This window comes from Branchiostoma belcheri, unplaced genomic scaffold, assembly GCF_001625305.1.
Source record: "Branchiostoma belcheri isolate BF01 breed outbred unplaced genomic scaffold, Haploidv18h27 scaffold76, whole genome shotgun sequence".
Lineage (NCBI taxonomy): Eukaryota > Metazoa > Chordata > Leptocardii > Amphioxiformes > Branchiostomatidae > Branchiostoma > Branchiostoma belcheri.
This window is the reverse complement of record NW_017804420.1, coordinates 542,985-610,772: the sequence shown is the minus strand read 5'-3', so window position 1 is coordinate 610,772 and position 67,788 is coordinate 542,985. Positions and strand designations below refer to the sequence as shown.

The 67,788-nt window shown below is 38.9% G+C and overlaps 2 protein-coding genes across 2 annotated transcripts in view; both read right to left on the bottom strand.

Annotated features, from left to right (window-relative positions):
• Window positions 1-7,636, bottom strand: part of LOC109485442 (neuropeptide FF receptor 2-like) — a 67,872-nt gene extending 60,236 nt beyond the window's left edge. The window contains exon 1 of the mRNA XM_019789048.1: window positions 7,600-7,636. The gene's annotated coding sequence lies outside the window, so the exon portion shown is untranslated. The remainder of the gene's footprint in view (window positions 1-7,599) is intronic.
• A 7,571-nt stretch (window positions 7,637-15,207) lies between these two features.
• On the bottom strand, window positions 15,208-52,339 carry LOC109485523 (NACHT domain- and WD repeat-containing protein 1-like). Its single transcript, XM_019789212.1, has 25 exons — window positions 51,967-52,339; window positions 35,227-35,312; window positions 33,393-33,509; window positions 32,800-32,899; window positions 32,130-32,232; window positions 31,407-31,558; window positions 29,756-30,810; window positions 29,121-29,331; window positions 28,489-28,629; window positions 27,763-27,897; window positions 26,398-26,553; window positions 25,749-25,982; window positions 25,091-25,231; window positions 23,733-23,874; window positions 23,026-23,191; window positions 22,423-22,644; window positions 21,698-21,958; window positions 21,214-21,393; window positions 20,506-20,685; window positions 19,719-19,912; window positions 19,031-19,158; window positions 18,479-18,657; window positions 17,678-17,873; window positions 16,998-17,210; window positions 15,208-16,212 (listed from the first exon to the last, which is right to left on the bottom strand). The coding sequence occupies exons 1-25, from the start codon at window positions 52,097-52,099 to the stop codon at window positions 15,989-15,991; spliced, it is 5,049 nt and encodes a 1,682-aa protein (XP_019644771.1). The 5' UTR covers window positions 52,100-52,339; the 3' UTR covers window positions 15,208-15,988.
• Window positions 52,340-67,788: the final 15,449 nt, after the last annotated feature.

Sequence of the window (67,788 nt, the reverse complement as noted above, 5' to 3'; positions counted from 1 at the left end):
ACCATGCATAGTCTGGACATTTTCTTCTGTCTTCCAGTGACACCCACTGTCACTGCCGTAAACACAGTCGAGAAGAGTAGGGGTGGTTCCTTGATTCATTTGGTTATTTAGGCCATGTTGATTTGATTATATGGATGACATCCTCCGGGAGCCCCGAAACTGATGCGCGCGTGCGAATAAAAAAAAAGTTTTGCCAAAAAAAAAAGTTCTTTTCATTATGAAATCTACGTGGTCATGAGGGTTGAGCAAATTGCACAGAATATGGTTTGGCGAATAATATAGTCTTCAAGTTCATTTCTTTACAATTTCGTCTTTTTTCGTTTGATTTTGGCATTCTACGACATTGGTATAGTTTTTATTAATTTTTTTGTAACTTATGGTATATTTTTGTTCATTTTGCAACTGTTTTGTACGACTTACAGTATGGTTGAAAACTTTTTTTTTGGAAACGGCCGAAAATTCATGCGCGCGCGGATGTCATCCATATAATCAAATCAACATGGCCTAACTATCCCCAACCCATTCCGGCATAGCTCTAAATGTGCACGGTTCTGGATACATTCGTGCTCCTGTGTGCGGCCTCACGTTGGGAGATGTCGGGTCATCTCAGTTCACTCTTCAGGGCGCCCGTCAGATTTAGCCGTGCCGCGTGGTTCCTGCTTAATGAGCTCATTTTTACATCAAACACCTCCCTGTGTGGGACCGCCACGCACTCTGACGAGCCTTGAAAAGCACCCTCGCTCCTATAGGATACGGATATTGCATATCAAGAGAGTGGTGGGATATTTTTGGCTATGTGTAACAGAGCTAGCCTCCATAGCAGGCTTATAGAACTTTGGTGGTCTTCGGCTGTTTTCTGATATAGCAAAAAAACGGGGGTATTTCAACCAGGCCGGCTATGTTGTCTATATGCAATCAGAAAGTAGCACATAAAAGGCCATAAAAGCTCCCAAAGACCATGAAGACCCCCCAAACCTCCAGTTTTTTACATGCTTTGGAGGCTATAACAGAGGCATTTCCAAGTTGCACAAATCCAGACATCTGCAGCTGATAGTGATGCGAAGCTTTTCAACATTAAAGGTGTAAAAAATAGTCTCAGGGCTTGAAAACTGAATCTTCAAACTCCTTCGCGATCGAGGACCTCGAGAATTTGACTACCAACAACGCTTCAACCACTGCTGTCCTAGGCCTACTCACAACCACCAGCCAACCAGTCCACAACCATGGCCCAACCTCCCCGTCCACTCCCGAATGTTTGAAACATTCGGCTGGCGCAGCAATACAGTAGCCAACCTCGCCGAACACCAGCCAACCACAGCCGACTTGCTCCCAACCTCCTCCCAATCGTGCATGGTTGGGGGGAGTTCGGCATTGTTCGTGAGGCCATGTTCTGTGATGTGTGACGCGGGTCAAAGTAGTGCAGACAAACCTCTTGCATCCTGGCTAGAGCGACTTATGTGAGAGGTAGCCATGAGTGAACTGGTATAGAAATGTATCGGCTTGTACACCGTATGATTTGGATTGTGAAGATTTCCCTGTTCGTGTATAAATGCGCGGCATTACGCAACCGCGTTCCGGGGTGAGCCGGCTACGGTTCCGTTGACCCCGGTAGAGGGCCAAATCAAAGTGGTCGTCATTATGTTATTTGGTTTTCAGTTATTTTGTAGAATATAGTGTACATTTCAACATCTTAGTTGGCCGTGATTCTCTAGTGCACCCTACTATAATTTTTACCGCGTCGAAGTGAGTCACCTCGGGGTGCTTAACTATAGGAATCCCCATAGGGCGAAAACTGTGTTCTGCCACCTTAATGCCGCCACACTTCAATCACGTTTTGTCCCACGCACTGTGCGAGTCTTAGATCTCCGTGGTGGCCTCATTTCTAAGAATCCTTCCCACTTCCTTAGGCCACACCGACTTAATTTTATGGATGACATCCTCTGAAAACCCCCAAACTAGTGCGCGCGGGCGAATAAAAAAAATTCCGGCCAAAAAAAAAATGTTACTAAACCACAGGAATACAAAGCTGGTACTAGTATTGTGAATTTCCAGCAGTACATAGCGACGTATACGACAGGCCGACACATGCTGGCTTTTTTGCGGAGTTTATGAATCGGCACTGTACGTATGTAACTGAGTTTTTGAGTCGTGGAGCTTCGGTAGCCTGGGTGCCGTCCTCCAGAGTTACCATCGGCTCTGCATTGTTGCTAACTACCATGGACTACCCAGGCCTAGAGCCAGGCCAAAGCCTTGGAGGACGTGATTTTTTTTTGAGGACAGGCGAAAATCAATGCGCGCGCGGATGTCATCCATAAAATTAAGTCGGTGTGGCCTTATATATGACAATAAATTAATATCCTGTAAAGGTATTGCAAAGATAAGTGGGAAGTTCATCTCGGTGTCGTCTGAACGTAGTTATACTGTGATTAGATATCATGCACATCCCTAGTCATCGCTGTCTCACAGTGTGTAACAGAATCAGCCAGTCCCGGATGCTGCGTCTGTACATGAAGGTCTTGCTTCCGGTGAGTTTGTTTGAACCATTATATGGGGCAGACAGTACTATTAGATTTGTCCATAGGAACACATGCTTAAATACACTATAAGAAGTCCTCATGAAAGTACTTGCCCATACTTAAATCCCAAAATTTTTTCTGCACCAGGTAGCAACAAGGGTCTGATTTCCAAAAATAGAAAGGAAACAGGGGGTCGACCACCTCAAATTCCCGCCACAGCTGATGATAGTAACAAAACCTCAACTTTGACCGGCTACATTTTCCATGGTATCCATCCGCCTGGCCAGACAAGACCTAACCACTCACATCTCTCACTACGCCCACTAAACTGCTGAAATAAACAAAACTTGACCAATGTAGGAAAGTTTAGACCCTATCTGTGCCTTCAAAATGGACCAAAACTTTCAAGAGAAAAAAGGATTTTCAAAGGTATTAACTAGGCACTGTACTGCGCAACGCAAATGTGGTGTCTGCCCAGGTAATAAGATACGCCAAAAGACAGTTACTTATGCAACTGGATATGATTTTGGAAACGGTCAGACGTTCCAGGTACCATCCACTACCTGTTTGAAACATAGTTTACTCATGGGAAGCTCAAATCAACCTAATGGCCGATTTTCATTGGTCATGAGAGAAAGAGATAACGGTCTGACAAAACATATGACAAAGATACAGTTTACCTAGCTATGGTATAAGTTCAAAACAAATATATACACATATTTTACATATACATGGTACAAAATACATACATATGAGTGTAGCTGGTACATGGTTTGCGACTGTTCGTTTTAGTTATTTCTGATTTCTGTAACTTTAAGAGTCTCTAAAAGGGAGCCAAATTTGGTGCCATCCGTAGGAATTTAGGTCAAAGGTCCCAGAAAAGTTTATCTCATCTATTGTCTTACTACTAATTGCCTACTACATGCTTGCCTGTTTCCAGAGAGCCAGTGGAAAAATTAATGGAACAAGACATTAAAAAAAAACTTCTTCACAGACGAATGACATGTCTGATATCTTGTTAAATTAGTTTGGCTCCTCAATATTTCTCGCGACATATTTGACAAGGTTAGGGCACGGGGCATTTTAACGCCACTAAACAAATCTACCCAAGGGATGGCAGAGAGCGCTGTCCTGAATGGAACCTTCTGGATCGATAGTCAGGCTACGTCTAGTGAGGCTACAGGTTAAAGTATTATCGATCGGGGGAGAGATGTCATTATAACATGATCTATCGTTCTTCACATTCAATCAACACGTTGGGGAGGGAATTAACTTTGTTCTAACACAGCAAGAATGGACTCATCAAACTTTCTACCAGCCCTTTTCACGGTAGGTTTGGGCAGCGCGTCGGCAGAATGTACGGCGCCTGGGCAAAACTCTGATCTTTTAGCATCTATTATATTATATATTTTATGTACCAACCACTAAGTATTTGATACCAGCCCAGAAAAGAACAAGAAACAGTCATGCCTTCAAATATCAGAGTTATCAACCAAGAATTGAGGTATTCAAAAACTCGTATTTCCCCAGAACTATCGTAGAGTGGTACTCGTTGCCACCGAGCACAGTTGGGGCATCATCACTAGAAAGCTTTAAATAACTCCTACAGTCAAATGTGCAAAGATTGAGTGTAACAAGTCGTTCGGTGTGATATACAGCTAGCTGCCGCCGCGCCGCGTGCCTGTAAAGCTGGTGTGTTACGCCTAAGGGCGGTTATACCGGCTATACAGATACAGATACATCTACCAACAGGCTTCGGGAAGCGGCTGGATAGATTGGAAATTGACCAGAAAGACAGGTAACATACCGCGGAGTTGGTCCGCGCTGAGAGAACATTTTGCCGCTCCTTTTCGGGAACATTGAACAGGATTATTTGGTGAAGAAAGTGAAAGAAACTATGTCGAAAGGGTCAATCAACTTTGAACCTGGTTGGGGGACGATACCGACTTCCAACCACCTTTGACCCGTTGCTTAAAGTCACTTACTAATAGGCCTATCCTGTAGAAGAACGGAGTCCACTCTTCATGTGCCCGGAACGACGTTCTTTCTCTCCACAACGTTTTATCAACACTGCTGAACGGTACGCCCACACACACATACGTTCTAGACATTTTCGTTTGCTCATGTGAATCGCTTTCACATGCAGGGCACAGAAGCTGTTTTCAACTGGGAACCACGGAAAACATTATTTGACATACCCCCTTATATAGCTGAACACATTACACATTCTTCTGTGGTGCCACACCGTTGTATACACGACTCAAAGGTTAAAATGCTGATTGATTTGACAGGTTTTACGCTATAACGGAAATCCCTGTTTGGTTATAGAAACGTGTACAACGTGACTCCGTGTGTGTATCCAGGTCACCCCGATGCGCTTACAGGCACGTTCTGCATGTAATGGTCCGCGTGCTTCTTTTCCTGGAACAAAACCCGATCCCAACTTGTCCTTCAGGGTCTTAAGTGGATCTTCACTAGATAATAAAACATCAGAAGACAGCAGATGACCCATACATGTGAAGAACTGACCGATGACTCTCTATATAGCATTTTCGGTGTCTTATCTGACGAAAGTAAGAGAGGAAATCGAGTTAAATGCTTAGCATGCACGGGGTAAAAATTTGGGGTAAGTCCCAATTCTGTAATCTAAGTGTTGGAAGTTAAAGCTTAGTCTTTATTTCATAGAGTTAAGTGCTATTGACATGTGATATGTGGTGCGTTCAAGCTAGGGATCGAGTGGACTCAGAGAAACCTTTACAGTGGAAATGTCACTGAGTTCTACTACTAACAAGAAGACGTTCAGCTTTTGAAACATTCGGCGAACAGTAGCCGACCTCGCCGAACACCAGCCAACCACAGCCGATCTTACTTCCCGGCCGACTTAAAATGTAATGTGCCAAGAAATGGCAGTAAATGTCAATATCAGACAGATTTCCTCATCCGGTGTATTTACCTCCATGAAAAATGGAGGTACTGTTTTAGGCGTGTCTGCCTGTTTGTCTGTGTGTGTGTCTGCATGTCTGTGTATTTGTGCTTACGGACATTTACGGCCAGCATAACTTTTGAACCTTTGGATGGATTGTAGTGATATTTGGTATGTGGGTAGGTGTTGGGTAGGCAAAGGCCAGGGTCGATTTTGGGCCTCCTGGTTGCTGACCTTGGTACTGCAGCAGAACTTCCGGTTTTTGTATCTTTTGTCCTGGACATGCTATGGTCTTGATTTTTGAGTGGCGGATAGCTTTTCCTGTCAGTAATAAGTGGTGTGGGTTTGGTCCCCCTAGCAGCTTATATGGACTTACAACTATGTGCGTGGGGTTACACTTCCTTGTATTCACTTGAGTGTTTACATGTTTAGAAGTCCATGCTCATTATGTCAATGACGTGTCCATGCAATGCACGCATAGCTTACGTGCAAACTATCACGTTTTTCATCACCATGAAAAATTTCAATTAAGAGAACAAATACCAGAGTGAATTGCTCCCGGCATGACGCCCGTTATAAAACCTCTCCAACAGGAAACCATTTCGCTGACAGCGTGGTGTACAAATTGTTGGACGGCCATGTCCTTTTGATGTCCAATTTACTTTAGATGGCCTTGCGACCCACGCTTCCTCAAGAATTCTCAGTGTAATATTCGTCATTAATAATGCAGGTGATTGGCGTAGTTTGTATCTTACAAAATAACTGACGGGCCGCCCTGTGCCTGCGTAGCTGGTGTGTTACGCCAAGGGACGGTTATATCAACTCTACAGATACAGAAGCTGGTGTGTTACGGCGAAGGGCGGCTATACAGATACAGAAGCTGGTGCGTTATGCCGAAGGGCGGTTATGACGGCTGTACAGCAGATACAAAAGCTGGTGTGTTACACGCCGAAGGGCGGTACCGGTATACCGGCTATACAGTACAAAAGCTGGTGTGTTACACGCCGAAGGGCGGTTATACCGGTTATATACCGGCTATACAGATACACAAGCTGGTGTGTTACACGCCGAAGGGCGGTTATATCAACTATACAGAGAAGCTGGTGTGTTACGTTGAAAGGAAGTCACACCGGCTGTATAAATACAGAAGCTCGTGTGTTGCGCCGAATGCATGGTGATATACCTTTCTATTACTTCTTCTGTACGTATAAGAGTAAGTTAACATCAAAAGTTCCTTCCCGCACCTACATATGGTGCATAGGGCGGCCCACATATCCGTTTCTGTAGCCCTTGGACCACGCAGTGGTGCAATACAACGGGGGGCTAGTCCACCGGTAGTGGTGCGTGTTTAACTCCCATACTCTTTCCCAAATGCTTAGTGCTGGGCACAGAAAGCAGTATGCACCATTTTTAATGTCTTTGGTATGACTCGGCCGGGGTTCGAACTCACAACCTACGGAATGCAGGGCAATGACACTTGGAAACAACAGGACGACTGTACATGGCTTCAAGACACGTTTCCATTTCCTGGACCAGTGCGCGACCATTTTTCAGTCAAGAGTTTAACATGAAGTGAGCAGATGTAAATAAAACCGGTGTCTTCGTGAAGACACATATTCTATCCATCTAATCTATTCACCTGATTTTATTCACGAAGAGTTGCAGGGATTTTTGCAGCTATTAATAGCAAAAGGGAAAAAACCTGTTCTGAAAAGTATCACGTGTAAACAATCTTCCAAAAGCCATACAATAATACGATTATGTACCTACTTTGGAGTTATTTTACCCCATTACATATTTAAATGCAATAACTCCCACAATGTAAGGCAACCACCTAATATGGATTAATTGGAAGTGTAACATTTTGCTTTATACCTAGTATTTCTTGAGGGTAAAAAAAAACACGCCATTCAAAACGAAAACTGCCGTATAACAGCGCACCACCAAAAGATTTGCTACTGCTTTGAGTAAATATTATTTCTCGACGGTGACAGTTTGCTATATATCTAACATTTATCGTTGACGGCACAAAAACACACGGTCACACCATCAAAAAAACATCTGCCATATAATAGAGCGCCTATTGTGAAAGATTTGCTATTGCTTTGGGTAGATATCCTTCCTCAACGGTGACGAAAAGGGACTGAAAAATGATCTTACCTATCCGCAAAGCTTGGGTCGGTAGATTTGCTTCGCGGCGGCCGCCTGTCTGACACCCCGGTATCCTACAGCCACTGAGCGTCAGCGCTAAGGATTTTTTCTAAATGTAAGGCCATGTTGATTTGATTATTTGTTTGGGTAACATCCAGGCTCGCATGAATTTTTGTCCGTTTCCAAAAATACAAGTTTCCAGCCACACTGTAAATCGTACAGCACAGCTGCAGAATGGGAAAAAAAGGCAAAATATGTTAGACACGTGTAGACACTTATATGCAAAATATGTTACACACTTGTATGCATATATATCGTAAAACGATACTAATGTCGTAGAATGCCAAAATCAATTCCAAAGGAAAAGAAGAAATTTTGAAGAAATAAAAATGAAAAGTCTGTTATTATTCGCCATGCCGAACTCTGTGTGTTTAGTCATTTGTTCAACCTCCATGACCACCCTGATGACCACGTAGATTCCATAATGAAGGCAAAACCTTTTTTGCCAAACTCTTTTTATTCGTACGCTCGCATCAGTTTTGGGGTTAGCAGAGGATGTCATCCATATAATGAAATCAACATAGCCTAAAAGCGGTCCTAATTATGACCACGACGGTCAGTGCCCTCCCGACTTCAGAGCCCGGCTGGGCTACACCAGCATAACCCATGCAAAACAAGAGGTCGATGACTTCATATACCTTCGTCATGTATGGCCCTGGGTTATCAGGAATATGCTGCTGTATACGGTTTGACTTTTACTTTGCTGGTATGTGAACCAAAGGATTTGTACAGAAACACACGTTACACGAGTATGGACATTTTCCAACATAGTCACGATGCTTATTGTGACGTAATCAACCCTTACACATTCACTAACAATTAAAAATGAATTCAGCTTTAAAAAGAACAGTTACGCCAAATTAATATCAATAGCGAGAGCGCACATAGAAATACCTATCTCATCGTTCCGGTTGACACTATAAAAAATACGTCCCTACATATCCATTATTAACGTAACTTTGGCTTACGTAGCTTACAAAATCGCTAGAGTACCTAAAATTGATCTTGACCTTCTTTTTCCCAACTTCATCCTACCTACCAAATATCATAAAGATACATGCACCACACCCCAAGTTTTAACCGATTGAAAAAAAATCAGCAACCCCTATGTATGGTGTACCTAAACACATAGCCTTCTGACGAAGGTAATAAAGACAGATAGATTGGTTTTCCACATCTGCTCAAACCTTGTACGATGTTTTTTAAAACATTCCTCATTTCCTGTATGATTACGTGGAAAATATCAGTCTGCAGCAGTTTTCTTAATCCAAAAATCCTCTTTTCAAGTAGGGAAATGGATTTTAAATCTTGAAAATCCGCAGAGTATTTCCGCTAGATTTGCTCTTCTCTCTTGCAATGCCACACAGATTATTTGTAAGGTTAGTTACTATGATTAACGGTCTTACAGAGATTCTGTATGGCATTGTACAAGCCGCATAGTAACTCATGTACATGCATGTGAAAGAGGAACACATTATCACTAATGCCTTAAATTCTAAATCTCAATCTTAAGCTGAAAGCCGCTGCCTGATTCAAACTTTGCCATTTCGAATCAAATCAATTCAACTCAATCCTTATCAGTGTTATAAAGCACGAAAGCACTGAACAAGAAGACGTTACAAACGCAAATGCAACGGTGTGTCTTTTTTTGTTGATCAACAGCATCCAATTCTGCTTCAAAATGCTTTAAGCTGTGAGCCTGTGTGTGTTACATATGCCTGCAGTATAACCTTGAGCGCTTGGGGAGCTGTTTGACGGTCTCTTGGCCATTGCTGAGAGGAGTGAAAGAGGCTATTTACATCAGGGCCCATCACCCTTCACTTAACCGCGACGGGGACCACATCGTCTACCAGATACCTTTGACCCAGTGTTGACGTCACACGTCAAAGAAGCCACGTGACAAGCCTCACTGGGTCAGTCTACTGAGGAAGACCAGAATGACTGGTCGAAAGCTCTAGGTGAGAGAACTTTTTGTGTTGGATCTAAAGTTTTAACTTTAAACATAAAGGAATATGTTATCGGATAATGATACATGTAAGTGGGGGAATGCGCATTTCATGTAAATTATCACGTTCTGAAGGACTACCACGACAACATTCTAAGACTGTTTTGTGAAACAAGAAGACGTTGAAGAAATATAAGCCTATTTTCATCTGCCTGTTAGTCAATACATTTAATCTTCATATCAATGCTGCATTAAAGGTGTATGATTATTTTCAAACTCGCTGCAGTGCAAAGGGCGCCAGTATTACTCAGCGGAATTAACTAGAACTGCACCTAACGGTACGAACTTCGTAATGTGGATGATGATTGGTCCAGTCTCGATAAATATAACCAATCAGTATTAGAAAAACATTTGCCCCGTGGAATAAGACTTCAAGTGTACCACTGAGCTAAACATTGTTTGACATTGTTGTTATCAACATTAGATTTCCAATGTCTACTCTGATTAGCTAGTTTTCCATTGCCTCTGGCCAATCAGCATTCAATTACGTACCAAACGTCGCTATGTGTTGATTTGCCAACGTAACTTTAATTAACCAATGAGTGTGTACAGTGTAGCTATCATGAAGCTGAATTCGAGCTACAGCAATTATTTAATTGACTCCTACATGTAGAAGTCGCTCTTAAATATCCAATGTAGGCCGTATATTGGCAGTATTATCATGTTGCAATTTTGGAGTGGTAAGTTGCTGACTCTATATTGATGACTGTTTACTTTCTACTTTGTAATATTCCTAGATGATCAGGGTTACGTTATATGCAATCTTGTAACTTGAAAATATCCTGATGTAGATGTTTTAAACGTTTTGTCTAAGCTTCAGCAGTCAGTAAAATGGCAGTTTATGACTGCTTCATTCAAGTAAGGTACATGTACATGTTGCTAGTTAGCATTGGCTATATGGACAAACACTAAAATTGTACCTGGAAATACCCGACAATATGCATTGTTGTAGCCTTAGCTTATGTTGCAGTACTATTGGAATCCGCTTGGTGACGTCCTTGACACGCAGTCAAAACTAGGTGTAAGGCCACACCAAGTAAATTTTATGGATGACGTCCTTTGGGGACCCTAAATCTAATGCGAGAGGGCGAAAAAAACAACGGCCCTAAAAACAAGAATGTCTAGATTAGAAATATACTAAGAGACGACAAATGTTAGGACACAAATTGAATGAGGTGACACAGTGTAACAAGCAAGTCTTTTAGTCATCATCAAAACAGCAATAAATCAGGTGGAACAGCAGTTGTCGTCCTGTCCTGTTTTGCGGCAAATGTGCTCTTTACCCATTTCGCGTTACGGGTTTCATGTCAATCTGACGATTTGTGGCACTGTTGTGACTCTTTGGTCATAGTTACAGCATGGTTACAGGAAGCGGAATTTCTTGTTGTTTTTTCTAGGAACAGGCCAAAATCAATGCGCGCGCGGACGTCATCCCTAAAATTCACTTGGTGTGGCCTAAGAGACAAAGATCATAATTTGCAAGCCTCACTATCAAAAGAACAAACACACAAAAGCAGAAGTCGTAAATCTCACTTTTAATGAATCAACACAGAAATATTGCAAGTTACACATTTCTTTCTTGTTTAACTTGTTGGAATTGCACAAGCCCAAATAAATACAATTGCAGACATGTCGTATTACATACACTGAGTGATCAACATCTCTGAACAGTCTACGGTTGGTTACACTGTATAACATCAATGCTCCCAAAGAGCTTTTAATAGTGTCACAAAATATTTCAAGATGTCTTCGACAGTATTCACAAAAAGCTTTTAAAATGCACCTTGCAATGTTACTCCAGGTGCTTTTGATTTGGTAAGCGGGGCCCTATAGTATATCAGTTACTTAACAGTTTTGGCACACAGTTTTGAATTATGAAGTGATATTTAAAAGAAATTTAAGATGACAGCAGTTACATGTGAAACGCTGTTTCATTGAAGGTAAGGAAAATGAGCTAATTTTCGTTCATTGGTCAATCAAAGATGTAAGAAACATTTTTCTAAGGTGCTACTGCTCTATTATGGTACTCAATAAGGAGAAATTGGCCTTTTACATGCCTACAACATTGCAACATTGTCAATTCTGTATTATGGAATACAGACTTAAAGCACATCTTACTACTGGTCACAGAATTTTGTCTGGTCAGAAATGTCAGCAGAGATATAGTTACTTTGCTATATGCATAATACATCGTGGGTTTTATGACAGAAAGACCTGACATCCACATTTAACATTGACCGACAAATCCTGCTAAACATCATACAATGTAGTCTGTTCTTTGACAATGGGAATGTTGCACTGATTTCAAGCCCTGACTTTTATTGCACATTGCCTGTCTGTTTCACACTATGGTTATCATCAATGTTTTTTGTGACACTGGCTCTTCAATGCACCAAATCTGTGTCAGTTATGGTTATGTTTAACATTGTCTCCCTTGACTATATAATATATATGACTGTCAATTTTGTCCCCATGTGTTTAAATTTCTGTCTGTACAGCATTTCAAACTAGTGTATACCAGTATGGAACAGGCTAGCGAATACACAATGCACATTGGTTTCTGTCTATCTTCTACACTATAAAATGTAACTTGGACAGTCACTAGCTTGGTACAATGTACTTTTACAACCATGGTAGCCAAATTTTTCACTTCAATAACAGCTAGCCACAAGAGAATTTCTACTATACTATAACATGACAAACCTTTACAAGCAAATTACCAACAGATCTGTGAATGTAGAGCAGTGAAGGTTGCAACCCTGCCTTTGGATCAAAAGTTGCAGCGCAAGTTGCAACCTTAGCAATACAGTTTTGTATATTCTCTCAGTAGAGTCTTTCAACTAACCTAACAGAAATCTGTAACAATTGTCAAGCAACCTTCTTGATACGAGCATTCTATATTTTGAAGTGTAGAACTTTATACCAGAATTTCATATTCATACCTAAAAGAAGTAGTTAGAGACATGATTAAAATAGAAACTCCAGTAATAATCAAAAAGTGTAAAACAGTGTTTTGTATAACATTTTAAGATGTATCACTACTGAGTCAAAGAACACAAAACAGAGACAATAATTAATTGCTTTAGTATTAGCATAGCAAGAACCAAATCATGCATAAGTCAATATAAATTCGGGAATCATTGATAGTAAAAGAAGCCATTGGAAGGCTAAGAAAAAATGCTTAAACTCATAGAAGATACTGTAAGAAACAAGTGGAGACAGTAAAAACCCCACTGGTCCCGGGCCGGGGTTCGAACCCACGACCAAACCCGGGCACCAGTCCACAGGCAGACACTCTAACCTCTCCGCTAAAAGGTCTAGACCCGTTTGCCGGATCAGTTGGTTGCGCCTATAAACCCCCCACTGTTACAATACCAACCAGGGGCAAACGTTCATTTAGTTGCTGTAAGTATATGGTACTAGAGGATGCTAAGACTGAAATAGACGTAGAGAGGCACAGTTACATTTGTAATGAAAAGATTCTGAACAAGCTGGAGAGAGAGTGAGATAGTCAGAGTGAGTGAGAACAAAACATTGTTACCATTATATCAGAACTTAAAACAAAAATACAATATACAGAACTTTGCAATAATGGCAACAGAATTGACTACCTAAATCTGTAGTGTAGGACAGCATATTTGAACATACGTAGCACTTAAAGGCTACATGTAGGAGGGCCTGCAAGCCCTTTTTTGTAAGGCGTAATCAGGCCGTTTTAGACTTCGTAATTCGTAGGCAGCCTCCGCAAAAATCAACGTAATTCGTAATTGGACATTAGCCGCAAATCATAAAGTCGTAATCAGCTCTGAGACCTTAACGTAATTCGTAATAGGCGGCGAAAATTTTGTGTAATTCGTAATCACTACCCCCCCATGCAGGCCCTCATGTAGGGCTGTAGGGACAAAATAATAGATATGGAATGTTCTATGTTGCCATAGCAACAAATTCCCATAGCAACTATTTCTGATGAATCTACATCAGATTCTATGACAGAACATTCACATCAACATAGCTGCTACTGCAACTTACACCAATTTACCAGCACAACACATGTACAGTCTTCAACAGAATGAAACATCTAATATTATTGTCAACATTTACCAATCCCTATGGCTTTCATCACTAATTATTAATAAGCAAAATCCTATCTTTTTTCAAAGCAACTCTCTCTGGGGAGCGTTAGAATTTCAAAGCACAAATATAGCATTCTGTTGTTTTTTTTCTTTTTGTCAAAAAAACTTTTTCTGTGACATTATAAGTTTAACGCACCTTAGAATCTATTCCCAAATATATCAAATATGTTTGACAGCTTAAGTTTAAAGATGCATGGCGAATACAGATTTGTCCAAATTACATCAAATATGTCTTTAGCTGGATAAGAATATGTGAATGGTTTGAGCAAGAAAAAAGTAATAAACTATGTTCCCTTCCCCTTCCAGCATCAAATAATGAACAAAGATGGTGGACATCGCTCGAAATGTTTGCAAATAGCACGTCGGCAGAACGCACTGCACCTGCGCGAAGCCCGTAATGTATTGTACATAGCACTTCAACAGAACGTCTCATATAAGGTCGTATTCGCGTATATAAGGTTAACATCCTGTCTGTAGTTTCCAAATGTTATGTAGGAAAAGATATCCTTTGCAACAGGCAAAATTCTGATGCAACGTTGACCAAAAATCCACCGGAAACCGTGAAAATACAGGGTTCTACGCAGGCGCTGTACGTTCTGCCGACGTGCTTTTGCAAATAAGATTCACATCGTCCCTGTGCAGTGGTTGATTTGTCAGTAAATTTTGTTGCCTTCAATAAAATACTTGATGCGGACACAAAACGTGTCAATATTAGTGTACCAAATTCTCAACTGAGAAAACATACTATTAGGATTCTTTACATATAGAAGCTAAGAAATATCTGGGGTATACAATAATTATTTTTTATTGTCTAGATATCACAGTAACAATGTAAACACAAGCAACACATCTACATTAGAAATAGAACACTTGGATGTGATATCATGTTAAGAATAACCTGACAAACTGTTGAACCCCCTCATAAATCAAGAAAGAAAATATTATGTATAATGTTAAACAAATTAATTAAGACAGCTTTGGAAATTTTACAAAATGTCATAACTACAAAGAATTGTCTCCATGTATTATAATGGCTATTTGGAAATCGTACAGTCCATTTGTAAACCTTCACTGACTGGATTTTAAGTCTTTTAAGAATAAAAAAAGGTTAAAAATGATACAACAAAGATCTGAATGTTTCTCACTCAAATAATGAGTATTGAATCTTTGTACCTAGTTTCATTTAATACTACAAAATTGTACTTAACTTAAAACATTCTGTCTTTTTGTCATCTGTTCCGACTGCAATTTGTTTCACCTTATACAACTACATGTAGATATGATCTTTATACAATTAATAAACACAAAAACTTCATGTTTTCTCTTTAAAAAAACAATAGTATGCATGTTATATATGATCAATGTAATAATATGTTGTTTTATGTTGCAATTTCAATAAAATAAAATAAATAGTTAAATACTATGAATTAATTTTAAACTTTGTCTTGTAATGCAACAAAATAAAAATTGCAACCAGCCACCCAGCAACTAGTTGGACGTTTTCTAATTCACATATCCTAAAAAGCATTGAACAATGTTGCATATTCAGCTTATACTGCACTTCAAATAAGAATAATTATACACACTGTTGCAACAATAAAATAACAATGCTGTGTCTTATATTTGCAATAGGTACATGTAAATGCCAAAGACACATCTATATTATAACTTTGTGACACTTTTCAACATTATCTAGTACCTATTATAACAATTCTTCAGACAACTTACAATAGACCACAACTATGACTCTTCAGCTACTGAATAACTACATGAAATATATTATTATAGATATATAGATATATAATATATATTTTGTAACATTATATTCAAGAGTTGACATTAACACACAAAAAGTAAAATAAACATTTTTTTAGGGCCCATCGACTCAAATAAATACACCTGTCCAGCATCTTTACTTAATGTATATTTCCACATTTACATTCTTTCCATAAGCTTGAGAGTTACATGAAACTGTTCCCATCAAAATGCACCAAAATGGACTACTCCTCTCGTTAATTCCTGTGAGAAATGTCTTGCACTACCCACTACCAAAACTTACACTGATAGAATAACCAATGAGATTATACACAGTACCAACCCTACGTGTATTTGTCCGCTGACAAAGTTGTCGCTGAGAATCCGGGTCCTCCTCCTCCTCCCATTAATTGGAGACGTTTGGCACACACTCCACTACTCGCGCTCACACGATCTGGCACATTTTGGACTTTTTCCGATGTTTCGGGGTGGGCTGGTTGTTGGAATGGTAGCCGGAGCTGACGGACTCAGAACCGCCGCTGTTGAGTCTCGCCCGGCTGCTCTGCTTTTTGCCCCGCGTGCTTTTCCTACCGTTTGCGAAGAGTCGGCTGCCACCAGTCGCCCCCGGGGCCGTCTTCTGGGTCTGACTGGCTTTTCTCTTCTTGTCGTCTGCACATGTCAGAACAAAAACAAATTTCAGCTTTTTTTTTGTTGATATCCAGACACTTGCTAGATTTTTAACATGTCCAAGGACAAAAGAAATAAGACTGGACAGATGTGCATTAAAAAAAAATTATAGTTTAATCTAACACTGATTTTCAACAAAATCAAACATTTTTTTCTATACAAATCATAAAATAGTGATCATCATCACGTAATTCTATTATCTGAAACTCAAAATGGCTTCATCTAATCCAACATTATATCAGAATCAAAACCCCATTTTTTAAACACCTACCTGACTTTCAATTCATCTAATTGGCATGCAAAGACAAACATTTTTTTAGCATTCCCTGAACAAATTCTAGTAAAACAGGCAATATTCATAGGATTCATCAGATTTCATTAGAAACAGATTATGAATGCAGCATTAAATCATGCTGTCAAGGCCCCACTGACTGTCAACAAAATCCAAGTCTGCTGTATAAGAATTACTTAAATATGCATTTTGACTGACATTTCAGTGACCATCTGTCACCTTCTTCAGGGCACCAATTACAGATTTGTACTATAGCCAGGTGTTCTGCTGCAAAATTACAAAGTGTGGTCCCAAATGTAGAGTTACATGTCCCAATAAACAACACCTAGCTACAGTGCAAATCAGAGTCATTGTTGCCCTGAAGAAGGTGACAGACGGTCACCAAAATGCAGGAAGTGAAAACCCCACTGATTGTTGAATAAAGAGCCCTCTTATAAAGTCTCTTGCCATCCTGATGAAATTATTCACGTCTTACCATCAAGAGTGGTCTCACTACTGAACTTGACTTCCTCCACCTTCCCATTAAGCAGCTGTAAGATGGGCACGACGGCCTTGTCGGTCAGGTGCACGATGACATGTGTTCCATCAAGTGTCACCTTCAGGTCCCTGATCCCCACGTACATGTCCATCCTGGTGAGGTGGACACCCGTGTTAGCTGACCAGATCCGGATGGTTCCGTCATCAGAGCCTGCAAATGAGGAAGAATGAAAGAAAAAAACTTCTAAGTATGCCTTAAGTTTACATGATTGTAATTGTAGATTAAACTGCTTCAATGTCAAAAATTGGACGAATCAGCCATGGTACATGTAAGTTGATTGAAGAAGGACAATTGCACATGGTACAATGTATGGCAAACTAAACAAGAAATAAAATAAATGTGTTGAATAAGACCTAATGTCGAATAAAACCTAACATATCTTAATCATTCAAACAATAAGGGATGGCACAAGATAAAGTGTAACAATCGAATGGGCTAATCACAAGTTTCTGTATTTTTTCTAATAACAAAGCATTCCTTTATATATCTACCTATTTTTGCGTTGTGGGAACCATTACATGTAAATATATATTCAAATCTGTCTCCAACATCTGGTGTGTTACGCCGAAAGGCGGTTATACGGGCTATACAGATACAAATATACAAAGATAAGTTACCAGAAATGACTGTATCAGCATCATTGGCCAGTCCGAGACAAGTGACCGTGCCGGTGTGTCCAGACAGCGTCTGTTCGATCTGTCCAGTGTTCAGGTTCCACACGATGACCGTCTTGTCCACCGAGCCGGAGACCACACGCTGCTTCTGCTCGGCCACTTGGACACAGGTGACCACGTCATCATGGCCGGCCAGGATCTGTCATTACCCAACCAATCAAATAAAGCAGTCAATCAATCAAGAACTTAAGTAACCCAAATGAAGCAAACAATCATTCAATCAAGCAAGCAAGCAAGCTAGCAATCAGTCAAACAAGCAAGCAAGCAATCAAGTACATTCACCGTCCAAATTCCTTGTTCGAAATCTTTTTACAGTGACAGTTTCTTTCCCTGTACGGCCAAGCTTTGGAATGCTTTGGAATTCCCTCCCCGACAAGTGTTTCCCACCAAACTACAATCTACAGGCTTTCAAATCAAACGTTCACCGCCATCTCTTGACATAGCCATGTCCCTCTCATCTTTCTAGTTCAATGCAGAGAAGTGGTCGCATAGGCCTTGCATTGAACTACTCCGTTAAAAAATTTGCAATATGCATAGACAGTCGACAGATATTCTGCAAGATCACAAAAAAACAATTTTACTCTTGACTGTTACCGTAACAGTACATCAGATTAGCTTGCTGTAGAGGCAGATTGAGATTATAACCTATTCAATAAATAGAAAATGTTCTGCTTTCTAGAAACAATTGAATCACTGTGATCATCATAGTCACTGTGGTATAAATGAAAAGGGACAAGCCGGTACCTGTGTAAGTTTGCCAGTCTTGGCCTCCCAGACTTTGAGTGACATGTCATGTGACCCTGTCACGCATAGCTGACTGTCCAGAGAGATGGCGATACACGAGATGCTGTCCACATGCTTGATGGACTGTACCACCTTCCCATCACTCAGGGTCCAGATCTTCATCACATTGTCTCTGTCACCTGGGATGACATACTTGTACAATCAGCAACAACACAAACCTTACACTGTACAATTAGGCCTGCCCCAGAGGCATTGCCAAAAACACAGAGAACTGGTACAGTATAGTCTGCTTCCACTGCAGCTGTAATTTCATACATAATTGTAGTGTTCTAAACAGCATCGTCTTTCTGTCACTTGGCGGAATTTTGTCTCTCATACAGACAAAAATTTTGACAAAAAGATATCATGGAAAGAGATTAAACTATACTTTAGTCTACTTATAAAATTTACCACTCAAAATGCAGGAAATAGCAATTTTGATTGGGGTGAAGATTTCAATATTTTTCAAGACTTTGAGTCTTAAAAAGTTTGAGAAGTTTCGGACAGCGTTACCTGACACTGCATTCTGGTTGTCAGGAGTGACAGCCACCAGTAGTGAAGGGCCGGTACAGGAGAGAAGGATGTTCCCAGACTCGGCCTGCCACAGCTTCAAACTGTTCTTGATGTCAGCAGAAAGAATCCTGCAATTATGGCGATTAAAAAGGACATGTACGTTATTTTTTTATTAGTTAATATAATTGTATTGCATAATTCCCAATAAGCAGGGGCTTGAAAGGAGGCAGCCAGCTTTACATTGAATTTCCATTTACTAGATCCAACAGGTACAGGTATAGTCCATTTTCATAATTTTATATACCTGTTGAATATGTTCCAAGACTGTTGAATATGCTTTGCAACCCATTGTGTTCTTTTAATATGACAAGCCTAAGGATGATGCTTTGTATTTCTTAGTAGTGTTTTCTTATTGTTTGTACATGTATCTGTACGGACTAAGATCACACAAGTCAGCTAGCCTTTAGTTGGCTGTGGTGTTTTGTATGTTTTGTAATGTTTTTCTCTCAATAAACCAATTGTTTTATGGAAGTACAAAGATGTAAGAATGTCAACTATACACTCATATACACTATACACAACCATACACTCTTTAGGTTGAGACTAAAGCACCAAATACCAGAATGTCAGTGAATCAAGGTTTCAAAGGAACATTAACTTAAAGTAAGCTTTTTGTTTCGTGACCCACCTTGTGTCATCAGAAGTCACCGTGACGTACGCTATGGGAGCAGAATGTTCTACAAACGACAGGACCACCAGTCCGTTGTCCACGCTCCACACCTTGATGGTGGTGTCTTCGGAACCCGACACGGCGAATGTTCCGTTGCTGGAGAGCGCCACGCATGTGATGGCCTTTACGTGATCTTGTAGGTGATGCAGCATCTGTGGCATATAGTTTATGTGAGGACAATACTTGTCTTCAGGTTTTTAAATAACAAGCCGCCAGTGGATCCAAAATCTAATCATTTTGAGGTCTCATCAAGACCTACCCACCTACCAAGTATAAAAACAATCCAACAAAGCCTTCTCGAGTAATCATGTTAACACACACATACACACACATACACACACACACACAAACACACACAAACGCCCCTGAAAACATAACCTTCTTGGCGAAGGTAATAAAATGGATTTAAAAACTGATACGCACGACTTAACAAAATATTTAGGTACAAGAGTTTTCAGACGGCATCCACCATCTTTCTTCAGCAACTAACAATGAGGATAGAAGTCAACACAGATCACATGACTGGATGAGGGTTTAAATGGGGGTAGTCGGTAGTGGCCTTGGTCGCATTTTACACAAGTTCAAATACATGCATTGGGAAAACAATTCAGAGTAAACAAAATATACGTTTTATATCAAACTGTTAATGTAGTAGTAACTGTTACTTCAAACAACAAACAATAAACTTCTTGCATGTATGTACACAATATTGGCCACGTACCTGAAGTAAAACAAACAAACAAACCTTGTATGTGTCCATGCTCCAGAGTTTACAGCTTCCGTCCTTCCCGCCCGACAGCGCGATGCTGCTGCCGTCCCGCTCCACGGTTCCCACGGTGACACACGTGACGGACTTACTGATGGAGTCTGTCTCCTCGCGGTCCACCGGCATCTTGTCCAGGTTCCACACATGAACAGTGTCGTCCTGTAGGATTGGGCAAGGTTTGGGACTAGTCTTTATCCTTCAGCCTGCTAGGGTAGAATTTTTTTTTTCATTTCAAAATAACAAAACAACACAAAGTAGTTCCACGGATCCTCAAACATAAACAAACAAAGTATACGGGTACAATGACAGACAATATACTTATCAAATAAAATGAAATACAAAATAAGAAGAGGGTATGTTGACAAAACGGAAATGAAGACAGCTGCCTAAACAAAATAAACAAGACTGATTATGTCTAGAGTATTTATTATAGGCTAGAATTTTGGCACCAAATTTGAGTCAGGCACCAGGGAGAGGGTTAATGAAGTTCAATGAAGATTCCCTCAGAACTGTTTCTGGTTACTAATAGTATTGGCTCATATGGTTGTTTTCATTTTTGAGCTCGTTTTAAAACATTTTTACTGTACCCAATTCAAAGATGGTTCCAATATTGATAAAGGAATACAGAAAAGTTAAAAAATAATGGTTTGAATCATTTCCTAGACCTGTCATGAGATGTAACGTTACCTCAGCAGCAGACAGGATGAAGTGGTCGTCGTGAGAAATGGCCACATCTGTGACGGGAGCCTGGTGCCCCAGGAGGGTGTGCATCAGGGCCTTGGTACGGATGTTAAACACCAGAATACTGCCATTTTCACAGCCCAGGGCGGCAAACACGCTGTCGTTTGCTATGGCAACGCATGTCACCTGAAGTTGATCATAATAAATCAGTTAGTCAATCAATCCTTATCTTTAGATTAAATTAATGTAACCCTGTAAATTTCCATCAGATCTTTTTTTTTGGAAAATTCAATTTCTGGACCTGTCCTTGGTGCTGATCAGCCAGTCATGTCCCATTCTTAGCCAATGAGACTGTATTTTTACCTGTCCTTAGTGCTGATTGGCCAGCTGTACTGTAATTTCAAATGCTCTTGGTGCTGATTGGATACTAACGTGAACAACATCATTCATGACATTCTGTAATGAAAACATTGTACAAAGTAGCTTTTACCTTTCCTTTGATTCCGAGTAGTTGATGAACAAGACTGCCTGTGGTCAGAGCCCAAACATGGATGTCTCCGTTCTCACACCCAGACACAAGGAAACTGTTGTTCTTAGACAGTACCATGCTGACCACGGGGGTGACCAGGATGGGGAGAGGAGGGAGGGGGGATGAAGGTGGGGTGTTGCCTCCTGTGTGTTCGTCATCCATCGAATCACTGGGCTCGTCTTCTTCTGATTTCTTCTTCTTCTTCTTGGGCTTCTTCTCTTTCTGAATTGGAATCAAAGAATGTTTCTTTGCTCATTTAAAGTAACTACTAAACCTTAATCTTCTTAATCTAAAGTGACCTAATTTGTAGGTTTTTGGCTTTAGAAAAATAAGATAAAAAAGACTACAAAGGTAACATTTGCAAAGCAAATGAATAATGTTTACCTTCACATTGTCTAGCCTAAACTACTCCTAACTCTCACTCAAACACTTTTGTATAATATATGATAACTAGCCCCTCTAACTCTGTCCTGCCACTTGCTACATAATGTGTTTCAATACCACAGGCTGTCTGCTACAGCAACAGTTACCATGATGACAGCTGTCTGATCCAGGTCATTGACCTTAACATTTGTTTGGAAGGGAAGAAGAGGAAGGAGAACAATTATGTTTTCCTTCTGCAAAGGAAGGAAAAAAACATCTCACACAGCCTGTTCCCCCTTGTTGGTAATTGGACCAGTCCTGACCTGTTCCTCCTTGGGTGGTTCTTCCTCGGGCTGCAGTGCCCAGATGGTGTTTAGCAGCTTCTTCTTGTTGAGTAGCCAGACGTGGATGCGACAGTCGGCGCCGGCGGTGACCAGGATGTCGTCGTGTCGTGTTAGCGTGATGCAGGTGATCGCCGCGGTGTGCTGCTCGATAACCTGCTGAGGTTCCCGACACTCGAAGCTGAAGACGCGCACAATGTGATCCTGGGAAAGGAACAAGAAATATTCTATTTCTCTCCCTGCAGGTGTCCAGTCTATCGTAGTTGTTGTGGGCTCTCTTTGGAGCTGTTACAGTAAGTTTTTGCCCACACAGCTCAAATGGCTGAGTTTTGTGCCTGTAGGGATTTTCTACAACCTGAGTTAGATCAGCCTTATCATGGCAAATGAGGCAAGAAGAAAATATTAAAAAGCTATGTTTACCATTCTAGAGCTTAAAAAAGTACAGCATACTTGAATAACTGCAAAATCCCCAGTGTCTCAAATACATTCAAGCTTCAAATAGCCTTATATTCGCATAGCATTGAATAGCCTTATTTTTTGTTCTATGATGGCTGCCATGTCAGAAAGGTGTGTAGTCAGACGTACTTTGGCACCAGTGGCGAAGATTTGGTCGTTGTGAGCCAGGGTCATACACATGACCCCTGCGGTGTGTCCCGAGTAGGTGCGCAGGCCCTGCCCGGTCTCCAAACACCAGGACTGGACGGTCTTGTCATCTGACCCTGACAGGAAGAACTTACCACTGTGGGAAAGGCTGGGAATGGAAAAAACAACAAGAGTGAATGATCTTTATGGCATGTTCTTGCACACATGGCTAATGCAAGAGTCTGACAGTTTGACTGATTAAAAATGCCTTCTGATTAACTTGTTTGATTGATCAGAATCCCAACATGTTTTGTCACCATAAAGGAAGAGAATGTGTGGATCTGTCCTTGGTGCTGAATGTGGATATCCATTGGTTTTTGTTATTTTTGATGATATTTTCAAGGTTATGGGCAACTGTATATTGTATACTGAAGGTAAAATATCATTATCTGTAGTGTTGATAGAAAACAAGCATATATTCAATATTATCCCTATTGTATATAATCAATTGAAAACAGCTAAACATATTACGCTACTACTAAATGTATCCTATAAATGAATGAATTTGAAATTGTTTACAATACTAAGTGAAACATGTGGCTATTCTATTTCAAATACCTATCAACTAGATTTGGATTATGTTTTTCAGTCTGTCAGAAGATGACTGATCAATCTTACAAAGAAAATTAATATGAAGTTGGACATCTTACTAGATGCAGTTGATGTTATCCTTGTGTCCCTCGAATGTCTGCACAGCTTCGCCGGACCCCACACTGTACATGGAGATGGTATGGTCCGTTGCCGTGCAAATGACATGCTGGGTGTCGGCTGTCGTCACCATGTGTCTCACACCTGTCAATCAAATGTATTTGAAAATGCATCTGTTTTGGTATAAATGATAAATAGTATGGGGAAAGTTGAACTTTGCCCAAATCAAAGAGTAACACAAATTTTCAACCATGCAAACTTCTGGACAGTAATGGTTTTTATCAGTTGAGGTCAACCACACTCTTCATCAGCTCCAAAGGAGAACCCCCCCACAAGGCTCAAAGGTCCACTTTTTTGTCCACTTTTTATGTAAAGGTCCACTTTTTTGTCCACTTTTTATGTAAAGGTCCAAGATTTTTCTTGAAAAGATGGACTGGAATCGTAGAAAAACTGCTCCCTTTGTCATAATAAATTTGAATAAAAATTTATCTCTGATTTTTTCTCTGATATCCTCTCAAAAATGCACGAAATGCCATTTTAGAAGGTTCATTTTTCAAAATTTTCCGGGGGAGCATATCCCCAGACCCCCCTAGGAACCTTGCGCCTTCGGTACGGCGCTCGAGGTCCCCTCAAGCAGTGGGAAGAACCCCCCCATTCAAAATCCTGGATACGGGCATGAGCTCATTTGCAAGGTAACGTTACATATTACCATGGCAACTGTGGGTTACATGAGAGCACACAGTTACATAGAAGAGCACGTTGGCAGAACATACAATGTAATATGCCTGCATGGAACCAGGATTTTTCACTGACTTCATCAGAATGTTTGACTGTCAACGTTCAATCCGAATTTTGCCTGTTGCAGTTTGTATCTTTTATGGCACAACATTTGAAAACTATAGACAGCAATTGTTATCCGTATATATGCAAATATGACCTTAAACAAGACGTTCTGCAGAAGTCACAATACATTACAGGTTTTGTGCAGGCACAGTACATTCTGCCAAGTTGAACGTATTACATAGTACTACCATGCAGGCTTTTTCTGAGTGCTGAGATCTTAACCGGGTTGAAGAAGAGACAGAGTGCGTCTTCAAAGCTCCCCAGTGTGGCTGAACCTAAGTTGTGTGTTTTATATAGTAGATTCATTCCTAAAGCTAACCGACATCTTGCACATGCAGTCGTCCCTCAGTAAGACATCTGGAGCCGCATAGTTCCCGTTTAGAACTTTTATTCAGCCTGTCACACGACCGGTTTTGCCTGGGTGGCTTCTTCAAGTGTACAGAGGCTAATGACACATTCAGTTGTGTGTATTGGTATAAATAGTTGTCATAATTTTTCTGAGTAACTTTTTTCGCACCTGGACAGTCCAGTGTCTTGACCAGGCTTTTCTGCTTGGTGATGAGCCATGAGGTATGGGGGAGCAGGAGGGCCTTGTTATGATTCCGGCCCCACTCTAGTGCCTGCTGAATCAGGGAGTCTAGGGCCTTGTCACCTTTATCTGTAAAACAGTATAACTCTACATTGAGCAATTGCTAATGGTCAACAAGTATTGTTATACAATATAATATAGTATTGTTATACAATACTTGTTGTGGGATTTTCATTGAGGCAATAATAGAAACAACCATTAACAATGGTCTATGACAATATACAGTGGAGTTGAAAATAAAAGAAATACTGAATTGGATGCACAAGCATGACAAGGTATGGATCAAGATAATTTTAGTCGAAAAAACAAATATTCAACAACCTAACATGGATGGTATCGTAAACCATATAATTAGGGGGCTGCATAGAGAAATGAATTGGAATACAAAATATGTATTTCGTATCATATAAGATACCATTGGACGATTGGGATTCAAATGATCTATTTTTATGGAAGTCTGTGTGATCACTGTTAGAAGCCTGGTAACAAGTTATAACAAGGCCCGGAACACTAATGTATTGAACATTATGACACAGAATGCTACAGTTGAATTTGCAATTTAATGCTACATATTAAGTTGGTTTACCTTTCATGGATACAAGTCTAGAAATCAGCTGTGCGCCCAGTTGTTGTCCGTCCGCAATCAGCGCGCTTATCGACGCCTCCATCGCCAGAAGAACCAGGTTAACTTCCGCGTCTAGCACGTGTTGTGACGCCACGTGGAAACAGTGAAGGAGTTCATACACCGAGGAACACTGCATCTTAGCCAGGAGATAGGGGAAACAGCACAGGGCCTTGGACTTCAGGTCCCGTAAGTTACCTGAACAATGAGAGGAAAGTTGCCTTGTTTTTTTAATGTACATGTAAAAAAACAAATATTACAAGAATAACATATGAATGCTGGTATACATGTTGAGGACTTGAAAGACTTTGCACACACACTTACACACACTCACTCACACACATGCATGTGCCTACACACACATACAGACACATAGAAGAAAGGAAACAGATAGTTACTTCAATCCTACACTTAAGTTCCCAATAACATTGAAAATACCATTCAAAAATAACAAACACCAACGGATGTTCACATTCAGCACCAAGGACAGATCCACACATTCTCTTCCTACATGGTGGCACACACACACACACACACACACACACACACACACACACACACAGTCATACATCTACATGTACACAATGGTTATATTGGTGCAATACACAATTACCAGCCAGCACCAGTTGGTACCACAGCTCATTCTGCTGTCTGATGTTGAACTGCTGTGTTGCTGCTGATGGTGGTTCAGTTGGAGTCCCATTCTTCACCTCTGCGTTGATGTGTGACGGTGACAGTTTACTCTCACCATGGCTACCAGACAAGATGTCTGCAGAAGAAAAATGTCACTTATACCCTTGTCCTGCGGAGCCCAACAATTGTTGTTTTGCACATACATCATACACTATATATCACTCTGTATAGGTACGATTTGGGGGTATTTCTCATGCAACACATCACACTGTAGCGAAATGCAATGAATGCGGAAGTAACTATGCCACCGTAGGGCAAAAAAAGTTAAGAGTCTATGACCTAATTAAGATATGAAATTATTGAAAAATATTGTGAAAAAAATGCCAGCAGGACAAGGGTTAAAAATAACAAAACAAGAAATCTGACAATCCAGACCATTGCGAAGTATATGATGCAGCACAATTTTTACCTCAACTTCTGACATTTCAGACATTACATTAACAACATTATCAGTAATACTGCATATAATAACTTAAAAGAGGCCACGCCAATTTGATTTCTTGGTTAACAGATTTTTCTAGAAAAATAATGGAGTGGGCGGGCGAAAAAAAATAAAAACAAAAACAGGCCTAGGCATCCTATTATGGCCCAAAATGGTACATGAAGTCAACACACCAAGCTGGTTCAAAATTTAAACAATGAATTTTGAACTTTTAATGATACCACTGCATTGAAAGATGGAATAACTGTAACAACTAGTAAGAAAAGAACTGTTTTTAACTGTTCAGGGCAAAATATGAGCATTTGCAGTTGATTCTGAATTTCTATTTTTATTTGCAAATCAGAAAAAAATGAAGCGGGCGAATCCGTTTACCAAGAAATTAAATTGGTGTGGTCACATGGGTGATATCAAAATTATACATGTCATACACAATATACAGGCTATCCTCCCCCTACTGAAAGTCGTATATTATATAATTAAGCCATTAGTCCCAAAAATTAGCGTAACTCCTACAGTGGACAGCAGCTGTTGATACACAATTCAACCACACCACATACAGCACAGGCGTGTCAAATTATTTCAATATCTGAAAATAAAGACACAAAAAACACATCATCTTGACCCAAGTACATGTAACTACTAGTGATCATATACTTCAAATCAATGAAATCCTTCAAACCCATTGTGAGTTATAGCTGTGAACACACAAGTATGATCGAAAACAGTACTTTCCTCCAGTAGGATATCTCCTTTTCTCTACATGTAACATGTTAGTTTAAAGGAGTTGTATAAATTATATAAGACCACTTTTCAAGCTGATGGGAGGAACATAACATTGCTCACCTGCGAAGTCCCCATGTTGTTTCCTGATTGGCTGTTCCCCTCCTCCGTATCTTTCTAGCGCCACCTTTTGAAAGGCCTCATGGGCCAGATGCACGACCAAAACCCCATCCAGGAGGCTGACAGTCATCACATTATCTGAAAAGAAAAGACATCGGCACATATTTGCAGCTTATTTCCATTGAGACGGATGTCACAGACCAGTGTTCTAGCTAGCGTCATTCTTGATGGAAGTTTGCTGGTCATGAAGGACAAAAATTTTTTCCAATCTGACATCGTTGATGTACAATATTCAGCATGTATAGAAATGGAAAGAGATGTCATTGAACTAAGCTTGACGTGTATAATAGCAAAATTTGCCCCTCAACTGCAGGAAATAGTGGCTCACAGGGTCAAGATGAAGTCCTGAAAAGCTCCTAAAAGAAGCCTTGGCATTTTTTAAAAACAATTCCATGAATGTGCCATAGAAATTCATAAACAGTCCTGTACCATGTAACTCAGAAAGGTGGCAGACAAATGAAGAGATGGCTCAACAACATAAAAGAGGACTTCCACCACTTCAGCTTACTCAGTGGAAATCCACAGGATAGATGCAAATGGCAAGCTGCCATCAAGCCAGTGTCAGCTTCAGCATGTAAGTACGTCTAACACTTGGGACACGGGGAACAACTGACATCAAATGGACTAGTGAGTGAGTGTGAGTGAGTGTGAGTGAAGACTAAGCATTACCTAGGTCGTGTTTGATGGCGGCCCAGAACGTGTGAGGGAAGGTGCGGTCCCCACAGCTGGTCTGCTGGCACAGGGGGTCCATAATGGCATCACAACAGGACAGCATACACAGCAGCTCTGTCTCCGTCACACCAGCCCGGCCTGCGAAACAAGAGGGTCGCACCCATTTGTTAGGAATCGTTGGTTTTCAGACATCTCTAAAGGCACCCAAAGTGATTTCAGGGCAGTAAAACTGAATTCTTAAAGTCAATTTTCTTGTCATTTCAATAAACACTATCGCACAGAAAATTTACTAATGGAAAACGATTGCTTGTTTCATATCCTAGGCTGGTTCTAGCTCTAGGCTGGTTCTAGCTATTTATTGGTGGTACCAAAAACAAAGGGACTCCTCTTGTAGCTTCTATTGGGGCTATTGCAAATGTTTTAAGTACAAAATTGCAGTTACTTTCAATATCAGCCAAATTTTCTCATCCAGAATATCATTTGTACTGCCTCCCTGAAATTGTATTGGATGCCTTTAAAATTACCTTTCACTATAGGACCTCAGGAAAAAACTAGCATAGGTGTTTACACTTGTTTTCCATCCCATCCATTTAAGATTGGGTAAATTTAATTAGGATAAATAAACAAACCTGCACAGATGCTGGCCAGCACATGTCCCAAACAGACTTGGTCGTGTCTACTTTCCAGACCGTCGAATATGATGTTGGCTGCCTCCTCGGCTGACTGCGGCATCTTGCTGCCGTTCTGACACAGCTGCGGGCTGCCGCTTTCCACCTCCCGACACAGCAGGGTCAGCATCAGGGGGCTGCACGGCTCCTGCAGGGCATTCTTCAGGAGGACCTGTAGATGGGACAGCAAGGTACAACAATTTAGAACAGACAGGACAGCAAGTTACAAAATTTCAGAAGGCAAGACAGCAAGGTACAACACTTAAGAGCAAACAGAACAAGGTATAACAGTTCAGAACTGAGTGAGGACAGCAGGGTACAGCACTTCAAAACAGACAGGACATGTACAACACCTCAGAACAGACAAAACAGCAAGGTACAACACTTCAGAACAGACAGGACAGCAATGTTCCACACTTAGAATAGAAAGGACAGCAATTACAGCTCTTCTAGAAGGTACAGCACTTAGACTAGAAAGCAAGGTACAGCACCTCAGTGTGGCAAAACAGACAGGAAAGTAATATACAGCATTTTGGAACAGCTTGACAGGTCAGGAAACCAACAAATTGAATTAGTATGACCTAAAGAAAACTCACCCTCTGCTTGGCTGTTATTCTCCTCTTCCTGTGTGTAAAGTAGGAATCCATCAATATCATCCTCTCCTTCTCGGTCAAGTCCGACAGTTTCACAAATCTCTGCTTGTCTGCTATCCTCTCCTTCAGCTCCTCCAGCACGCTGCCATCCGTCATGCTCAGGACCATTTTTATGCCTGATGGAAGCTCGGCGGGGAGCCAATCAAAGGTGGGGAACCCCTCTGTGGGTAGTAGTCTCTCCACGCCATCTAGCAGAATGACTGTCATGTTCCCCCACTTAGAGGCTTTCAGGAGAAGGTCGTTGAAGAAAGAGACCAGCTTTCTGTACTCCACGGGTATCTTCTCTAGCTCCCCCTCCAGGTTGGTTGCACACAGCTGCTGACAGATTTCGTTGAGCAAGGTGTGAGTGCAAGTGTGGTTGTGGATGTAGCGAAGAACGCAGATGGGCTGCGTCCCCGTCCAGTCGGCTAACGACGTGGCCACTTTACCGATGACTGCAGACTTGCCGCTCCCTTGTCCCCCGTATAAAACAATTGGTTTGGACTCCTCCGAAGTGACCAGCTCTCGTATGGCGCTCATAACGTCCTCCCGTGCAACAAATTTCTGGCTGTGAGCAAGACTCACCGCCGAGCTTTCTAACAACTTGTAGTAGAGCTCTCTGATGGGTGTTTCTTTTAGATACTGCATCTCGGCGTAGTTGTCGACGACTTTGTCGATCAACTGCTTCAATTTGGCAACAAACTGTGAGCAGAAATCTGCAAGGTAGGTCTTGTGTTCCGTGTGTGTGGATGGGTCCAGTCCGCCGTCCTTCCACACCGTACCTAACCGGACCGTATTTTCAGGGTCAACCTTTTCGTTTATGTAGGAATCGCGGAGGGATCTTAGCTTCTCCTGAGCCGCGCTGTCAAGTTCTAGGCTACTGTTTATGTCCGTGAAGTTCTTGGCACTCTGATCCGACAGACTCTTGGAAAGTCCTTCTAACGTGCGCAAGAAAAACACACAATTCTTGGACGGCTCAGAGTCGAGGCTAAGAGCCTCCAAAACCTCTGCTTCTACACCTGGAGAAATAGAAGAAATCCAAACAACATGATTTTCTACACATAGTAAACAATGCTTTTGATAAAGAGATTGGAATAGCTGGTTGGGTGGCATGAGTGTGAATACAACTTGTGTCTCAAATAATTGGTCACAATGGTGACTTGAGTTGGACCAATGCTCATAAGTCTGGACTAAGATGCAAAATTGTAATGCATCATGAGCTCTTTCTAATTTTCTAAAGGAGAAGAGATATTTTGCAATAGACAAGTTTTATTAGCGATTACATGCTGTAAAGATTTGCGTCACTTCTTGTTTCATTTGACCAGTCTTTCCCTCCTAAAATCTGCTTGTTTTTATTGATATGGTATTGTATCCCACCAAACTATGGACAGACAGCAAGGAAAACTTAACTCTGTCAAAGACTCTTAAACTATATCTTTACAAACTTGAAGGTACAGACTTCCCCTCAGACTTTTTTCTCCAGTTCAGCATCATTTGTTAAAGCCAAGAAACAACACATCAAATCAGTATATTCTCACAACTGGGCCTATTGAGTTGACAAAAGAAAATCACCAGAAAGACAAGGGAAAAAACAGCAGCTTGACACTGTATGTACCTGATAACTGGTACTTGCTGAGCTGCTTGGTACTGATAGCTCTGCGCTGGTGTGCAGCCTGGGCAGACTTGTAGAGAAGGTCCTGTAGAGCGTTGAAGGTGTTCAGCCACACGTTGTGATAGTGGTCCATCAGTTCTTCATTCTCCTCTGACCTGTAAGAGTTTTTCGTTGGATATGTGGTCAATGTTGCATCAGAATTTTGCGTATTGTATAGACAATATCTTTTCTAACACAACATTTGAAAACTGTAGACAGCATGTCTTCCTTATATACAAAATGCAAGATATTCTGCAAAAGTGCTGTGCAGGTTTCCCGCTGGTGTGGTATGTACTGCCGACTTACTACAGGGCTCGAAACTCACTTTATAGGTGCACTGGTGCACCGAACCTAAAAAATTGGGTGCACAGGAAATTTTTTGGGTGCACCATATTAAATTATCTCATACAACTAAGACTTATTATTTTTCTGACACTTAGCTGTCAAGAATATACTGTATACTAGTAAACATTAGATATCTTTACATACATTGTATGTAAACCTATAAAACATCTAGGTGCACTGGTGCACCCACAGAAAAAAAATATGGGTGCAGAGTTCCAACTTTAGGTGCGCTAAGGTGCACATGCACCCAGCATTTTGAGCCCTGTACTATAACTAGCAGCTGTTTTTGAGCACAGCAAAACTGGAGAAAAGCTAGCAGACTGTTTGGATGTCCATCCTTACCTGTCCCCGTAGTGTGGTAATTTGGCCTCGATGGGCTGTAGGACATATTCTGGGGGTACTGCATTCTCGTCCTTCACATACCACTCCTCCAATAGGCTCACATCTGAAAATGTAACAATAATGATGAAAGACCTTCATTGTACGTTTATGCTTTTACAAGCTAAGTACACTGTTCATGTATTCTGAAGTAAAAATTACAGGGATATCTTATACTAGAACAATACACGTCAGACTAATGTGAAATACTACTGTAATTCCTGATTTTTTCACAGTACTGTTAAGTTCACTCTTTTCACTGTCACTTCTGTACCGGGAACTTATCATTACAGTTAACAAATGATTCCTGGACTTTCTTTTTACTGCACCTGTCACCACCGTGAATATATAGTTCCATGAACATGTTCAATTTTCTCAGACCGTGAACTTTGCTACTGTGAACATAAAGTGAATTACAGTATGTTGAGGTTCAGTTTCTTCTCACTTCTTAAGGCAGTCCTTTACGGGACACCTGGTACAATTTATTGTACAATGCATACATGTATCTAATCCAGCAGATATATGAACGTCATCCCTGAACATAGCACCAAATGATTAATGGAATTACTGCACGATTTTTGAACAACACAATACATGTATAAGTTACAATAACAGTGTGTAAGAAAAGAATTACCTTTGCCAAGTTGGATGGCAGTATCCCGTACGTGACAGAATTCAATCTCATTGATATGTTGGGGTAAGGGACACTCCCCATACCTGTCTCCTATTATGGACTGGATAGAAAAAACAAAAAAAAAAGATGAAAATCACAGCATATCTTTCAGTTAAGCATTTTTCAGACCAAGAAACAACAAATCAAATTAATGTTGCCTTAAAATAAAATTGCTTGTCTAATGCCTTGAGTTTAATATGAGTTGATTTTATTTTATTTTTAACCAAAATAGTATAGCATTACATATTTATTATTTTTCCTGTGGTCCTACCTACCTCATTACAGGACACACAGGGAAAAAAAAATTATACAAAATATACATGCACTGACAATTAACAATAACTTGACATGAAGTCCATAACTTTTTTTTAATACACCAAATACAAAACAATCATTGTACTCTTAGTAAGTCTTACAACTTCATATCATTCCATACAGAAAGTGCTTTTTCTGAGCATTTGTTTAAGGTTTTAGAAGACCAATGGTTTGTGATTTTGATTGTGAAAAATTAACAGTGGAATTGTTTGTTGTGTAAGAAAGGTGTGGGGTCATACCACAAAGAAGGGGCCACAGGAGACATTGTAGCAGTCCCTCAGCTCCTGTAGTCTCCTGCCTGCAGTGGTATGGTCCGTACAGCTGTCAGTCAGCCATTCATGGTGCATGTCCACAAGCTGGGGGGAGACATACTGACGTTACTCTTCTGACATTATCAAGAGTCACATAACCATCAATACCCATTCGACATCTAGAACCAACTCCCTGACACCGTTGTGGGTAACATCAACAACAACGGCCTGCAGTCTGTCAAAGTTAGAGTCCACCGACACCTCATTCATTGTAATTGAGAACACTTGGCAGCTGTGAGCCACTGATTGCCCACTAAACTGTATTCTTACCATGTGTATGTACAATCAGTGGGTATTGCTCATTATTAGAAATGCAGGATTAGAAATAAGATAACTAAAACATCTACTAGCTGACATTTTCCATCAGAGGGATAGATATGTAGTAACGTTCGTGCATTCAGCACCAAGGACATGTACACATTGTCAATGATACTTTCACGGTACTTTCAAGTTCAGTGTTTTCATTCACTTCTGTACCATGAACTTTCAACCCCTAGCATGCCATGGTGGCAGAGCTCGAAATACTGGGTGCATGTGCACCTTAGTGCACCTAAATTTGGAGCTGTGCACCCAATTATTTTAATATGTGGGTGCACCAGTGCACCCAAATATTTTCGGAGGTTTACGTATGATGTTAAATGTATTGTAGTATACAGCATATTCTTAACATCTAAGCGTTAGAAAAATAATAAAATTATTGTTATAATAACGCTTTCTTCAGAAATAAAACATAATTAGTTTTTGCTGACATTTTTACAATCTTATGTTGTGCACCCAAAACAATTTTTGTGCACCCAATTTTTTAGGTTGGGTGCACCAGTGCACCTATTCAGAAAAATGAATTTCAAGCCCTGCACGGTATGCATTAATAAGTTCTGTGAACATGTCCATCTTTCTCAGACCATGAAATTTTGCTACTGTGATGGTGAAGTGAATTACAGTATTTACTGACAGCCAGTCAGAAAGGACACCTGAGAAGGTTAGAATTCATGCTATTCATTATGCACACAGCCCTTGAAATCAGTGTTTTCCCTAGCATCCATCATTTTATGGGATCCTGTTGCTAATGATGGACAATTTTAGCCATTCCATCATTTTGACATATGAAATTAAAGTGTCCAATGAGGAAAAAGATTAGATCAGAGCAAATCCCACCCGAAGGTACCAAAGTAACTGTTATTCAAGCACCTGGCTACATTTTGAAAACGCTTTCAAACGTGAAAATACCGGATTCAGATATTGGAATTGATATTGTCAAAATTAGTTCATATATAGTTCAGGGACACCAAATTTTCTAAGGCCACACCAATTTAATTTCGTGGTTAACGGATTCGCCCGCTTCATTTTTTTCTGATTTGCAAATAAAAATAAAAATTCAGAATCAAATGCAAAATGCTCGTATTTTGCCCTGAACAGTTGAAAACAGTCCTTTTCATCCTAGTTGTTACAGTTATTCCATCTTTCAATGCAATGGTATCATTAAAAGTTCAAAATTCATTGTTTAAATTTTGAACCAGCCTGTTGACTTCAATTGGCTCCTATCATACCATTTTGGGCCATAATAGGATGCCTAGGCCTGTTTTTATTTTAATTTTTTTTTCGCCCGCCCGCTCCATTATTTTTCTAGAAAAATCCGTTAACCAAGAAATTAAATTGGTGTGGCCTAAACTCAAATTTGTATTAAAATGCGTGGTACCTCATGTGATACGGAATACACTGTATAATATCTTACATGTACATGTATAATTTATAAGGATCTAACCTGAAAGTCCAGCCCATGTTTCTGGCAGTAGGTATGTAGTTCAGGGATGGCATCGGACTTCAGTGCAGCCCTCTCCAATATCGTATCTATAGGAGAAAAACGGGAGAGAAAAAAGATGAAACAATTTCATCACAACACACGGGTTTTTCTACCAACATCAAAAAAATTTCAGAGTGAATCTACAACCTGTTATTCATCATTTGCTAACAGGGCTCGAGATATTTTATCTGCATAACTGCACTCATACAGGTAACATTAAAAATTACTTGAAGAAGACAAATTTTACCTGCGCAACTTAGAGTTTAGGAAGTATAGACCTGGTTAAACCGTTAAGCCATTATTTCTTTTGCACTTCATAGGTGGGGACACTTAATGCAGCAAACAAAAGACAAAAATCCACATAACATCCGTGTCCGTAATATCACCAGGGTCCATAGTATCGCCACCTTGAGAAATAGTGTGCTTAAAGATATTTTTACTAGCTGCAACATACTTTTGGTATGCACTCCTGCACACCTCAAATGTACATACCTAGGGTATGTGCAGTAAAAATATCTTTAAGCACACTTTTTCTCAAGGTGGCGATATTATGGACCCTGGTGATATTATGGACACAGATGTTACAGAATAGGTGTACATGTATATAAACCAGTACATACATAGGTGAAGGTAGACATAAGAAATACCTGCACAGCTGTAATTTTACCTGCGCTAACCAAATCAGGTTAGCGCTGGTGCACCAATGCAGGTGGCATTTTCAGCCCATCCTTGTGCCTTATTGGCTATTTAATTGGCTACAACAAAATTGACGAGGAGGAGGTTTTAACTACCTCCATGCTAAGATAGTTATTTGGTACCCAATTTACGTTGGGTATGGAATTAGGCAGCAGAATGAAGATAAAAAACGAGAGATTAGATAGTATAGACATCCAGGTTGATACATTTTAGGGAGCCTCCTTCACTTACAAGACTTAGTAGAGAAGATACAAATGACTAAAGTTACAGTTTTCATACTACAAGAAATCACAATTTAAAGCCATACGATTATCATAGCTCTGGCCACACCAATTTAATTTGTTGGTTCTCGGATTTTTTCAGAAAAAATATGAAGCGACAGGGCGAAAAAAAATAAAAATAAAAACAGGTCTAAGGCATCCTATTATAGGCTTAAATGCTATGAAATGAGCCATGAAGTCAACACAAAAGGCTGGGTTCAAATTTAAACATTAATATTGAATTAATTATGAACTTTTAATCAAACCACTGCAATGTATATATATAGATGGGAAAACTGTAACAACTAGGAAGAAAAGGACTTTCCTCAACTGTTGGGGGCAAAACATGAGCATTTTTCAGTTGATTCAGGACCAGAATCAATTTCAGAAAAAAACGAAGAGGCGAATCCGAGAACCAACAAATTAAATTGGTGTGGCCTCTGGCTGTTGATTGGAAATTTCTCTTATGAAGTAATATAATAGAGGATGGCATTTTACCTAACAATTTCCTAAAAGCTATTACATACATGTATGCACTTGTGTTATTATCTTGTTTCACGCAGTAATGATGAAATCTTACTCGGATGATTGTAAATAAAACCCTCAAGCAAATTCTAGACATGTTTATCACTATTGAGGAGGGCCCTGGGGAGTGACAATATTTTTGCTGCAATATTGTTCTCATTCCCAGAGTCATCTCCCTCCTCCCTAAGTGCTCTGGGAATGAGCCTGCATCTGTTCAGCCTCATAACTCAGATTAGAATCTCCACTTAGTAAGGGTTCAAGGATAACGCTGCTACATTTTGTGACATATATCAGGATGTGGCGTCGTGTGGTGTAGTGGTACATCACTGGACTATGAAACAGGGAGACCCGGGTTCGATTCCGGGTCGTACCCGAACAAGTCCGAACATGCGCCCAGACGTTGTACCCTTGGGAAAGGTACTTTACACGAATTTCCTCACTTCACTCAGGTGAAAATGAGTACCTAGCTTTGGTTAGGGACGTCCCTCGGATAGGACGTTAAATGGAGGTCCCGTGTTTGGGAGAGCCACACCCCATGCACGTTAAAGAACCCACCGCACTTATCGAAAAGAGTAGGGGACCTTCCCGGTGTGAGTGGTTCAAACCTTACAGTCTTGTCTCAGGGTTGGCATCTTTGAACAGGTGATAGTCACCTGTTATGTCAATCCTTCCACAAATGTGGTAAATCGTCATAAATAAATAAATGTAGGCAAAACAGATCAAAATCCATGATATGTATCACTACCTTGTACATCTGTATGTATAAAAAGCTTTCAGAGACACCCCATGATAAGCAAATGCAATGAAAACAGTCCTTACAGTCTTATTGTCTTAATGATTCAGATTAATGACAAAATTCATATCAAAATATGGGTTTACTCCTTTTTGTTATAGCTTTCATTTTTATGAGAGATACAGCTCACAAAACACCCCAAAGCCTGAGTAATGCTGTGTACCTAAACCTGACCTAAACCCATATTTAGCTTCAGGTCCGGATTCAAGTCCAGACCTAAACCCATGGCATATACAAAATTGCATGTTGGCAACCTTGCAATGTTGTTTCAAGGGCAAAACTTTGGCCACATACATGTAACATGGAGGCTGACACTTGACAATGCCCGATGGCAGTGTTTTCATCATTTTGCAGCACAGATTTTGCAATCTATGGTCCGAATCTATGGTTTTAGGTGGTCAGGTGGAAAGATAAGGGTTATGCGATAATTTTTTTTAATAAGCCTGGAATCGGTTCTTGACTTTAGTTTTTTATTTTTTACTTAAACCTAATCATTTTTACAAGTCCAGAACTGGTCCAGCAAACCGGTACACAGTACTAAGCCTAAGCCATCCCATTGTGTGTTTTGTGATGAACCAGTCTAAACCAGTTTGCGCCTTTCCATTCATTTTTCATCTAATAGGCATCTAACAGAGAAACACTGTATTAATACTCGGCCCACCACTATTGTTGGGGCAATGGCGCAGGTGTGGCATGTAATGGACTAGATAACACCTTTGATTTGCATCATTCATCTTTCTGGGTAAACACTCAGATAGTATGCTGAGATTTATCAAGGAAGTCATAAAAAAAGAATCAATATGCTTCCCACACCAAAAAGCAGTTACTCAAGCAACTGGATATGATTTTGAAAACGTCAGACTTTTCAGCTAGTATCCACTATCCACAATATGCTGCCTTGAAGTTCCCAAGACTTACATTCTACACTTCAAACCTCACTATGGACATGCCAATATGGTTTCTTTGTTCCCAGTTTTTAAAATGACAATGCCTGAATACAAGACTATCTATGCAATACAAATGTATTTGTCACTACTTAAAGTCATAGTATAGGCCAAAGTGGTGTCAACTACATGTGCATGTATATTATTTGCATTCTTGGCTCAAAGCTGTATCCTTGGAAAAGGCACTTTACAAGACTTTCTTTGCTCCATCCAGGTGTAAAATGGGTGAGTTTGGTTGGGTATATAAAAGGATATGAATGGGCTATGGATACGCCCTTCCAAAACTGTAGTCTGGATAAACAATCCACTGCCCCTATAGCCTCAAAAGGGACCTTTCACCTTTTAGTGGGTCAACAACCAATCAATCAATCAATCAATCAATCAATTAATCAATCACTTCAACAACATTCCTGATACAGTAGACAGTTCATAATCAATCCTTTGGATACCATACTACCAACTTGAAAATATTACATGTATGAATGTGTGTGTCTGTAAAGTGTTGCCATGTATCCATGGCATTGATATTTTGTCTGTGGGACTGGAAAGGTCACAAAGTAGAATGGATAAAGGCGTGAAGTCTGCCAGTTTGACTGATTAGAAATGCCTTCTGATTAACTTGTTTGATTGATCAGAATCCCCAGCATATTTTGTCACCATGAAGGAAGAGAATGTGTGGATCTGTCCATGGTGCTGAATGTGGACATCCGTTGGTTTCTGTTATTTTTTAATAGTATCTATGGGGAACTATGAAAACTAACTAATATCTGTCTGTTGCCACTGAACCAAGATAGCAAAATACATATCTAGCTGTTACCTTTATCAAAACTGTTGTGATTAAATCATAATTACTGAGAGGCTATCATAATTGCTACTCTTCTATCATCATTGATGTTTCGCTATCATGATAATTGTTACACCACCACAATCTCTGACACACTATCATAATTGATATCATGAAACACTTTTGGGCTGGAAATACAGTTGCAATCAATGGTAAAGTCTTGTATTTTTTTTACTCATATTGCAGAAAACAGCAAGAAAGAATTTTGAGCCCAGCAACACATCACTACATGACTTACCAGGCTTCAGAGGCAGCTTAAGAGAAAGTAGAAATTGGGCAAATAATCAAATAACATGCCAGGGGAATTGGTCTGCTAAAGGACTACAGTTTTCATAGTGGCAAACTATACAACATAATTTTCCCTGAAAACTGTGCAACACATGTGTATAATGTACTTTAGTGCCTTACATAATGTTATTTGTCCATTTTGCCAATTTCTACTCTTTCCAGCTACCTCTGAAGCATGATAGAGGCTACACCACTATGACTGATGCTTCTGATGTAACCAGTATGTTTAAGTGTAATATTCAGATGATATCTGGCACATCTATTTTGCATAGCTCAACATAGTTTTCAAACTAAATGAAAACAAAATGTGAACAAAAACATTTCTGTTTTTAAATGCAGAAAGGCTTCCCACTAGTGTTCAGGTCATTCAGTAATCCGAAAATGTATAGCCCTATTTACATTTTGCCAGTCCCCCAAACCTTTGAGTGAAGTACACTGAAAGCAACTGTCTGAACAACTTTCCATTTATCTTCGACTAGAATAACTCAGACGGAGTTGAGTGGAGACTAAAATACCATCTCTGCGATCTAATGGAAATAGAGAACTTGGCTTTTATCCTAATGGTGACCTTGATAATATCTTCAGGCCATTTGGTGCATATGACAATGGAGTATCTGGAAAATAGTTCCTGTCACGACTATTCCATTTTTCTGATGGGGGAGGCGGGTTAAACTGCACAGGCTTTGTGTCATTGATTAGGTTTTCAAGGAAACAACATGTAATGATAATGACATTGTCACATGGTGTTAAAACGTGAAGAGAATGGTCTTTAATACTAACATACGTATCATACAGCTCTACAAAATAAAAATTATGCGTGGTTGTCAAAATTTTTGTCTGTCATGAGCAGAAAAATTTCATCAAAGGCAAAAAGATCTGGTTCTGGCTCTGGCTAGAATACTGATTATTCAATTTCAATGTTATTCAAATCAAACAATATAGCAGGAGTACATACTCCTGAATTGCATCAACTTTATACTTTGTGGATATACAGAAGAAACACAGGACAGTTACAATACCTACGGATACATGAATAGGACATGAAAACACTAAGCCTGTATTTGATTGTAGTACGGTTGGATGGTGTAGTGTAGGGACGAGTTATACAGTCTATTTGTCCATTACATGTTACATGACTGTGAATAATTACCGGTCGTTTTGGTTTCATTTTGATGCATGAAACAAGCAGTCAAATTGATATGTCTTTCATGCTTGAATAATTCAGAGAGCATTTGCCATCAGACAGGACTCCATTTGAGCGTGATCCCCCGAGATGTGAGATCTAAAGTGTCTCCTGGATGGCATTAACCTCGACCTTTTGGGTCACAAACTGTCGCGTAATGGCCATCTCTGGTGCCTCAGGACTGCGGCTGTTGACAGAAGAACTGCTCTGCTTGAAATTTGCCAGGATTTCGTTGAATTTTGAAAACAAAGAATAACTACCATCAACAATATTACAGATCACAGGCTGAGTAACCAGAAATAGCCGTAAACTGGCCCACCCCAAAACAAGAACTCACAGATATACATGTAGCTAGCCATTCCATACATGTGTAGCTTACTTAACAAATCAAGTTCACAACAGTGATTGACAATTTGCAACAGAATTGTTAACATTTGCATTGAAATATTTGAATATTTTACCACACACTGTATGTTCCTGTGAGGTGTTGTGCCTGTTTTAGTCATTGCAATACAAAGTGCAATACTACACACATGTATATATTTCATCTGAGCTAAATTGAATCACTTTATGTGTAATGCCATATCTTTGTAGAAAAACCTAAAAAGTGAATTGGAATTTTCAATAAATACATATCTTGAACCTTGTACGTTGCTCCAACACAGAATAATGTCATATTTAACTCAAATTTTAGTCACGGAGCACCGTATACAGTGGGATGTCATTTCTATTCTGTGTAGATACAAGAAATGCTTTTATTGGTCACAGGAACGCTGAGAACAGAAACATGTGCTTGATTTGCTAATGAGTCTACTGATAGATAAAGCAGAATGTCATCTTAATGCTGAGCAGTTACAGAAGTAGTGACAAAACAGATCAAGACATAAGCTTGTTCTCCTGATGCTGCTGCTACATGTACATTTTGCAATATATGGCAGTTTTTATAATAGCATCGGATTTTTGTTTGTTAAATCATACACAGGCATCCATGCATCCATCATCCATCCAACTAGTTCGTAGTTATGTGAGATGTTTAATGGAATCACACGAATCGGAACAAACTCAGAGTATCAGATAGTAAACATCAATCGCCCACGGCCGAGACCGCGTGGACCCACTGATAATCTCCGGTATTGTCCACAAATTATCAACAAATACGTGAAAATGAGGTGGAATAAGTGTCATGTAAATCTCAGAATACAAAGACTGCTCATTTATGACTGAAATCTCGCGAAAGATTTCTTACACAGAAGAAGTTTCGCAGTGGCGTTTACCATTACCAGTGGACAGTTCTGAGAAAAGTTCTGCGAAATTCTGCGGGACGTCCTGCAATCTCCGGCAGGTCGTCCCGCAATCTCCCGCACGACGTTCCACAATATACCGCAGGACATACTGCGGTATCCCGCAGAATGCCCCAAGAAAATTGATGCGTATTTCGTGGCCTGTGCTGTAGTGCTTGTTACTTTTTTTATTATATTAAGATCTGTCAACTGCAATCATAGATATCAGTCATTGTGCTGAAATAATTGACCACATTAATCCTTTCCACAAGTGATTGATGAATCTTATTGCCCTGTAGGTCTTGGTCAAAATGTACAAATTTAACACAAAACAAAAAATGCAGAATTGCACACATTTGGCTGAAGTGCAATTAGAATTATGTTTACGTTGGAAGAAGGAAAACATATCATTTTGCTTAGTTTCTTCTTCTTCTCCAAATAAACACCTTTTCCATTTTACTCAACAGAAAATGGACTTTATGGTAAAAGGAGAATGACAGCAGAATAATAGTTCATTTACTATTAGACTAAGGTCGCCATAACATTGAAAATGCCATTCAAAAATAACAGAAGCCAAAGGATGTCAACATTCAGCACCAAGGACAGATCCATGTGCCCTTTTCTTCCTTCATGGTGGCAAACAAATTTAGCAATCAAACAAACAGACTTCAGAACCCCCTCTATATATATATATAATAAGTAATTGGGACCCTTCCAGTCCCACAGGCAAAATAGCAACACGACAGATATGTAGCAACAAGTTACATAGACACACAGACACACACACATGCAGAAACACATACTCACATACATACTCACAGATACACACACGCACACACACACACACACACACACACACACACACACACACACACACACACACACACACACACACACACACACACACACACACACATACACACATACACACACACATGCAGATACACACACAAACACACAATACACAAACTTTGCTTTCTTGGGCTCTACTGACTATACCCCAGTAGTAGTAACGTAACATGTCTTTGTACCTCATCTATTATTTGATTGCTCAAGTAGTAATCATGTTAAAAAAAAGAGACTCTCAAGAACAAATACAATGCTCACTCATATTCAAAAACTTCAAAGAAGTTGAAGGATCACATATTCAGCAAGAAGTGTGCCGGAAAAACAATTGGAGCACGGCATATTCCACATGACTGGTTTACACAATATAATAATAATAGCTGGTACTCCAATGAAACCTCCTCCTTTATAATCCAACGCCCAGAACTAGTCTCTTCGGCCAGTAAACATGGACTGTAGGGAGCTTCTATACTGGTCCACAATCCCATCTGACACTTACTGACGTCACGGTAGTCATAGCAACCACTGTCTACCCAATGGGGAAATTGGATCAAGGCAGGAAGAACCTAATTGCATTTTTCGCTGAGCGTTCAGCTCTTCAACATGGAGATAAAATATCCGTCACTCACCCCAGTTTTAATCTCAACACCAATCAGGCATAAGCAATAAGATGTGTCTTTTCTTACCAGCATCCTTTTTCTTTATTCTGGCCGCACAAATTTACTTCCTTGGATCTTAGACAGTTTAAAGAAAAGATTGACTAAGAAGGCAATATGAAAATAGGGTGCTGCATGGGAGCAAAACTTAAAATACATGTAAGTTGTATATGTCACGGTAGAGCCTGGGATCTGGTACAATAGACCAGTTTGTGGGGTCGTGTGGCGCAGTTGGTGGCGCGTTCGGCTCATACCCAAGAGGTCGCGGGTTCGAATCCAGCCCATGTCACCGATCTTGTGCCCTTGGGAAAGGCACTTTACACCACTTTCCTCACTTCACTCAGGTGGAAATGAGTAGCTTCGGTTAGGGACGTCTCTCGGATAGGACATTAAATGGAGGTCCCGTGTTTGGGAGAGCCACACCCCATGCACATTAAAGAACCCACCGCACTTATCGAAAAGAGTAGGGGACCTTCCCGGTATGAGTGGTTCAAACCTTACAGTCCGGTCTTCTGCAGCTTGTACATGTTATGCCTAAACTAAAGGCAGTTTACTGGTTATGTGAAACAAACAAACAAACAAGTTTACCTTTCAGGGATTGCATTAAAGAGAACTGCCTATGTCACAGGGGGACATTTTGAATAGAACGCTGTTCTAAAATCCAGAAGTTAAATGCAACTTTCACTTGCGGTGTCCCCCCTGGCAGATCACTGCGATGGTCTGCATTCTTCTCCCAGATAACAGAATCGGCTATCTGGTGAGATTGGGTGGAAGGAAACAGGGACAGCCATCCTTCAGCGAAGTATCGATAAGCTTTAGACACATTGTACCAGTGCAGGTCAGGAGATTTCAGAAATTAATGTTACACACATCAGGGTATCTGTCAGGGGGGGACAACACACGTGAAAGCATTCTAGAGTGGTGTTCTATTCGAAATGTCCCCCGTGACATACGCAGTTCATGCGATCAGTGAAAGGTAAACTGGTCTATTGGTGATGATTCTACTGGTAGATATTCCGATCAGAGTTTTTGTTGACAGAGACTCCATTATCAGAATGCTATTAATGTGTTAGGGTGGTTTCCCATTTACAATTCCTAACTTTCAAGTCAATCCATTAAGGCCACACCAAGTAAATTTTATGGATGACGTCCGCGCGCGCATTGATTTTCGCCTGTTCCTAGAAAAAAAAAAGAAATTCCGCTTCCTGTAACTATGACCAAAGAGTCACGACAGTGCCGCAAATCGTTAGATTGACGTGAAACCCGTAACGCGAAGAAAGTGTCTATTACCATCCTGTTTTCACTGTCCACTGTTCCACCTGATTTATTGCTGTTTTGACGATGAATAAAAGACTTCTTGCTTGTTAATCTGTGTCACCTCATTCAATTTGTGTCCTAACATTTGTTGTCTCTTAGTATATTTCTAATCAAGGCATCTTGTTTTTTAGGGCCCTACTTGTTTTTTTTCGCCCTCTCGCATTAGATTTAGGGTCTCCAAAGGACGTCATCCATAAAATTTACTTGGTGTGGCCTAATCTAAAGTGACATGCATCAAAGTTGAAAAGTTCTGACTGTCCTTCATCTCAAGGATACTAGCAGACGATATGTCAAACTACATATGAATGCAGCAAAGGGATCATGAGTTATGTAGCTACAAATGTATGGACATAAGGCCACACCAATTTAATTTGCTGGTTCTCGGATTCGCCTCTTCGTTTTTTTCTGATTTGCAAAAAAAAAATATGATTCTGGTTCTGAATCAACTGAAAAATGCTCATGTTTTGCCCCCAACAGTTGAGGATAGTCCTTTTCTTCCTAGTTGTTACAGTTTTCCCATCTATCATTGCAGTGGTTTGATTAAAAGTTCAAAATTCAATGTTTACATTTTAACCCAGCCTTTTGTGTTGACTTCATGGCTCATTTCGTAGCATTTAAGCCTATAATAGGATGCCTAGACCTGTTTTTATTTTTTTCGCCCTGTCGCTTCATATTTTTTCTGAAAAAATCCGAGAACCAACAAATTAAATTGGTGTGGCCTAACTAAACATAATACTGCTATCAGAGGTCACTGACCTCATTCAGAGAGTAACAAGCCAAAGGATGACTATGTTCAGCACCAAGGACAGATCCATCCATTTCTTTCCTTCCATGTGGCATATGAATAAGTGTACCTGCTAAGTGCATATTCCTATCAGTGTCATTTTCAGCATTCATGGAGATTGTTCACTGCCATCTATATAGTATAAACAGTTGAGAAGTCCCTTGCAGAAACTGCTAACACAAAGCACACCAGAATGCACTGTGCCTGTGCAAAACCCAGATTTTTCATGGTTTTAGTTGAATGTTTGGTCAACATTGCATCAGAATTTTGCCTGCTGCAGACAATATCTTTTTCCAACACAATATTTCATGGACAGTATGTCATCCTTGAAATGGATATGACTTTTAACAAGATGTATTGCTAAGCACAAGCAATACATTACGGGTTTTGTGCAGGTGCAGTACGTTCTACCGCTGTGCTCTCACAAACACCCTAGCCAAGAACTGACTACACATGAATACAAGGGACTATGTGAAAAGTAGCAAATCACAGTCAGAATTTTCACTCTTCACAATCTATAAGCAAACGTCAGTGTAATGTACTGTTGCATTTGAAATAAATAATATTGTAACTTAACTCTTTATAGATTTGCAAACATCTCAAATGAAAAAGAAATAGTTTACTTGCATACACAAGTATCAATATTCAGATAAATAAAATTATGTGATTGTAATTCAGGCCACACCAATTTAATTTGTTGGTTCTCGGATTTTTTCAGAAAAAATATGAAGCGACAGGGCGAAAAAAAATAAAAATAAAAACAGGTCTAGGCATCCTATTATAGGCTTAAATGCTATGGAATGAGCCATGAAGTCAACACAAAAGGCTGGGTTAAAATTTAAACATTGAATTTTGAACTTTTAATCAAACCACTGCAATGATAGATGGGAAAACTGTAACAACTAGGAAGAAAAGGACTTTCTCAACTGTTGGGGGCAAAACATGAGCATTTTTCAGTTGATTCAGGACCAGAATCAATTTTTTTTGCAAATCAGAAAAAAACGAAGAGGACCAAAAAATTAAATTGGTGTGGCCTTAGTTCCACTTTTCAAAACATTTGTGTAATCCTTATGTTAAATAATGTAGGTTATGTTTGAGGATACATTTCATTAGCAATTGAGTCACTTACTATCCTGGAAACGACTAGAGATTAAGTGATCAGTACATCTCATTGTGTTTGGAGGTTGATATTTAAGATTTCAGTTTCAGTTTTTATTCGCACTTTAAAACAAAATGTAACAATACAGATACAAGAAAATATAAATGAAATGTAACAGTGCAGGGAGGCCAGAAGCATAAAATGCTTATGAGGAGGCTTCCCTTCATAACGTAATTAACAATTCAAATAAATCGGATAAATAAGAAATAACTTAGGTAACGGGTAAATGAAACAAAACAATAAAATACAATACGATACAATACTATCTACAATAATGAAAAGTAGTAATGAAAAGTAGTGAACAAGGAAACTTAAACAAAAATTAAGAATGTGTGGGGTTATTTATGAAAGCTACTTTAGTATATATGATTTTTGAAAATGGTGACGGAGGGACTAATTTGTAAAGTTCTATTTAGGTTGTTCAGTTCTATTTAGGTTGTTCTTTTTAGATTTAACTTTCATATACATTCCCATTTGTTGTCTTCAACAAGTAATCGTCTGAAGAATCTTTTCAGACCTTTCCTGATTCAGCTGCATGTATTGCTCCCTCCTATATAAGGCATGATTGAATGGCAAGATATGTAGGGTAAAGGCGGTTATCAAAACTCTCACCAAGGTAGATCCTTCTGCCGGGCACAATGGGCTGCCTGGGACTAGTTGGAAAGAAGTAATGTTGGGCTTGTAATCCTACATACCAAACATGAATCATCCCAAGTCCTTTAACATATTGGCAAATGCGTGACTGTCTAGATCTCTTCTTGGGCTGATAGCAAAAGGAGGCATCATCAAGTCTTGCCAGTAAGTGATGAGCATAACTAGATGTCTTTGTGGGGACTTACAAAATATAGGCAGCCTTTCAACTGAGTCGAGTTTCTGGCTGAGAAACCTGGCGACAGCCACCGCTACAGTTTAGCATGCAAGCAGGCACATCGCTTCATCAGGATTTCCAAAAGATTCATATCTTGTATTTTGTATGGCTGACTTCTCTCGCTTTGAAGCCTGAATTACAAGCGTACAATTAGTGGCTGATTATATTAGATCAAACGAGCTGTCAAAGCTTTTATCTGGAAAGGACGCCCCTACCATAAATTGAGACTGAATTCATGATTCCGATTACAGGGCCAGAAATCCCACCTGCATATGCAGGTTAGATATGCAGGTTAGTGCAGATAAAATTGGAGCTGTAATGTTATTTCTATCATGTCTACCTACACTTAACCTGCACCAGTCCATGTACTGGGTTTATATAGTATAATAATTATACATGTGGATTTGTATTTGCTGCATTGACTGTTACCACCTATGAAGTATAAATTACAGAAAATAATACATTTAATGTAATAGTAATTGTTTCTAAACAGTTTTTAGTATGATCAGTACTTCCTAAATTCTGCATAATGTAGGGGAAAATTGTCCGCAACATTGCAACATGTAGAAAGAAAGTATTTCGAGCCCTGCTAACTTGAGTGCCAATTGTAGATTACAAACCAGCTCGAAATACTTTTTCTTGCATGTTGTAATGTTGCAGACAAATCTGACAAAAGCCGGTCTGACTGTGACAACACAGATCTCCCCAATATTGATATTTGTGCTGTCACAAAAGTATGTGTTGCCAAAACAAAGGACAAAATTTATGGTTCCTTGAATGTGTTTATTACTATTATGCATGAGCAGTGCTAAATATAGACCCTACAACAAAAATCAGTTCCTTGTCTGACTCATACACCTACAAGAAAATTCTAACAATGATTTGAAATTCTGTGTATATTGAAGACTTTAGAGTCTATTCTTGACTTTCTGTTATGTGACCTGGCCTTGGCAATGGCTGCTATCCACATGAAGCAGGGCTTGAAATTCATTTTTGGGAATAGGTGTACTGGTGCACCGGGTATTACATGTACCTAAAATAATTAGGTGCACAAAAATTTTTTGCTGCTCCTCTTCTAAGCTTTAATCTGTACTACAACAAAGATTTTATTATTTTACTGACACTTAGATGCCAAGAATATCCTGTATACTATTACATTTAGTATTCATTTAGTATGTACAAAAATATCTACAAAAATATTTGGGTGCATCAGTGCACCCACAGAAAAAAATTGGGTGCACAGTTCCAAATTTGAGTGCACTAAGGTGCACATGCACCCAGTATTTCAAGCCCTGTGAAGTAAACAAAGTCACGTTGCTTTAACATTAGCGTTACACGTTCGGATGAAATCTCCAGCAGGTTTACAAATGTACTTCTTGTCACAATGTTACACTTTGTTGTCAGAATGCAGTGGAGAGAAGGACTCACAATGAAAATGTACCTGCATTTGAACCTTGTAGCATTTGTAGGCTAAACAAGGGTACATGTACATGTAATGTTAGTTGCCTGTACTACTGTGCTTGAGAAAGGGAGATCATTTTGACTACCAAAAATACTTTTTTCTAGTTTTTCTTGTTTTCCTTGTACAAAGAAATGGTATCTTGTAGCAAGAAAATTATTCTTTGAACAAGAAATTCAAGAATTCCCGTAGCAAGGAAACGATTCTGTCCATAAGAAAATATTTCTTGAACTAAGAACTAACTGTTCTTGAAGCAAGAAAACCATTCTGTACACAAGAAAAGATTTCTTATAGTAGAAAAAAAATACCGTAAACTTTCTTAGAATTCTAAAAATTCTTAAGATTCTTGTTGGTGAGCATGATAGTAGAAATATTTTCTTTTCTTAAGAAAAAAGAAGAATAAAATTCTTTGTGTAAGAATCAACATAGAAAATCTTTGAAGAATGTTTCTTGAATTTTCTTGAAAATCCCCCTGGCAAGAAAATATTTCTCAACATAAGAAAATAAGAAAAATAAGAAAAAACATCTGGGCTATACTAGGATACATAATTTGGATGGATTTTGGATTAAAATTGGATTTTTAGTCACCTATTATATAATATTATATAATTAGAATTAGAATCACAAATGTAAATCTTAGTAAGTCAAATTATGGAAGACTTATCACTCTGTGTTTTTATTGGGTTATATAATATTGTGTAAAATTAGGATTTGAATATATGACTAGATATAAACATGACAGTTTACAATCCAGCAATAAGAGAAAAATCCCACTGGGATATACTGCAAGTGCATTATACATCAATTCTTCCTTTGATTTGATTTGGAGGGTGATACAGTTAAGACTATACCATATAAATACCCACCCATCCAACTGTCGTCTGTAATGTATGTGACATTTTGATTTAAACAGATTAGTTCTATGCAGAATCAATAAATAAAGAAAAATTTTCCCATATCTTATTCAGTACAATATGTACAAATTTTTGTATTTCCCTGCACTCCACAATCTATAAATGATACAGTGAAAAACTGATATACAAACTGTATTTTACAATCTTAGGCCACACCAATTTAATTTCTTGGTTAACGGATTTTTCTAGAAAAATAATGGAGCGGGTGGGCAAAAAAAAATAAATAAAAACAGGCCTTAAGGCATCCTATTATGGCCCAAAATGGTACGATAGGAGCCACGAGGTCAACACACCAGGCTGGTTCAAAATTTAAACAATGAATTTTGAACTTTTAATGATACCACTGCATTGAAAAATGGAAAAACTGTAACAACTAGGAAGAGCATTTTGCAGTTGATTCTGAATTTTTTTTTTTTTTTGCAAATCAGAAAAAAATGAAGCGGGCGAATCCATTAACCAAGAAATTAAATTGGTGTGGCCTTATAATTCCATTTATGGGGGCTATGTTTGTGACAAATTTTTAATATAATGGCGTTACTGAGGAATCATTTATTTTCAAATTATTGAAACCTCATGAAATGCAAAACAACTATATTCCCTTTGAATCATCACAATGGTAGTAGTAAAACTTACAAGGAAAAAAATTGCCCACGATTTGCTGGAAGAAATAATTTCAAAGAAATAAATGGAATTTTGCCTATACCAGAGGGATATATGAATGCATGCACTCTAATTCTGGCTCCTTTTATAATTTCCCATTATCAGTAATGCTTCTTTTCTCTTGAGAATTTGTGCCGGGCTAAAAGGAAGATCGTGTTTCTGTTTCCCATAATTTTTGACAAGTAGTAAGTAAAGACAGACAGGGCATCATTAAAAAAAGTAATTGTCAAAAATATGATGCCATTATAATTTTCCTTTTAATTGCAAGTAATTGTCTTGATAAAAGAGACCGCCACCAAAATCAGGCCACCAAAATCATGCCATGTGGCAAAATAGTAGCCAATAAATATTCAAAATAATAGCAATGAATAATAACAAAAGGTATATGATTGCTGTTTCAGGCTGTATCATATGAAAACATTACTACTATATTTATTCATAAACACCTTCCATAGCAGCAAGACTGCATGCTTTCTGACTGAAAGTCATAAATAAGAGCAGTATCATAATAATTTCTGTATTCATTAAGAAACAGATATTTTATGATACTAAAAAACTAGGTACATTTGTAATACTAAAAATCAAAGTCTTGTTTCAATTAATGTTACAGTACTGAAGTAAAAAAAAAAAAAAAGCTATTGTCTACAATTTGTACAACTATGAAAAGGTTATTAACAACAATATATCCTTTTGTTTTTATGTATTCATCTCAGAACACCACAATTACAGTATGCATACTTATCACAGTGAGCAACAGAGCCTTATCTGTTTATAATCTAGTGCCCCGAAATTACACCAGCTTTGCAGCCAACATCTACTCAAACCCCCATCCTGGCAAATACATTACCAGCTTGTTTACACTCTCTATTATGTTTAATGCATCTACTGCAGCATTCATGAATAGAGCTGGGAGATGGGCACTGGGATATATTCTGTCACGCATTTAGCAAAACAAACCACACGAATGCGATTTGTATTCACTGCAGATGCACACTCCTGGCCGGGCTTTATGTTGTCTCCAAATGATGCAACAAATGTGCTAATTTAGACAAACACCGTCCATCCCAGATGTCAAAATAGCGCCCTTTGTTGCCCATACATACATCACCCAACACGCACACAAGTGGTTTCACTACACGCAAGTACTTCAACAGTGGCGGCAGGATTTCTGACATCCATATTGCAGCGGAGTAAATATCGAGGGCTGCTATTTTGGGTAACGTACCTGAGGGCGTTGCCGACAGGAACACCTTGATGCACCTGCTGTATTGCTTAAGGTTGACGTTCTGAAGGCTTCCCTTGAAGACGGCCTCCATCCTGCCTCTGCTTCCCTGGGCGGTCCCCCCACAGGCTGCCATCCCGGGTCTCACGACGTTGACTTCACAGGACCTGTTGTTTCTGAACCCTCCCGCCTCTTGTATCTACCCTCCTCTTTCTCTCACATCCTCCCGATGAGACAAGCCAGTCCTGGAGCATCACTCGTACCTAGATCCGCTCCCCGAATTTGGAATCCTGCGCCGAGATCTACGGAAAAAGGAGACGCGTCGTGATCCAACAGGTTGTGAAAATTACCTTGACACAGGTGTGCGGAGAGAGACGGTAATTGCTTTGCAGATAAATCAGGCTGCATCACAGCCACATCCTACCTCGCTGCAGGGGGTCATTAACATAAGTGGACTGTACCAAGTGAAGATAGAGGGGGCGGTTTTCATTTTCAAGCCAGTGATATATGTGCACAAGAAAACCTGGAATTCTAATGAAAGCAAAAAAAAGCTGCATTCGGATATGTAATAGGCATTTCATTTCATTGAAAATTTGGGGTAAAAACGTGAGGGTAGAGTTTTCAAGAACCAATAAATTGTGTAAACATAGATTTTCTAATAAAGCACCATCTCTAGGGACTTATATAAGTGTCATGATAATTGTTGACGTCAATCTGTCATTTAAAAGGCTGCATTACGCCATCAATCACACCCAGAGTTAAATGTAGAGCAAACGGGGTAGGAATGTATCTCGTTTGCTGAAAACATGAAAAATAACAAGTATTCCAAATGAACTAAATTGCATGGGTATTATCACACTACCAACTTTGTAATATTCAATAAACAGGTACGTTATACGTATCGCCAAGTCCATGATACAAAAAACAATATGAAATTCAGCTATTTGCGATACTTAAAAACACAATTTATAATGACAATTCTTGGACTTTCATTCACCTCTCTGCTATTTATTAATAATATTATCACTCTTACAACCACGATTAAAGCTAATACTAAAAGTAAACAAATGCATTGAGTAAAACAAGACAAGATGAAAAAGTAGATTTAAACCATACATCATATTTTATGTATACCTACTGAACAGTATGTTAAAATTGTATCAAATTATGTTCATAAGGGTCTCCAAAATGGAGCAATAAAGGACAAAAGATAGAATCAATGAATTAAAGAAAAACATGGAAACATGTTACTAGGCACAAAAAATGTAAAGCAATAAAAACAAAATAAGCTAAATGTTAATATACCTAAAAACGTTGCATGAAAATCAAGTCCAAAAATCTAAAGAAACCCTTAAAGCACCTCTGATCAGTCCCTGCCTGCCTGTCTCTGAGCAGTTACTGCATCTGTTTCTTTTTGTTCTATTCTTCTGGTCAGAGTTTGTCGAGGGCTTAGCCATAATCCTTCTGGTAGACGGCTGCTGATACCAAAGTAAACTCCCAACAAAAAGAGAGCTGCCAGCCTAAACACAGCGAGACACGTTTGCAGTAAAGCTAACAGAATATCTGGGTAGAAGGTTGTTTTAGACCTGCTCTATCTAGCTCCATGTACAGTTCCTCTCTGTTTGACAGAGCAAATCGCTGACTGTGGTAAGTGTTATAACTGCCAAAGCAGCAAATGAATGAATTGGCAAATCTGATAACAAAGAAGGTAAATAAAAATAGTCAAAGACATAAATCGAACTCTACAGCTGAGATAACTTTCAAGTGAGTGTCCCGTAAACGTCACTATTTTGACAACCATTCACCGGGGGCTGTACTTTGCTAGACAGTTCCCCAGAACTATCGTAGACTGGAACTCGTTGCCACAAAGCACAGTTGGGGCATCATCACTAGAAAGCTTTAAACAACTCCTGCAATCAAATGTGCAAAGATTGAGTATAACAAGCCGTTCGGTGTGATATAGCTAGCTGCCGCCGCGCCGCGTGCCTGCGAAGCTGGTGTGTTACACCAAAGGGCGGTTATACCAGCTATATCGATACAGATACCGAAAATAAAACCGATTCAACAATGGCGTAACGAGGAAGAAGATATTCATGGTTGTCCTTTCTTGTAATTTAAGAAATGGATTTCAAAAAACCCTTTATGTTGAAGTTATCATTTCAACCTTTACAGCCCGGTTGAAATAAAAAAAAAAAACATGGATAGATCATCCCAACCAACATAAGCTTTGATTTAAGGAAAAAAAATTGAGTTTAGGAGATGAACATCAGTCATCTAATGACCAATTTACAGATTCTGCTGCCTACGTGAATGTGTGGGTGGACTTCAGCAGGAAGAACAAAATTGCCTAATGTCTGTAACACGATATCTGAAAAACAGATTTCTGAACAAAAAAACGCCTCATTCACTGCCTTCACGATCAGTTAATATTAAAAATATTATATCATATAATATATATATATATATAAATTTTGTTCTACAAACAAATACAAAATCCATCACCCTATCTACCATTGCATCTATTGCATGTTTATGTACTAGACATTTTAATTGGTTATTAGATATCAGTCGGTAGAATGGCTAGAACAGAATTGCTTGAAAAGATAGAACGGTAAAGGTATATGTATTCCTGATCGATATAAGATTATACTCCCACAAACCCAGCGATTTAAGTAGCACACCTGATAATCAGAAAGAGTGAAGATGAGCCAGGGTACAGCCTTCCGCCATTGCAGCATGAAACAGGGGCATTACGTATTCTTCCCACATTCAACCTTGCCGCCTACACTCTTCCCCTTGTACACACAGAAGGACAGCTAGCAAATTATTCATGCTTAGGAGGATCACGGTCGCAGATGTACAAAACATTGGCTGTTTCGATGGAAGACCATCTAGGGCTCGAAATGCTTGTTTCTACATACTTGCATTGGTACAGGTAACACTGAAAATTACCTGCACCAGACAAATTTTACCTGAACCACTCAGATTTTAGGAAGTACTGTGTATGGATCATACTAAAACTGTTCAGAAACCATTCTCATTTATTTCTTTTACACTTCAAACAATCACTGAAACCCAGTACATGGACCTGAGTATACAAGTTAGGTGCAAGCTAGATATAGACATGAGAAACAGTCCTGCACAGCTCAAATTTTACCTAGTATTACACTAACCCGCATACATGTACATTGTACTTGTTATCATGTATACCCAGTACATGGACCAGTGCAAGTTAGGTGTATCATCAGAAACACCTGCACAGCTCCAATTTTACAGGTAAAATTTTGTAGGTTTCATGAAGACCTGGCATCCAATATAACCACCTACAAATCAATACAAATTTTATGACTGTATTTTATTTTGAAATGAAACATTCCACATTACACCTGAAGTACCAATCAATTTTTATCATGTTGTGATCAATTTCTGTCAGTTGATATCAGATAGAATATGATTGAGTACACCAGACAGCAAATTGCCAAAAATCATTTTGTAACAGCAACACGTTGAAAGGTCATATGTTTCAGTGTCCCTAAAATTTGGGCCATGTGAAACTGGGCCATGTAAAATGAGGGATAATTTACAAAATAATGATTTCCTGTGTCATTTCACAGGTATTAATTAAAAAAGGGTTGAAAACCTCCTTGGATAGACATACTCTTATAAGACTTTGTAAATAAAATCTAATGGCCTAATATCAAAATTTTGAATGTGAACAGGATCAAATCAAATCTTTATTAAATATCAACATGGATGTACTTTTAATTAGTAATTTGTTATCCAAAAAGGCCCCTTCAACATTTCTATGTTAACGTTGGAAATACAACAAACCAGGCTTTTTTCCTTTCAATTTCAAAAGGATTTAAGCCACACCAATATTTGATTTATACAGAAAACTGCTGGAGAGGCCAAAATTGAATAATAAACAAGAAATAATGAATATCCAGATACAAATATTAAAGAGATGTAACATGACACTGGTAGTACCACCAAATTCAGCAATCTCAAATTGTAAATTATATGTATGACTTTTTATTTAATGTTAATTTATTATGTACTGATAAAATAATGGAAAAGTGTGAATTAAAAGACCTTGAGAAAAATAACTTTCTTCAACTGTTGATACCAAAATTATGAGTAGCATTTTATATCCTGGATGGTATACAATTGGGATCTTAAATTTAAAATTCATGTAAACCACATGTTGTTCATGGCTCTAGACTAAATTGAAAATGGTTGCATATGGAACTACAAAAACAGCCATTATAGGACTTAATTCAATCACATTGGGTACCAATGAGTCGTGAAAAGTCTGTGCTTTGGGCTTCAGACCAAAGTCATATGAGTGCTGCCTCTACCAGGCTTCATAGACATAGGTGGCAAAGAGTTGAAATTGGCCAAACAGACAGATCTAGATACATGTCAGGGGAGTGAGCCTGCTAAAGAATTTACTGTATAATATAATAGCAGCCTGACTCCCCTGGCATGTTATCTGTCTGTTTGGTCAATTTTGACTCTTTCCAGCCACCTCTGAAGTCTTAATTAAGGTACAGTCTAGACATGAGCACTCATATATATATAAATTAAGTTAGATTTTTTTTCCTTTTCATAACTAAAATAGAAGAAAGTTTATTGCAAATACTTGCCCGAGGGCTATAGTGCAGTTACAAACAACATAAGACAGAAAATACATGTCCCATATACGTCTACGTCCCATATACGTATATAATTTATCTACGTCTAGCATAATACTATATTCTACAACATACATGGTACTAGTTTCACTGGGTTTGACGTCTTCTTTTTAGGCAATGGAAGACGAATTTACCCACTTCTTCTATAATATGTGGGTTCTTTGATTTTAGTAATAAAATTGTTTTTTTTTTGTGGTAGGGAATGGAAGTGTGCAGTCAGCATTACTGAAAAAAACGTTAACAGTTAACAGTACTGTACCTGATTCCATTTGACTTAGGTCCCAGCACTATTTCCTGTTTGAAATACCATTTCAGCTAAGCACCCTATAAAGCCGCTCCACCTTTACAGAGGTTACACTACTGGACGTTTATAAAAAAGGGTTATAGATGGTTATTGGGTTGGCAAATATTTAAACTGTTCTGCCCTTATAAGTTACGATTGTTTGGAAGAAGAAGGTCACGTCTAATTCAGTAAATCTTTTAGTCGACTTCCAAGATAAGAACTCTAAAACCAAGACACGGGAAACATTTGCAAGCAAATGTAAAGTATTTCATGAGCCTCTTCAGTGTTATGGCTTGCATGTTCAACTTGGAATTTCATTTCAATAAAAAAAATCCTTGTAACAGAATTCTCATATACATTACATACATGTAGGTGCACATTTTGTTTTGGTTTTCAGTTCAATATGCTTTCATATGTTATGACAATACATGTAACATTAATTGTTTGAATGTGAAAATGTTAAAAAAATTGACTTCAAATTCAATATAATTTTTAAAAATTGTTTTACATAATGCACAATCTTACTTAATCTTACTAAGAAGGAATTTTTAAAAAGTGTAAATTGTTTCTTTCAATTTTTTCTATGGTGTCACCATGCAGTACTGTGGTACTATATTCAATTGTAAATTATATTGCATTATGTCATAATATTGTAAATAAGCTGAAGGGCCATTGATTTTTTTCTAATATGAGCAGCCACTGTGACAACCAATGGCTGAATAAAGATAAATGACAATGGTACTTCCGATACACAATACCATATTCACGTTATTGCACACAAAAAGGGAAAGTGCTCGCCCACACAGTAGTAGTACAATCAACAATAGCATGAATAGGAAGGCTAATGTTGCGGTTTTTGTAACCACCATGCTGAATTTTTTTGCTGAAACGCTGGATTTAATCAAACTATGTAGTACCTTTGTATAATGTGTTATACCTTTGTGCATTCCTGTAATAAAACTTAAAACAGTCCAGCGTCTGGAATTATACAGAATATCTACGCACCTCGACATTAAATTAAGCTTTCATCAAAACCCCTTTATACCCTCCCATCGGATTGGTTTTGCGGAAGAACTCGCGGTAGTGTCTGACAATATGCTCGATCTGGCCTGATCGTGCGACTCAAATTTCGATCAATATTGCGTTACAGTCTCCATAGATCCTCCTTTATAAGATCTGCGATTACCAAAACACGCAAAAATTGGGAAGGTCAATTAAAAACCACAAACCTTTCGCGGAGCCGTCTGCTGTTCAACTAGGTTCAAGATTTCCGCCATGATGATGACGTCATGCGTTTATTCCGGTCACTGCCCATCCGATAATGAATGAATGAATGAATGAATGAATGAATGAATGAATGAATGAATGAATGAATGAATGAATGAATGGATGGATGAATGAATGAATGAATGAATGAATGAATGAATGAATGAATAACTGCATGAATGAATAAATGAATGAATGGACGAATGAATGGACGAACGAATGAACGAACGAATGAATGAACGAATGAATAAATAACTGCATGAATGAATGAATTAATTAATTAACTCTGCATGAACGAATGAGTGAGTGAGTGAGTGAGTGAGTGAGTGAGTGAGTGAGTGAGTGAATAAATGAATGAATGATAATGTATGCCCTGGGAGCCTGCAGATGAGGCATTCCCTCCATCTCTCTTCTGCTATCCTAAATCCTTCCTTTTTTGGTTCGTAAATGTCAAGCACTGGAATTTTGGACGTTCCTCATTAATTAGTCATTAGTCAAAGAAGATAAATTGGTAAAATAATAATGAGATAAGTCGCAGGTTCGTTTGGCTGGCATGAATGGTGCTTGTCTATTGGCCTGTTGGTAATCCAATGACAACTTGATTACTAGATTCAAATTTTGCTCATGTTGAACAGGTGACACCTGTGCGTGAAACACGCCGTTCGAAGATTTCCAAGATGGCGAGTGCGCATGTGGCAGGGGAAAACGCTCTGGAAAATTCAGCGTAGGAAGACGCCCCATGTCCGCTTTGGGTGCACGTGGTAAGTTATGCTTAAAATTGCCTTAAATTCTCTCTGGGCTATTGTAGATAAACGTCCTAGAAATAAACTGAAGCAAAGACACAGAATTTCGACAATATTAAACTTGAGGCAACTGTTTCACTGGCTTTAATGTTAGTCAAACAACCGCTAGGAGCGCTGTTGTGTGGGCTAATGAATGTGCTGTTCGGTTTATGTTCGGCACACGCCGCCTTTGGACACAGGTCAATGAAGAACGTTTGTTTTAGGTTTATTAATATCTTCTAAATTTAACTTTATATGAGTCTGTTCGTTAAGAATGTCGTCATTATGATTTTCATCTAACTTACTCTGTAGCTCCGAGGTCTCAAGCTATTTTTTTTAGTTTTCTATGCGCTTTAGTCCTGGAATACACATGACAGAGAACTTACTTCTCTTCAAACAAGTTGTTTTGATATCTAACGTTAGTTATAACGTTAGATCTAGGTAATCAAATTTACTATTATTTCATTGAGATGTGCGTTTTAAAATCCAGGTCTTCTAGAGACATTTGCAAAGTTCGATATCTAAAATTGATATGTTTTAACTGTCATAGTTATCACCATGAATAACATGAACTCACAGTCAATTCCGTATGTCAACAACACACAGTTACACTCGCATTCATAACGGATACGTTGTATATTTAAATGGTGTACTTTGAACACAAACCGCACGGGGGCGTTTTTGAACGGTGTGAACAACGCATGCAGTTTTCACATAGTTATCCGAGACATGTGGCCCCTAACTAAACTCCTGGACCCCTAAAACGTGCCGTTGATTTTGTCACGTTTTTCAGTCATTTGTATTCATGTCCACGTTAAAATTGGTATTCCTGGGACTACAGAGACACGGTAAGTTTGATGAAGATATATTGGAGAGGTTGACGAATTCGAAGGAGGAGAAACAGACTGTGGTGTTCCAAGTTCGCTATGGGTGTGGGGAGGGGGGCAGTAACAACAACAACAGTAACAGAGTTGTTACGCACAAAAAGGCCATGTTTCCATGTTGATACGTGGGTTAAGGCGCTGCTCAGAAAGATGTGTAATCAGTAGAAAAGTCAAGAATGCGTCATAGGTTCAATTGTCATGGCCTTGACGTGGTCAGGACTTGTGCAATATCTGGCGGAGGCGATATGTTATTGAACAAGTTGTTGAATTTGTGTGTATTCTGTCTAAATCAAGCTTCTTTAATAACTTACCAAAGGTTAGAAGTTGTTCCTATGTATTACTGTAAACGTTACATGACTTTAAGAGGTTTAGACGATATTCTAACACTACAATATCGCTCTGTTCAAGGTATTTTCTGCTTCTTTGCCACCAGTCTTTTCCACGAACTTTTGATAGTATGCGTTATCGGCTTAAAAGTTAAAAATCATAACAAACGTGCATTTCTGTCATTGTCTGTTGGGGAAAATGTTGAAATGAAAGAGCCAATCTTTTGGACCAGTCTTATGAAGTAAATTGTACTTCACTGTAGTCAATATATCGATTTGAAAATGTCCTAGGTATGTTACGAATGCTGTAGCTCTAACTCTGTTCCAGGTGCATACATACTGTATAGGGGAAGATGAGACACTAACGTTACCCTTCAGGGTCTTGCAAGGTACACAAAAGGGTAAGACTAAAAGGCACTTAAACTAAACACTAGCCTATGTCACAGAGTTTTTGTGTTTTTTTACTTTTTAGAGAAGACGTTTTGATCATTTATAAGTTATATCTTACCCCGGTAAATGTGTGTGCTGTAATATGTTTCCATGTTGTTGTTTGTTGATAAAAAGTATGATGATTACAAATGTAACTTTCAGTTATAACATTATGTCTTTTATATCACATTTCCTTGCACCAAGGACACTTGCACAAGTACTAGAAAGTGTTGCTCTTAATATTCAGAACTCCATTTTTGTTTAAATGTATCAGTATCAATAGTGACTACATTTGGTGTGAATTTTTATGCATTTTTGTGGGGTCTAATTAATATATGGTTATTTAATTTTGTCATCTACTATCTGGTATTGTTATTTTATGTGTGTTGTATGTATGTGTTAGTTGAAATGTTTTGTTGTTGCCCTTGGGTCAAGAACTGCTCGTTGATCTATTTCATGTTTTTTCTAACTTTTAAACTGATATTCATGTAGAGTGATATACATGTACAATGTACATGTAATTTTATTATTTTGTGTTGTTGGTAATTGGGTGTTCAGAAGAGATACTTTATTGTCTCTTCAAACACAATATTTATACATAGTTGCTTGGCTATTACTAGATGTATATGTTTTTGCACTGCATTTCATAATGTTTTGTCAACATACATTATTGGATTGTTTCAAGATGTGGTATGTTATGTGATACATATTTTTATGTACTGTTTGTTGCTCAATGCTTATTATATTTCATGTTCACTTTTGACTGAATGTTACTGTGACTTGTACGTCATGTTTTACACTAGAGCTGTGTACCGGTACGCAGTACCGATACTGTACCGGAAAAATTGATTAGGTACAGGTCCAAAATACCTACTCCCTCAGTACCGGTACTGTACCTAAACAATTTCACACCAATTTTATGCCTATTTGTGACCTCAAATGTGTATAAAGGTGGTTAACAATGGGTCCCTGTGTAAGGACAGCGTGTTCATGAAAACAAAACACTTAGTTTTGCCTATATTTTATCTGAGCATTCGCCATAAACAAAGAATAAACCTTAACTATCAAGTTTATTTATGTTTTTTTGTTATTGAAGGAGTTCAGAAGACCATATAAATTGGTCGAATTGTTCAGGTACAGGTTCAGGTCCGGACCTGTACCTAAACCTGTGTACCTGTACCTGTACCTGTACCTAAATTTGTTTAGGTACACAGCTCTATTTTACACTATTGATTGCCATCATGATATGCGATGACATGTGAATTGTTTTGATATCTTATGTGTGATATATTTTTATGTGTCATAATGCTAATTGTTCATGATATTCTATGTTCACTTTTGATGGAATGTTACTGGAATTCTACTGTGTTGTAAGTTTATCTTGCTAACAAAGCATGTGTTCTTGTCCTTGACACAAAGCAGGTTTTAGAACTTCAACAAAATTAATGTTGTGAATATTAACATTACTACAGTTGTACTGTGCAAGCACGTCTAACCCTCGGAAGACGGGGAACAACAGACAATAAACCGGACAGTGAGTGAGTGTGTGTGTGTGTGTGTATTATGTATCTTGTCTCATGACATGCATGTTTTGCAATTATTCTGACTTTTTTTTCTTTCTCACCCTAGGTTTGGGAAGCTGATTACTGTATTCCTGACAGCATGTTATACCTGTCAGCTATCCTGACCTGTCCATATCCCAGGAGGACCTATCTGTCTTCCTGTCCTGATATTCTTGGAGGATCTGTCATATCCTGTGTGCCTGTCCATATTCGAGGAGGATCTGCCTGTGTTTCTGAGGGACCTGTCACCTACATGTACATGTATCTACAAGACAAGAGAACATCGGACTTGACTGTGAGTTGGCTTATATTTAGAACTCTTCAATAACTGAGGGTCTGCATGCCGCAAAGCGTAATCAGCCATATCGAAGATAGCCGCTCTTTTGACCGTTGTAAGCGTAATGCAGCGCCGTTGCAGAATTTTGCATAATTAAACCTTGCACAACTCTAAATCTGATTCAATATCAAATGCGATTTTTGTGTTTCTCAAGCGTAATGCAGCGCCGTTGCATAATTTTGCATAATTAAACCTTGTACAACCCTAGATCTGACTTAATGTCAAATGCAATTTTTGTGTTTCTCATTGAGTGAATGAATGAATAGTAAACCGTGGCCGCTGCCTTCCTGAATTTAGCGCGTATCATGTTCGGGACCTGCTATGCAGACCCTTAAGAATGAGAATGAAAGATGTTGGGGAAGGGTATGTTTGCAATCCTCTGAAAATTACAACTATTACTTCCAAATATTATTGTTGAAACTCAGACCCTTCCTGCTATTTCATTGTCATCTCTGAAAGAGTCACATTAAATTATACTAATAATTGTGACTAATATGCTACATGTATAATTGTAGATATGGCGTACACAGTACATTTTCCTATTGAGGAGAGCACTTGTCATATTGTTTGTTGTTTCATTCTGTATAGCAATGGGATATAATTTCAATAACATTCATTGTGATCAAACTGTTTTCCCTGATCATGATATATCCTCTTCATTGTGATCCACATCCATTCTTGAAAAGAAATCTGAAATGAAAATTAAAGTGAAGAAATGAAAATCTACATGACTTGTAAAACAATCATTAATTTGAAAGCAACAAAATGGAAATTTAGATGGAAGGAAGAGAGACTTTTCTGTGATGATCATTTATTTTTAGCTGTTCTTTCCTCGTCCTGAACACATGCATGCACGTGCGGTCAAGATTTGAAACTTTTTGCTACCTGATGCTATTCTTTTAGTTTTTCAACCAATACATGTTAAGTGCTAAATAAATGAAGAATGATTTCGAACATTTGATAATGTAATAAACAACTCCAAAAACTATGGATAAAGTTACAGACGCATTAAAGTTGTAAGACGAACTCATTTTTATTACCCTTTTTAAAGTCGTTTTGAAATAAAAAAATTGTCCTTTGTGTGAAGAAATAAAATGCACGTACAATAGTGCTGAAGCGATCATTTAAAAAAGCAACAAAATGTTCAGGCATAGATAATTCAATTAGGGCTGATTTTTTATTGCTCAAAAAGGGAAAATTACATGTAGATGGCACAAAGACAATTAAATGTCATGTGAGAACATGTAGTAGTAACATGTGAGATACATGCAGTAGTAACATTCCAGCATGTAAGGTGATGGCATGCAAAATAATGCCAAATAGAATGATTTAGCTTCAAAATAGACAAAAATATTGAAAACATGCATGCGCATGCATGGCAGTAATAAAGACTTACAATTGTGTAAGGACAAGAAATCATTTTACAAAATCCTTTTAATCTTGAAGGAGCATTTTGGGAGCATTAGTATTGTAATTGACCTGAGAAAACTTTAATCATTGAATCCTTTTTGTTTTGATAAATTTACCTTATGTTTAAACCTGAATGCAGCCCAAACTTTATTTTACAGTTAGCAATCTAATATAATGGACCGTTCCAGATTGAACGCATCGAATCCTATTTCGAATCCCTGTTCTATTTCGAACACCTCCGTCAAACTCAGCGCGGGAAATCTAAAAGCAGCAAACTGAGTTGATGTCTGCTTGATAAAAACTGATTGTTTTACATGTGAAACTGAATTTGTGAAATTGCATGCACTTTCAAGTTGATTAAGGACGTTCTGTTATTCTTCCATTTGTTCATAAGCTATCATTATGGTTTATGTCCGTGTTTGCGTGCTTATTTTTCTACTTGTACCACAAATCCCTTTATAAGTTGCGCCCTCCCTCGTGAGTCCCCGTGAGTTTTTATTTCCCATTTCGTTTTTTTCCCGAGCTTGTATGCAGCTGTGATGCATGCAGCAAATGCCATGGAAAACCTGTTACAGATAAACGTACTCTGTTTCACACATGTATCAGCTGTTAGTCAGCATCCGGGCACTATTGTCCACCTACCGGTTGATGTTATGCGGCCAATCCCGCGTCTGTATTGAGCGAAAACATTTTGCTCTCACTGAAACTACCTCTGTCCCCTCCTGAAATAATTCTACTCTGCGGATGCACTGTTCAACAAATATAGCTTAACCAATTTTTTCGTCTCGCTGCCCAAAAATCGACCGTAAAGTTGGGCTGCAAATCTGACATTCTGGCGGCGGCAGTCGGTACGGCCCTTCCCGCGCTGATTTTGACGGAGGTGTTCGAGTTGCTAGGGCGTTGCTAAGGGGGCATGGCTTATGGAACGGTCCATTCTACAAAGAAGGCAAAGTATTGATGGGCATTCCACAATTATTTCTTTTAACACAATTGGAACATGACAGTTATGCACAAAATACATTTTATTATTAAATATGATTATAATGTAATTGTTTTAAGTACAATTTTGTCCATGATTGATTGAGTGGATTTCAGGGAAAATACTTTGGTCACAAAATGATTGTTGGTAATATGTCCTATTCCTTCACAGAAAATGGAAAGGACAATGTTGTGCTTTCTTTCTGTAGAGTGAAATGTACTGCAGGTAAGCTGTGTGTATTGTTTGAAAGGGAGGAATAGTAGGTGTAAGAATCGGTCAAACAAATAAAAGTACATTCTATACTTTCGACAAGTATTAAAACTAAAATGTTTCAGTGTTGCGAAAGTATTAAGAGCACATTGTAACAATCTAAATCTAGGGAAAGAAGTTACATGATACTAACGTATCTAGGGAATATTCTCTGACAAAATAATCTTTTAAGTTTTGCTTGGCCATTTTATGTCATGTAGTTTATGCCATGTAGTTTATCAGACTTTTTATCAATCAACCGCAAGCATCATCTAAGCAAAGAGATAGTTAAATTGCAGGATTTTATTATCTTTCATAATCACCTAGTTGCCTGGAAATTTTGGGGGGAGCATCACACATCACACTAATTATTCATTATATTAGTTAGGTGTGTCCTGACGTTCCTGTCCTGACTGGGAAAACCTGCGATGACGGCTGAGCAAACCAGTCCACCTGAAGAGTTTGTACCTGGTTATGCAGGTGAGACAAAACTTAACAACAGTGTCATAGATTTTTCCTCTCCTAATGGATGCACATGTATTATTAAGAGCTGTGGCATAGCTTGCTACCAGTAACACTTTGAAAAGCCTATCTTTTTGAGCATCGATTCAAGCAAGTTGCTTGAAAACTTAGTAATACATGACTTATTCCTTGCCTCACATGTTATTTTTAACAAGAACTCTGAGGTGTAACATGCTACAAGTACAATACATTTTGCAACACTTTTAAAAGCAGTTTTCTAGAGCCTAACTCTTTCATAATCTATTCAATCAATGGGATAGTTGAATTGCATGATGCTATAATTATTAGTTTGATTATTCAGTGTTGCCTGGGGATGTTTTTCCATCACACATCCTTTTATATTATTTTAGGTGTGTGCTGAGGCTGTCCAGTCTGGGAGAAACCTGCGATGACAGCTCAACAAACCATTTGACTTGAAGATGCAGAAGGAAATGAAGACAGCAAAGCAGTGAGAGAAGACAGTGGGCACGGTTGTAACTTGTGAGTATATTTTATTTGTTCAGCAACACACCCAGGCTAATAAATTTCTATCCTATAATCCAATCATTCAGTCTTTAAAGATTTTACTGCTTTTAATTGCATAGTATGTCACACTTTTCTAGACTCCTTTTCACATCTTCAAACAATTAGTCTGACAAAAGAGGTTACATTGTATAATGTCTCCAGTATAACCTCCTTGGTCCCACATTGCACTTTTAGTTTTTTGAGATACAGCACGTCACACTTTCTGCACTGTGCTTTGGACCTTTACAGGCAGCATTTAGCTCCATTCTTACTGTCATAAACATGCATGTTGCGTGACATAATATCTTGCATTAGTAAGGCCAATTGCTGTTGTCAATACAGTGACTTTTATTTTGTCTTCAAGATGCGGACCCGGAGACTGGACTGCAGCAGGAGGAAGAACCAAACTTTTGTAGGCAGGGCTGTGTGAAAGAAGATGGGGAGGTGTGAGTATGGTTTCTTTGTTAACACGAGACAACACTCCACATGCACACACTTGCACTCACATTTCTCTTTTTTCATTTAACATTTATTGGTTGAATGCCAAATTACCCCTAAATTGTTGCTTCAGACCTTTACACTTAAATTCTTCCGCCGAAAAACTTCGCATCTAACCCGGCTGCATGAATTCCATGTTGTTATCCTTTTCATATTGTATATTCATACAAATTGCCCCCAAAATTATCGCTTTGGACCTTTACACTTAAATTCTCCTGCCGAAAAACTTCGTATCTTAGCCGGCCGCATTAATTCCTTAGACTTACTCACTTAGTCATCCTCTTTGTATCGTATGAATACCAAATTGCCCCCAAAATGGTCGCATTAGACCTTTCTTTACACTTAAATTCTCCCGCCAAAAAACTTATACGTCTATATATGAATCAATTCGACACTAATTCCTGTTCAGTTCATTTTCCCGCCCAAAAAAATTAGTTGTCACCCTCACCTAGTTAGCCGGCCGCATGAATTCCTTAGTCATCCTCTTCATATCGTATGCATCCCAAATTACCCCAAAATTTGTCGTTTTAGACCTTTACACTTAAATTCTCCTGCCGAAAATCTTCGTATCGTATGAATGCCAAATTGCCCCCAAAATTGTCGCTTTGGACCTTTACACTTAAATTCTCCCACCGAAATCTTCGTATTACAGCCAGCTGCATTGTTGTCCTCGTCGCCCCCAAAATTGTCGCTTTAGACCTTTCTTTACACTTAAATTCTCTATCTTTGTATTAATTCCACACTAATTCCTTGTTTAGTCCATTTTCCCGCCCAAAAAAAATTAATTGGCACCCTCACCTGGTTAATTAATTGGATTAATTTTCCCGCCAAAAAACTTAGTATATAGAGCACTCTAACCTTGAACTTGTGCCCCCTCCCACTCTCCTGCCCACCTCTTCCACAACTCAGAGTATGATAGTTACACTGTTCTCTGGACTTCTTCGAACATGTAGTCACCACACTCTGGTAGCAAACACTTTGTTGATCGAGTGCAGTTTTTCCACCACTTAGACTTTAGAATAATCTCCTGGTCGGTCAATTGCACTGGTATACTGATGTGTCGAAGCATCAATGTCTCCGGAAAGACATCCCGCGGGGAG

What these genes read in the sequence shown, in the direction of transcription:
- LOC109485523 (XM_019789212.1), bottom strand. Translation starts at nt 52,099, where the DNA reads ATGGCAGCCTGTGGGGGGACCGCCCAGGGAAGCAGAGGCAGGATGGAG. An exon ending in AACATGGGCTGGACTTTCAG is followed by an intron (nt 33,510 to 35,226) that starts GTTAGATCCTTA and finishes GTCTCCCCCCAG; the next exon opens with CTTGTGGACATGCACCATGA. An exon ending in TAGACTTGTATCCATGAAAG is followed by an intron (nt 25,232 to 25,748) that starts GTAAACCAACTT and finishes ACTGTTTTACAG; the next exon opens with ATAAAGGTGACAAGGCCCTA.